Genomic DNA, 72,089 nt, shown 5'->3' with positions numbered 1-72,089 from the left:
AATTTGGTGAGCCGAATCTGAGTAACATGGTGAATTCGGTTAGTTCCCAGTAGGCCGCAGTAGTAATAAGTGGACTGTTCGGGATATAGAAAAATTTTCACGAATGGAATCAAAATTTCTAGGCGAATTCAGTGAGTTCCCAATGGGACATGCTTGTATGAGTTTGCTTTTCAATATAGAGCAACATTTTGTGGAACGGAATCTAAGTATCATGGTGAATTCAGTAGGTTCCTAATAGGATTCGCATGTAATAAGCTTGTTATTCAAGATAGAGCAACGTTTTAACGTACTGAAACACTGTTTCTCTGTGAATTCAGTTAGTTCCCAGTAGCCTGCTCTTGTACTATGTGTACTTTTCAAGATTTATCAAAATTTGGTGAGCCGAATCTGAGTAACATGGTGAATTCGGTTGGTTCCCAGTAGGCCGCAGTAGTAATAAGTTGACTGTTCGGGATATAGAAAAATTTTCACGAATGGAATCCACATTTCTAGGCGAATTCAGTGAGTTCCCAATGGGACATGCTTGTATGAGTTTGCTTTTCAATATAGAGCAACATTTTGTGGAACGGAATCTAAGTATCATGGTGAATTCAGTAGGTTCCCAATAGGATTCGCATGTAATAAGCTTGTTATTCAAGATAGAGCAACGTTTTAACGAACTGAAACACTGTTTCTCTGTGAATTCAGTTAGTTCCCGGTAGCCTGCTCTTGTACTATGTGTACTTTTTAAGATTTATCAAAATTTGGTGAGCCGAATCTGAGTAACATGGTGAATTCGGTTAGTTCCCAGTAGGCCGCAGTAGTAATAAGTGGACTGTTCGGGATATAGAAAAATTTTCACGAATGGAATCAAAATTTCTAGGCGAATTCAGTGAGTTCCCAATGGGACATGCTTGTATGAGTTTGCTTTTCAATATAGAGCAACATTTTGTGGAACGGAATCTAAGTATCATGGTGAATTCAGTAGGTTCCCAATAGCATTCGCATGTAATAAGCTTGTTATTCAAGATAGAGCAACGTTTTAACGAACTGAAACACTGTTTCTCTGTGAATTCAGTTAGTTCCCGGTAGCCTGCTCTTGTACTATGTGTACTTTTTAAGATTTATCAAAATTTGGTGAGCCGAATCTGAGTAACATGGTGAATTCGGTTAGTTCCCAGTAGGCCGAGTAGTAATAAGTGGACTGTTCGGGATATAGAAAAATTTTCACGAATGGAATCAAAATTTCTAGGCGAATTCAGTGAGTTTCCAATGGGACATGCTTGTATGAGTTTGCTTTTCAATATAGAGCAACATTTTGTGGAACGGAATCTAAGTATCATGGTGAATTCAGTAGGTTCCCAATAGGATTCGCATGTAATAAGCTTGTTATTCAAGATAGAGCAACGTTTTAACGAACTGAAACACTGTTTCTCTGTGAATTCAGTTATTTCCCAGTCGCCTGCTCTTGTATTATGTGTACTTTTCAAGATTTATCAAAATTTGGTGAGCCGAATCTGAGTAACATGGTGAATTCGGTTAGTTCCCAGTAGGCCGCAGTAGTAATAAGTGGACTGTTCGGGATATAGAAAAATTTTCACGAATGGAATCAAAATTTCTAGGCGAATTCAGTGAGTTCCCAATGGGACATGCTTGTATGAGTTTGCTTTTCAATATAGAGCAACATTTTGTGGAACGGAATCTAAGTATCATGGTGAATTCAGTAGGTTCCCAATAGGATTCGCATGTAATAAGCTTGGTATTCAAGATAGAGCAACGTTTTAACGTACTGAAACACTGTTTCTCTGTGAATTCAGTTAGTTCCCAGTAGCCTGCTCTTGTACTATGTGTACTTTTCAAGATTTATCAAAATTTGGTGAGCCGAATCTGAGTAACATGGTGAATTCGGTTGGTTCCCAGTAGGCCGCAGTAGTAATAAGTGGACTGTTCGGGATATAGAAAAATTTTCACGAATGGAATCAAAATTTCTAGGCGAATTCAGTGAGTTCCCAATGGGACATGCTTGTATGAGTTTGCTTTTCAATATAGAGCAACATTTTGTGGAACGGAATCTAAGTATCATGGTGAATTCAGTAGGTTCCCAATAGGATTCGCATGTAATAAGCTTGTTATTCAAGATAGAGCAACGTTTTAACGAACTGAAACACTGTTTCTCTGTGAATTCAGTTAGTTCCCGGTAGCCTGCTCTTGTACTATGTGTACTTTTTAAGATTTATCAAAATTTGGTGAGCCGAATCTGAGTAACATGGTGAATTCGGTTAGTTCCCAGTAGGCCGCAGTAGTAATAAGTGGACTGTTCGGGATATAGAAAAATTTTCACGAATGGAATCAAAATTTCTAGGCGAATTCAGTGAGTTCCCAATGGGACATGCTTGTATGAGTTTGCTTTTCAATATAGAGCAACATTTTGTGGAACGGAATCTAAGTATCATGGTGAATTCAGTAGGTTCCCAATAGGATTCGCATGTAATAAGCTTGTTATTCAAGATAGAGCAACGTTTTAACGAACTGAAACACTGTTTCTCTGTGAATTCAGTTAGTTCCCGGTAGCCTGCTCTTGTACTATGTGTACTTTTTAAGATTTATCAAAATTTGGTGAGCCGAATCTGAGTAACATGGTGAATTCGGTTAGTTCCCAGTAGGCCGAGTAGTAATAAGTGGACTGTTCGGGATATAGAAAAATTTTCACGAATGGAATCAAAATTTCTAGGCGAATTCAGTGAGTTCCCAATGGGACATGCTTGTATGAGTTTGCTTTTCAATATAGAGCAACATTTTGTGGAACGGAATCTAAGTATCATGGTGAATTCAGTAGGTTCCCAATAGGATTCGCATGTAATAAGCTTGTTATTCAAGATAGAGCAACGTTTTAACGGACTGAAACACTGTTTCTCTGTGAATTCAGTTAGTTCCCAGTCGCCTGCTCTTGTACTATGTGTACTTTTCAAGATTTATCAAAATTTGGTGAGCCGAATCTGAGTAACATGGTGAATTCGGTTAGTTCCCAGTAGGCCGCAGTAGTAATAAGTGGACTGTTCGGGATATAGAAAAATTTTCACGAATGGAATCAAAATTTCTAGGCGAATTCAGTGAGTTCCCAATGGGACATGCTTGTATGAGTTTGCTTTTCAATATAGAGCAACATTTTGTGGAACGGAATCTAAGTATCATGGTGAATTCAGTAGGTTCCCAATAGGATTCGCATGTAATAAGCTTGTTATTCAAGATAGAGCAACGATTTAACGAACTGAAACACTGTTTCTCTGTGAATTCAGTTAGTTCCCAGTCGCCTGCTCTTGTACTATGTGTACTTTTCAAGATTTATCAAAATTTGGTGAGCCGAATCTGAGTAACATGGTGAATTCGGTTAGTTCCCAGTAGGCCGCAGTAGTAATAAGTGGACTGTTCGGGATATAGAAAAATTTTCACGAATGGAATCAAAATTTCTAGGCGAATTCAGTGAGTTCCCAATGGGACATGCTTGTATGAGTTTGCTTTTCAATATAGAGCAACATTTTGTGGAACGGAATCTAAGTATCATGGTGAATTCAGTAGGTTCCCAATAGGATTCGCATGTAATAAGCTTGTTATTCAAGATAGAGCAACGTTTTAATGAACTGAAACACTGTTTCTCTGTGAATTCAGTTAGTTCCCAGTAGCCTGCTCTTGTACTATGTGTACTTTTCAAGATTTATCAAAATTTGGTGAGCCGAATCTGAGTAACATGGTGAATTCGGTTAGTTCCCAGTAGGCCGCAGTAGTAATAAGTGGACTGTTCGGGATATAGAAAAATTTTCACGAATGGAATCAAAATTTCTAGGCGAATTCAGTGAGTTCCCAATGGGACATGCTTGTATGAGTTTGCTTTTCAATATAGAGCAACATTTTGTGGAACGGAATCTAAGTATCATGGTGAATTCAGTAGGTTCCCAATAGGATTCGCATGTAATAAGCTTGTTATTCAAGATAGAGCAACGTTTTAACGAACTGAAACACTGTTTCTCTGTGAATTCAGTTAGTTCCCAGTCGCCTGCTCTTTTACTATGTGTACTTTTCAAGATTTATCAAAATTTGGTGAGCCGAATCTGAGTAACATGGTGAATTCGGTTAGTTCCCAGTAGGCCGCAGTAGTAATAAGTGGTCTGTTCGGGATATAGAAAAATTTTCACGAATGGAATCAAAATTTCTAGGCGAATTCAGTGAGTTCCCAATGGGACATGCTTGTATGAGTTTGCTTTTCAATATAGAGCAACATTTTGTGGAACGGAATCTAAGTATCATGGTGAATTCAGTAGGTTCCCAATAGGATTCGCATGTAATAAGCTTGTTATTCAAGATAGAGCAACGTTTTAACGAACTGAAACACTGTTTCTCTGTGAATTCAGTTAGTTCCCAGTAGCCTGCTCTTGTACTATGTGTACTTTTCAAGATTTATCAAAATTTGGTGAGCCGAATCTGAGTAACATGGTGAATTCGGTTGGTTCCCAGTAGGCCGCAGTAGTAATAAGTGGACTGTTCGGGATATAGAAAAATTTTCACGAATGGAATCAAAATTTCTAGGCGAATTCAGTGAGTTCCCAATGGGACATGCTTGTATGAGTTTGCTTTTCAATATAGAGCAACATTTTGTGGAACGGAATCTAAGTATCATGGTGAATTCAGTAGGTTCCCAATAGGATTCGCATGTAATAAGCTTGTTATTCAAGATAGAGCAACGTTTTAACGAACTGAAACACTGTTTCTCTGTGAATTCAGTTAGTTCCCAGTAGCCTGCTCTTGTACTATGTGTACTTTTCAAGATTTATCAAAATTTGGTGAGCCGAATCTGAGTAACATGGTGAATTCGGTTAGTTCCCAGTAGGCCGCAGTAGTAATAAGTGGACTGTTCGGGATATAGAAAAATTTTCACGAATGGAATCAAAATTTCTAGGCGAATTCAGTGAGTTCCCAATGGGACATGCTTGTATGAGTTTGCTTTTCAATATAGAGCAACATTTATGGAACGGAATCTAAGTATCATGGTGAATTCAGTGGGTTAGCAATAGGATTCGCATGTAATAAGCTTGTTATTCAAGATAGAGCAACGTTTTAACGAACTGAAACACTGTTTCTCTGTGAATTCAGTTAGTTCCCAGTAGCCTGCTCTTGTACTATGTGTACTTTTCAAGATTTATCAAAATTTGGTGAGCCGAATCTGAGTAACATGGTGAATTCGGTTGGTTCCCAGTAGGCCGCAGTAGTAATAAGTGGACTGTTCGGGATATAGAAAAATTTTCACGAATGGAATCAAAATTTCTAGGCGAATTCAGTGAGTTCCCAATGGGACATGCTTGTATGAGTTTGCTTTTCAATATAGAGCAACATTTTGTGGAACGGAATCTAAGTATCATGGTGAATTCAGTAGGTTCCCAATAGGATTCGCATGTAATAAGCTTGTTATTCAAGATAGAGCAACGTTTTAACGAACTGAAACACTGTTTCTCTGTGAATTCAGTTAGTTCCCGGTAGCCTGCTCTTGTACTATGTGTACTTTTTAAGATTTATCAAAATTTGGTGAGCCGAATCTGAGTAACATGGTGAATTCGGTTAGTTCCCAGTAGGCCGCAGTAGTAATAAGTGGACTGTTCGGGATATAGAAAAATTTTCACGAATGGAATCAAAATTTCTAGGCGAATTCAGTGAGTTCCCAATGGGACATGCTTTTATGAGTTTGCTTTTCAATATAGAGCAACATTTTGTGGAACGGAATCTAAGTATCATGGTGAATTCAGTAGGTTCCCAATAGGATTCGCATGTAATAAGCTTGTTATTCAAGATAGAGCAACGTTTTAACGAACTGAAACACTGTTTCTCTGTGAATTCAGTTAGTTCCCGGTAGCCTGCTCTTGTACTATGTGTACTTTTTAAGATTTATCAAAATTTGGTGAGCCGAATCTGAGTAACATGGTGAATTCGGTTAGTTCCCAGTAGGCCGAGTAGTAATAAGTGGACTGTTCGGGATATAGAAAAATTTTCACGAATGGAATCAAAATTTCTAGGCGAATTCAGTGAGTTCCCAATGGGACATGCTTGTATGAGTTTGCTTTTCAATATAGAGCAACATTTTGTGGAACGGAATCTAAGTATCATGGTGAATTCAGTAGGTTCCCAATAGGATTCGCATGTAATAAGCTTGTTATTCAAGATAGAGCAACGTTTTAACGGACTGAAACACTGTTTCTCTGTGAATTCAGTTAGTTCCCAGTCGCCTGCTCTTGTACTATGTGTACTTTTCAAGATTTATCAAAATTTGGTGAGCCGAATCTGAGTAACATGGTGAATTCGGTTAGTTCCCAGTAGGCCGCAGTAGTAATAAGTGGACTGTTCGGGATATAGAAAAATTTTCACGAATGGAATCAAAATTTCTAGGCGAATTCAGTGAGTTCCCAATGGGACATGCTTGTATGAGTTTGCTTTTCAATATAGAGCAACATTTTGTGGAACGGAATCTAAGTATCATGGTGAATTCAGTAGGTTCCCAATAGGATTCGCATGTAATAAGCTTGTTATTCAAGATAGAGCAACGATTTAACGAACTGAAACACTGTTTCTCTGTGAATTCAGTTAGTTCCCAGTCGCCTGCTCTTGTACTATGTGTACTTTTCAAGATTTATCAAAATTTGGTGAGCCGAATCTGAGTAACATGGTGAATTCGGTTAGTTCCCAGTAGGCCGCAGTAGTAATAAGTGGACTGTTCGGGATATAGAAAAATTTTCACGAATGGAATCAAAATTTCTAGGCGAATTCAGTGAGTTCCCAATGGGACATGCTTGTATGAGTTTGCTTTTCAATATAGAGCAACATTTTGTGGAACGGAATCTAAGTATCATGGTGAATTCAGTAGGTTCCCAATAGGATTCGCATGTAATAAGCTTGTTATTCAAGATAGAGCAACGTTTTAATGAACTGAAACACTGTTTCTCTGTGAATTCAGTTAGTTCCCAGTAGCCTGCTCTTGTACTATGTGTACTTTTCAAGATTTATCAAAATTTGGTGAGCCGAATCTGAGTAACATGGTGAATTCGGTTAGTTCCCAGTAGGCCGCAGTAGTAATAAGTGGACTGTTCGGGATATAGAAAAATTTTCACGAATGGAATCAAAATTTCTAGGCGAATTCAGTGAGTTCCCAATGGGACATGCTTGTATGAGTTTGCTTTTCAATATAGAGCAACATTTTGTGGAACGGAATCTAAGTATCATGGTGAATTCAGTAGGTTCCCAATAGGATTCGCATGTAATAAGCTTGTTATTCAAGATAGAGCAACGTTTTAACGAACTGAAACACTGTTTCTCTGTGAATTCAGTTAGTTCCCAGTCGCCTGCTCTTTTACTATGTGTACTTTTCAAGATTTATCAAAATTTGGTGAGCCGAATCTGAGTAACATGGTGAATTCGGTTAGTTCCCAGTAGGCCGCAGTAGTAATAAGTGGTCTGTTCGGGATATAGAAAAATTTTCACGAATGGAATCAAAATTTCTAGGCGAATTCAGTGAGTTCCCAATGGGACATGCTTGTATGAGTTTGCTTTTCAATATAGAGCAACATTTTGTGGAACGGAATCTAAGTATCATGGTGAATTCAGTAGGTTCCCAATAGGATTCGCATGTAATAAGCTTGTTATTCAAGATAGAGCAACGTTTTAACGAACTGAAACACTGTTTCTCTGTGAATTCAGTTAGTTCCCAGTAGCCTGCTCTTGTACTATGTGTACTTTTCAAGATTTATCAAAATTTGGTGAGCCGAATCTGAGTAACATGGTGAATTCGGTTGGTTCCCAGTAGGCCGCAGTAGTAATAAGTGGACTGTTCGGGATATAGAAAAATTTTCACGAATGGAATCAAAATTTCTAGGCGAATTCAGTGAGTTCCCAATGGGACATGCTTGTATGAGTTTGCTTTTCAATATAGAGCAACATTTTGTGGAACGGAATCTAAGTATCATGGTGAATTCAGTAGGTTCCCAATAGGATTCGCATGTAATAAGCTTGTTATTCAAGATAGAGCAACGTTTTAACGAACTGAAACACTGTTTCTCTGTGAATTCAGTTAGTTCCCAGTAGCCTGCTCTTGTACTATGTGTACTTTTCAAGATTTATCAAAATTTGGTGAGCCGAATCTGAGTAACATGGTGAATTCGGTTAGTTCCCAGTAGGCCGCAGTAGTAATAAGTGGACTGTTCGGGATATAGAAAAATTTTCACGAATGGAATCAAAATTTCTAGGCGAATTCAGTGAGTTCCCAATGGGACATGCTTGTATGAGTTTGCTTTTCAATATAGAGCAACATTTATGGAACGGAATCTAAGTATCATGGTGAATTCAGTGGGTTAGCAATAGGATTCGCATGTAATAAGCTTGTTATTCAAGATAGAGCAACGTTTTAACGAACTGAAACACTGTTTCTCTGTGAATTCAGTTAGTTCCCGGTAGCCTACTCTTGTACTATGTGTACTTTTCAAGATTTATCAAAATTTGGTGAGCCGAATCTGAGTAACATGGTGAATTCGGTTAGTTCCCAGTAGGCCGCAGTAGTAATAAGTGGACTGTTCGGGATATAGAAAAATTTTCACGAATGGAATCAAAATTTCTAGGCGAATTCAGTGAGTTCCCAATGGGACATGCTTGTATGAGTTTGCTTTTCAATATAGAGCAACATTTTGTGGAACGGAATCTAAGTATCATGGTGAATTCAGTAGGTTCCCAATAGGATTCGCATGTAATAAGCTTGTTATTCAAGATAGAGCAACGTTTTAACGAACTGAAACACTGTTTCTCTGAGAATTCAGTTAGTTCCCAGTCGCCTGCTCTTGTACTATGTGTACTTTTCAAGATTTATCAAAATTTGGTGAGCCGAATCTGAGTAACATGGTGAATTCGGTTAGTTCCCAGTAGGCCGCAGTAGTAATAAGTGGACTGTTCGGGATATAGAAAAATTTTCACGAATGGAATCAAAATTTCTAGGCGAATTCAGTGAGTTCCCAATGGGACATGCTTGTATGAGTTTGCTTTTCAATATAGAGCAATATTTTGTGGAACGGAATCTAAGTATCATGGTGAATTCAGTAGGTTCCCAATAGGATTCGCATGTAATAAGCTTGTTATTCAAGATAGAGCAACGTTTTAACGAACTGAAACACTGTTTCTCTGTGAATTCAGTTAGTTCCCAGTAGCCTGCTCTTGTACTATGTGTACTTTTCAAGATTTATCAAAATTTGGTGAGCCGAATCTGAGTAACATGGTGAATTCGGTTAGTTCCCAGTAGGCCGCAGTAGTAATAAGTGGACTGTTCGGGATATAGAAAAATTTTCACGAATGGAATCAAAATTTCTAGGCGAATTCAGTGAGTTCCAATGGGACATGCTTTATGAGTTTGCTTTTCAATATAGAGCAACATTTTGTGGAACGGAATCTAAGTATCATGGTGAATTCAGTAGGTTCCCAATAGGATTCGCATGTAATAAGCTTGTTATTCAAGATAGAGCAACGTTTTAACGAACTGAAACACTGTTTCTCTGTGAATTCAGTTAGGTCCCAGTAGCCTGCTCTTGTACTATGTGTACTTTTCAAGATTGATCAAAATTTGGTGAGCCGAATCTGAGTAACATGGTGAATTCGGTTAGTTCCCAGTAGGCCGCAGTAGTAATAAGTGGACTGTTCGGGATATAGAAAAATTTTCACGAATGGAATCAAAATTTCTAGGCGAATTCAGTGAGTTCCAAATGGGACATGCTTGTATGAGTTTGCTTTTCAATATAGAGCAACATTTTGTGGAACGGAATCTAAGTATCATGGTGAATTCAGTAGGTTCCCAATAGGATTCGCATGTAATAAGCTTGTTATTCAAGATAGAGCAACGTTTTAATGAACTGAAACACTGTTTCTCTGTGAATTCAGTTAGTTCCCAGTCGCCTGCTCTTGTACTATGTGTACTTTTCAAGATTTATCAAAATTTGGTGAGCCGAATCTGAGTAACATGGTGAATTCGGTTAGTTCCCAGTAGGCCGCAGTAGTAATAAGTGGACTGTTCGGGATATAGAAAAATTTTCACGAATGGAATCAAAATTTCTAGGCGAATTCAGTGAGTTCCCAATGGGACATGCTTGTATGAGTTTGCTTTTCAATATAGAGCAACATTTTGTGGAACGGAATCTAAGTATCATGGTGAATTCAGTAGGTTCCCAATAGGATTCGCATGTAATAAGCTTGTTATTCAAGATAGAGCAACGTTTTAACGAACTGAAACACTGTTTCTCTGTGAATTCAGTTAGTTCCCAGTAGCCTGCTCTTGTACTATGTGTACTTTTCAAGATTTATCAAAATTTGGTGAGCCGAATCTGAGAAACATGGTGAATTCGGTTGGTTCCCAGTAGGCCGCAGTAGTAATAAGTGGACTGTTCGGGATATAGAAAAATTTTCACGAATGGAATCAAAATTTCTAGGCGAATTCAGTGAGTTCCCAATGGGACATGCTTGTATGAGTTTGCTTTTCAATATAGAGCAACATTTTGTGGAACGGAATCTAAGTATCATGGTGAATTCAGTAGGTTCCCAATAGGATTCGCATGTAATAAGCTTGTTATTCAAGATAGAGCAACGTTTTAACGAACTGAAACACTGTTTCTCTGTGAATTCAGTTAGTTCCCAGTCGCCTGCTCTTGTACTATGTGTACTTTTCAAGATTTATCAAAATTTGGTGAGCCGAATCTGAGTAACATGGTGAATTCGGTTAGTTCCCAGTAGGCCGCAGTAGTAATAAGTGGACTGTTCGGGATATAGAAAAATTTTCACGAATGGAATCAAAATTTCTAGGCGAATTCAGTGAGTTCCCAATGGGACATGCTTGTATGAGTTTGCTTTTCAATATAGAGCAACATTTTGTGGAACGGAATCTAAGTATCATGGTGAATTCAGTAGGTTCCCAATAGGATTCGCATGTAATAAGCATGTTATTCAAGATAGAGCAACGTTTTAACGAACTGAAACACTGTTTCTCTGTGAATTCAGTTAGTTCCCGGTAGCCTGCTCTTGTACTATGTGTACTTTTCAAGATTTATCAAAATTTGGTGAGCCGAATCTGAGTAACATGGTGAATTCGGTTAGTTCCCAGTAGGCCGCAGTAGTAATAAGTGGACTGTTCGGGATATAGAAAAATTTTCACGAATGGAATCAAAATTTCTAGGCGAATTCAGTGAGTTCCCAATGGGACATGCTTGTATGAGTTTGCTTTTCAATATAGAGCAACATTTTGTGGAACGGAATCTAAGTATCATGGTGAATTCAGTAGGTTCCCAATAGGATTCGCATGTAATAAGCTTGTTATTCAAGATAGAGCAACGTTTTAACGAACTGAAACACTGTTTCTCTGTGAATTCAGTTAGTTCCCAGTAGCCTGCTCTTGTACTATGTGTACTTTTCAAGATTTATCAAAATTTGGTGAGCCGAATCTGAGTAACATGGTGAATTCGGTTAGTTCCCAGTAGGCCGCAGTAGTAATAAGTGGACTGTTCGGGATATAGAAAAATTTTCACGAATGGAATCAAAATTTCTAGGCGAATTCAGTGAGTTCCCAATGGGACATGCTTGTATGAGTTTGCTTTTCAATATAGAGCAACATTTTGTGGAACGGAATCTAAGTATCATGGTGAATTCAGTAGGTTCCCAATAGGATTCGCATGTAATAAGCTTGTTATTCAAGATAGAGCAACGTTTTAATGAACTGAAACACTGTTTCTCTGTGAATTCAGTTAGTTCCCAGTCGCCTGCTCTTGTACTATGTGTACTTTTCAAGATTTATCAAAATTTGGTGAGCCGAATCTGAGTAACATGGTGAATTCGGTTAGTTCCCAGTAGGCCGCAGTAGTAATAAGTGGACTGTTCGGGATATAGAAAAATTTTCACGAATGGAATCAAAATTTCTAGGCGAATTCAGTGAGTTCCCAATGGGACATGCTTGTATGAGTTTGCTTTTCAATATAGAGCAACATTTTGTGGAACGGAATCTAAGTATCATGGTGAATTCAGTAGGTTCCCAATAGGATTCGCATGTAATAAGCTTGTTATTCAAGATAGAGCAACGTTTTAACGAACTGAAACACTGTTTCTCTGTGAATTCAGTTAGTTCCCAGTAGCCTGCTCTTGTACTATGTGTACTTTTCAAGATTTATCAAAATTTGGTGAGCCGAATCTGAGTAACATGGTGAATTCGGTTAGTTCCCAGTAGGCCGCAGTAGTAATAAGTGGACTGTTCGGGATATAGAAAAATTTTCACGAATGGAATCAAAATTTCTAGGCGAATTCAGTGAGTTCCCAATGGGACATGCTTGTATGAGTTTGCTTTTCAATATAGAGCAACATTTTGTGGAACGGAATCTAAGTATCATGGTGAATTCAGTAGGTTCCCAATAGGATTCGCATGTAATAAGCTTGTTATTCAAGATAGAGCAACGTTTTAACGAACTGAAACACTGTTTCTCTGTGAATTCAGTTAGTTCCCAGTCGCCTGCTCTTGTACTATGTGTACTTTTCAAGATTTTACAAATTTGGTGAGCCGAATCTGAGTAACATGGTGAATTCGGTTAGTTCCCAGTAGGCCGCAGTAGTAATAAGTGGACTGTTCGGGATATAGAAAAATTTTCACGAATGGAATCAAAATTTCTAGGCGAATTCAGTGAGTTCCCAATGGGACATGCTTGTATGAGTTTGCTTTTCAATATAGAGCAACATTTTGTGGAACGGAATCTAAGTATCATGGTGAATTCAGTAGGTTCCCAATAGGATTCGCATGTTATAAGCTTGTTATTCAAGATAGAGCAACGTTTTAACGAACTGAAACACTGTTTCTCTGTGAATTCAGTTAGTTCCCGGTAGCCTGCTCTTGTACTATGTGTACTTTTCAAGATTTATCAAAATTTGGTGAGCCGAATCTGAGTAACATGGTGAATTCGGTTAGTTCCCAGTAGGCCGCAGTAGTAATAAGTGGACTGTTCGGGATATAGAAAAATTTTCACGAATGGAATCAAAATTTCTAGGCGAATTCAGTGAGTTCCCAATGGGACATGCTTGTATGAGTTTGCTTTTCAATATAGAGCAACATTTTGTGGAACGGAATCTAAGTATCATGGTGAATTCAGTAGGTTCCCAATAGGATTCGCATGTAATAAGCTTGTTATTCAAGATAGAGCAACGTTTTAACGAACTGAAACACTGTTTCTCTGTGAATTCAGTTAGTTCCCAGTAGCCTGCTCTTGTACTATGTGTACTTTTCAAGATTTATCAAAATTTGGTGAGCCGAATCTGAGTAACATGGTGAAGTCGGTTAGTTCCCAGTAGGCCGCAGTAGTAATAAGTGGACTGTTCGGGATATAGAAAAATTTTCACGAATGGAATCAAAATTTCTAGGCGAATTCAGTGAGTTCCAATGGGACATGCTTGTATGAGTTTGCTTTTCAATATAGAGCAACAGTTTGTGGAACGGAATCTAAGTATCATGGTGAATTCAGTAGGTTCCCAATAGGATTCGCATGTAATAAGCTTGTTATTCAAGATAGAGCAACGTTTTAACGAACTGAAACACTGTTTCTCTGTGAATTCAGTTAGTTCCCAGTAGCCTGCTCTTGTACTATGTGTACTTTTCAAGATTTATCAAAATTTGGTGAGCCGAATCTGAGTAACATGGTGAATTCGGTTAGTTCCCAGTAGGCCGCAGTAGTAATAATTGGACTCTTCGGGATATAGAAAAATTTTCACGAATGGAATCAAAATTTCTAGGCGAATTCAGTGAGTTCCCAATGGGACATGCTTGTATGAGTTTGCTTTTCAATATAGAGCAACATTTTGTGGAACGGAATCTAAGTATCATGGTGAATTCAGTAGGTTCCCAATAGGATTCGCATGTAATAAGCTTGTTATTCAAGATAGAGCAACGTTTTAACGAACTGAAACACTGTTTCTCTGTGAATTCAGTTAGTTCCCAGTCGCCTGCTCTTGTACTATGTGTACTTTTCAAGATTTATCAAAATTTGGTGAGCCGAATCTGAGTAACATGGTGAATTAGGTTAGTTCCCAGTAGGCCGCAGTAGTAATAAGTGGACTGTTCGGGATATAGAAAAATTTTCACGAATGGAATCAAAATTTCTAGGCGAATTAAGTGAGTTCCCAATGGGACATGCTTGTATGAGTTTGCTTTTCAATATAGAGCAACATTTTGTGGAACGGAATCTAAGTATCATGGTGAATTCAGTAGGTTCCCAATAGGATTCGCATGTTATAAGCTTGTTATTCAAGATAGAGCAACGTTTTAACGAACTGAAACACTGTTTCTCTGTGAATTCAGTTAGTTCCCAGTCGCCTGCTCTTGTAGTATGTGTACTTTTCAAGATTTATCAAAATTTGGTGAGCCGAATCTGAGTAACATGGTGAATTCGGTTAGTTCCCAGTAGGCCGCAGTAGTAATAAGTGGACTGTTCGGGATATAGAAAAATTTTCACGAATGGAATCAAAATTTCTAGGCGAATTCAGTGAGTTCCCAATGGGACATGCTTGTATGAGTTTGCTTTTCAATATAGAGCAACATTTTGTGGAACGGAATCTAAGTATCATGGTGAATTCAGTAGGTTCCCAATAGGATTCGCATGTAATAAGCTTGTTATTCAAGATAGAGCAACGTTTTAACGAACTGAAACACTGTTTCTCTGTGAATTCAGTTAGTTCCCAGTCGCCTGCTCTTGTACTATGTGTACTTTTCAAGATTTATCAAAATTTGGTGAGCCGAATCTGAGTAACATGGTGAATTCGGTTAGTTCCCAGTAGGCCGCAGTAGTAATAAGTGGACTGTTCGGGATATAGAAAAATTTTCACGAATGGAATAAAAATTTCTAGGCGAATTCAGTGAGTTCCCAATGGGACATGCTTGTATGAGTTTGCTTTTCAATATAGAGCAACATTTTGTGGAACGGAATCTAAGTATCATGGTGAATTCAGTAGGTTCCCAATAGGATTCGCATGTAAAGCTTGTTATTCAAGATAAAGCAACGTTTTAACGAACTGAAACACTGTTTCTCTGTGAATTCAGTTAGTTCCCAGTAGCCTGCTCTTGTACTATGTGTACTTTTCAAGATTTATCAAAATTTGGTGAGCCGAATCTGAGTAACATGGTGAAGTCGGTTAGTTCCCAGTAGGCCGCAGTAGTAATAAGTGGACTGTTCGGGATATAGAAAAATTTTCACGAATGGAATCAAAATTTCTAGGCGAATTCAGTGAGTTCCCAATGGGACATGCTTGTATGAGTTTGCTTTTCAATATAGAGCAACATTTTGTGGAACGGAATCTAAGTATCATGGTGAATTCAGTAGGTTCCCAATAGGATTCGCATGTAATAAGCTTGTTATTCAAGATAGAGCAACGTTTGAACGAACTGAAACACTGTTTCTCTGTGAATTCAGTTAGTTCCCGGTAGCCTGCTCTTGTACTATGTGTACTTTTCAAGATTTATCAAAATTTGGTGAGCCGAATCTGAGTAACATGGTGAATTCGGTTAGTTCCCAGTAGGCCGCAGTAGTAATAAGTGGACTGTTCGGGATATAGAAAAATTTTCACGAATGGAATCAAAATTTCTAGGCGAATTCAGTGAGTTCCCAATGGGACATGCTTGTATGAGTTTGCTTTTCAATATAGAGCAACATTTTGTGGAACGGAATCTAAGTATCATGGTGAATTCAGTAGGTTCCCAATAGGATTCGCATGTAATAAGCTTGTTATTCAAGATAGAGCAACGTTTTAACGAACTGAAACACTGTTTCTCTGTGAATTCAGTTAGTTCCCAGTAGCCTGCTCTTGTACTATGTGTACTTTTCAAGATTTATCAAAATTTGGTGAGCCGAATCTGAGTAACATGGTGAAGTCGGTTAGTTCCCAGTAGGCCGCAGTAGTAATAAGTGGACTGTTCGGGATATAGAAAAATTTTCACGAATGGAATCAAAATTTCTAGGCGAATTCAGTGAGTTCCAATGGGACATGCTTGTATGAGTTTGCTTTTCAATATAGAGCAACAGTTTGTGGAACGGAATCTAAGTATCATGGTGAATTCAGTAGGTTCCCAATAGGATTCGCATGTAATAAGCTTGTTATTCAAGATAGAGCAACGTTTTAACGAACTGAAACACTGTTTCTCTGTGAATTCAGTTAGTTCCCAGTAGCCTGCTCTTGTACTATGTGTACTTTTCAAGATTTATCAAAATTTGGTGAGCCGAATCTGAGTAACATGGTGAATTCGGTTAGTTCCCAGTAGGCCGCAGTAGTAATAAGTGGACTGTTCGGGATATAGAAAAATTTTCACGAATGGAATCAAAATTTCTAGGCGAATTCAGTGAGTTCCCAATGGGACATGCTTGTATGAGTTTGCTTTTCAATATAGAGCAACATTTTGTGGAACGGAATCTAAGTATCATGGTGAATTCAGTAGGTTCCCAATAGGATTCGCATGTAATAAGCTTGTTATTCAAGATAGAGCAACGTTTTAACGAACTGAAACACTGTTTCTCTGTGAATTCAGTTAGTTCCCAGTAGCCTGCTCTTGTACTATGTGTACTTTTCAAGATTTATCAAAATTTGGTGAGCCGAATCTGAGTAACATGGTGAATTCGGTTAGTTCCCAGTAGGCCGCAGTAGTAATAAGTGGACTGTTCGGGATATAGAAAAATTTTCACGAATGGAATCAAAATTTCTAGGCGAATTCAGTGAGTTCCCAATGAGACATGCTTGTATGAGTTTGCTTTTCAATATAGAGCAACATTTTGTGGAACGGAATCTAAGTATCATGGTGAATTCAGTAGGTTCCCAATAGGATTCGCATGTAATAAGCTTGTTATTCAAGATAGAGCAACGTTTTAACGAACTGAAACACTGTTTCTCTGTGAATTCAGTTAGTTCCCAGTCGCCTGCTCTTGTAGTATGTGTACTTTTCAAGATTTATCAAAATTTGGTGAGCCGAATCTGAGTAACATGGTGAATTCGGTTAGTTCCCAGTAGGCCGCAGTAGTAATAAGTGGACTGTTCGGGATATAGAAAAATTTTCACGAATGGAATCAAAATTTCTAGGCGAATTCAGTGAGTTCCCAATGGGACATGCTTGTATGAGTTTGCTTTTCAATATAGAGCAACATTTTGTGGAACGGAATCTAAGTATCATGGTGAATTCAGTAGGTTCCCAATAGGATTCGCATGTAATAAGCTTGTTATTCAAGATAGAGCAACGTTTTAACGAACTGAAACACTGTTTCTCTGTGAATTCAGTTAGTTCCCAGTCGCCTGCTCTTGTACTATGTGTACTTTTCAAGATTTATCAAAATTTGGTGAGCCGAATCTGAGTAACATGGTGAATTCGGTTAGTTCCCAGTAGGCCGCAGTAGTAATAAGTGGACTGTTCGGGATATAGAAAAATTTTCACGAATGGAATAAAAATTTCTAGGCGAATTCAGTGAGTTCCCAATGGGACATGCTTGTATGAGTTTGCTTTTCAATATAGAGCAACATTTTGTGGAACGGAATCTAAGTATCATGGTGAATTCAGTAGGTTCCCAATAGGATTCGCATGTAATAAGCTTGTTATTCAAGATAGAGCAACGTTTTAACGAACTGAAACACTGTTTCTCTGTGAATTCAGTTAGTTCCCAGTAGCCTGCTCTTGTACTATGTGTACTTTTCAAGATTTATCAAAATTTGGTGAGCCGAATCTGAGTAACATGGTGAAGTCAGTTAGTTCCCAGTAGGCCGCAGTAGTAATAAGTGGACTGTTCGGGATATAGAAAAATTTTCACGAATGGAATCAAAATTTCTAGGCGAATTCAGTGAGTTCCCAATGGGACATGCTTGTATGAGTTTGCTTTTCAATATAGAGCAACATTTTGTGGAACGGAATCTAAGTATCATGGTGAATTCAGTAGGTTCCCAATAGGATTCGCATGTAATAAGCTTGTTATTCAAGATAGAGCAACGTTTTAACGAACTGAAACACTGTTTCTCTGTGAATTCAGTTAGTTCCCAGTAGCCTGCTCTTGTACTATGTGTACTTTTCAAGATTTATCAAAATTTGGTGAGCCGAATCTGAGTAACATGGTGAATTCGGTTAGTTCCCAGTAGGCCGCAGTAGTAATAAGTGGACTGTTCGGGATATAGAAAAATTTTCACGAATGGAATCAAAATTTCTAGGCGAATTCAGTGAGTTCCCAATGGGACATGCTTGTATGAGTTTGCTTTTCAATATAGAGCAACATTTTGTGGAACGGAATCTAAGTATCATGGTGAATTCAGTAGGTTCCCAATAGGATTCGCATGTAATAAGCTTGTTATTCAAGATAGAGCAACGTTTTAACGAACTGAAACACTGTTTCTCTGTGAATTCAGTTAGTTCCCAGTAGCCTGCTCTTGTACTATGTGTACTTTTCAAGATTTATCAAAATTTGGTGAGCCGAATCTGAGTAACATGGTGAATTCGGTTAGTTCCCAGTAGGCCGCAGTAGTAATAAGTGGACTGTTCGGGATATAGAAAAATTTTCACGAATGGAATCAAAATTTCTAGGCGAATTCAGTGAGTTCCCAATGGGACATGCTTGTATGAGTTTGCTTTTCAATATAGAGCAACATTTTGTGGAACGGAATCTAAGTATCATGGTGAATTCAGTAGGTTCCCAATAGGATTCGCATGTAATAAGCTTGTTATTCAAGATAGAGCAACGTTTTAACGAACTGAAACACTGTTTCTCTGTGAATTCAGTTAGTTCCCAGTCGCCTGCTCTTGTAATATGTGTACTTTTCAAGATTTATCAAAATTTGGTGAGCCGAATCTGAGTAACATGGTGAATTCGGTTAGTTCCCAGTAGGCCGCAGTAGTAATAAGTGGACTGTTCGGGATATAGAAAAATTTTCACGAATGGAATCAAAATTTCTAGGCGAATTCAGTGAGTTCCCAATGGGACATGCTTGTATGAGTTTGCTTTTCAATATAGAGCAACATTTTGTGGAACGGAATCTAAGTATCATGGTGAATTCAGTAGGTTCCCAATAGGATTCGCATGTAATAAGCTTGTTATTCAAGATAGAGCAACGTTTTAACGAACTGAAACACTGTTTCTCTGTGAATTCAGTTAGTTCCCAGTAGCCTGCTCTTGTACTATGTGTACTTTTCAAGATTTATCAAAATTTGGTGAGCCGAATCTGAGTAACATGGTGTATTCGGTTAGTTCCCAGTAGGCCGCAGTAATAATAAGTGGACTGTTCGGGATATAGAAAAATTTTCACGAATGGAATCAAAATTTCTAGGCGAATTCAGTGAGTTCCCAATGGGACATGCTTGTATGAGTTTGCTTTTCAATATAGAGCAACATTTTGTGGAACGGAATCTAAGTATCATGGTGAATTCAGTAGGTTCCCAATAGGATTCGCATGTAATAAGCTTGTTATTCAAGATAGAGCAACGTTTTAACGAACTGAAACACTGTTTCTCTGTGAATTCAGTTAGTTCCCAGTCGCCTGTTCTTGTACTATGTGTACTTTTCAAGATTTATCAAAATTTGGTGAGCCGAATCTGAGTAACATGGTGAATTCGGTTAGTTCCCAGTAGGCTGCAGTAGTAATAAGTGGACTGTTCGGGATATAGAAAAATTTTCACGAATGGAATCAAAATTTTTAGGCGAATTCAGTGAGTTCCCAATGGGACATGCTTGTATGAGTTTGCTTTTCAATATAGAGCAACATTTTGTGGAACGGAATCTAAGTATCATGGTGAATTCAGTAGGTTCCCAATAGGATTCGCATGTAATAAGCTTGTTATTCAAGATAGAGCAACGTTTTAACGAACTGAAACACTGTTTCTCTGTGAATTCAGTTAGTTCCCAGTCGCCTGCTCTTGTACTATGTGTACTTTTCAAGATTTATCAAAATTTGGTGAGCCGAATCTGAGTAACATGGTGAATTCGGTTAGTTCCCAGTAGGCCGCAGTAGTAATAAGTGGACTGTTCGGGATATAGAAAAATTTTCACGAATGGAATCAAAATTTCTAGGCGAATTCAGTGAGTTCCCAATGGGACATGCTTGTATGAGTTTGCTTTTCAATATAGAGCAACATTTTGTGGAACGGAATCTAAGTATCATGGTGAATTCAGTAGGTTCCCAATAGGATTCGCATGTAATAAGCTTGTTATTCAAGATAGAGCAACGTTTTAACGAACTGAAACACTGTTTCTCTGTGAATTCAGTTAGTTCCCAGTAGCCTGCTCTTGTACTATGTGTACTTTTCAAGATTTATCAAAATTTGGTGAGCCGAATCTGAGTAACATGGTGTATTCGGTTAGTTCCCAGTAGGCCGCAGTAGTAATAAGTGGACTGTTCGGGATATAGAAAAATTTTCACGAATGGAATCAAAATTTCTAGGCGAATTCAGTGAGTTCCCAATGGGACATGCTTGTATGAGTTTGCTTTTCAATATAGAGCAACATTTTGTGGAACGGAATCTAAGTATCATGGTGAATTCAGTAGGTTCCCAATAGGATTCGCATGTAATAAGCTTGTTATTCAAGATAGAGCAACGTTTTAACGAACTGAAACACTGTTTCTCTGTGAATTCAGTTAGTTCCCAGTCGCCTGCTCTTGTACTATGTGTACTTTTCAAGATTTATCAAATATGGTGAGCCGAATCTGAGTAACATGGTGAATTCGGTTAGTTCCCAGTAGGCCGCAGTAGTAATAAGTGGACTGTTCGGGATATAGAAAAATTTTCACGAATGGAATCAAAATTTCTAGGCGAATTCAGTGAGTTCCCAATGGGACATGCTTGTATGAGTTTGCTTTTCAATATAGAGCAACATTTTGTGGAACGGAATCTAAGTATCATGGTGAATTCAGTAGGTTCCCAATAGGATTCGCATGTAATAAGCTTGTTATTCAAGATAGAGCAACGTTTTAACGAACTGAAACACTGTTTCTCTGTGAATTCAGTTAGTTCCCAGTAGCCTGCTCTTGTACTATGTGTACTTTTCAAGATTTATCAAAATTTGGTGAGCCGAATCTGAGTAACATGGTGAATTCGGTTGGTTCCCAGTAGGCCGCAGTAGTAATAAGTGGACTGTTCGGGATATAGAAAAATTTTCACGAATGGAATCAAAATTTCTAGGCGAATTCAGTGAGTTCCCAATGGGACATGCTTGTATGAGTTTGCTTTTCAATATAGAGCAACATTTTGTGGAACGGAATCTAAGTATCATGGTGAATTCAGTAGGTTCCCAATAGGATTCGCATGTAATAAGCTTGTTATTCAAGATAGAGCAACGTTTTAACGAACTGAAACACTGTTTCTCTGTGAATTCAGTTAGTTCCCAGTCGCCTGCTCTTGTACTATGTGTACTTTTCAAGATTTATCAAAATTTGGTGAGCCGAATCTGAGTAACATGGTGAATTCGGTTAGTTCCCAGTAGGCCGCAGTAGTAATAAGTGGACTGTTCGGGATATAGAAAAATTTTCACGAATGGAATCAAAATTTCTAGGCGAATTCAGTGAGTTCCCAATGGGACATGCTTGTATGAGTTTGCTTTTCAATATAGAGCAACATTTTGTGGAACGGAATCTAAGTATCATGGTGAATTCAGTAGGTTCCCAATAGGATTCGCATGTAATAAGCTTGTTATTCAAGATAGAGCGACGTTTTAACGAACTGAAACACTGTTTCTCTGTGAATTCAGTTAGTTCCCAGTAGCCTGCTCTTGCACTATGTGTACTTTTCAAGATTTATCAAAATTTGGTGAGCCGAATCTGAGTAACATGGTGAATTCGGTTGGTTCCCAGTAGGCCGCAGTAGTAATAAGTGGACTGTTCGGGATATAGAAAAATTTTCACGAATGGAATCAAAATTTCTAGGCGAATTCAGTGAGTTCCCAATGGGACATGCTTGTATGAGTTTGCTTTTCAATATAGAGCAACATTTTGTGGAACGGAATCTAAGTATCATGGTGAATTCAGTAGGTTCCCAATAGGATTCGCATGTAATAAGCTTGTTATTCAAGATAGAGCAACGTTTTAACGAACTGAAACACTGTTTCTCTGTGAATTCAGTTAGTTCCCAGTAGCCTGCTCTTGTACTATGTGTACTTTTCAAGATTTATCAAAATTTGGTGAGCCGAATCTGAGTAACATGGTGAATTCGGTTGGTTCCCAGTAGGCCGCAGTAGTAATAAGTGGACTGTTCGGGATATAGAAAAATTTTCACGAATGGAATCAAAATTTCTAGGCGAATTCAGTGAGTTCCCAATGGGACATGCTTGTATGAGTTTGCTTTTCAATATAGAGCAACATTTTGTGGAACGGAATCTAAGTATCATGGTGAATTCAGTAGGTTCCCAATAGGATTCGCATGTAATAAGCTTGTTATTCAAGATAGAGCAACGTTTTAACGAACTGAAACACTGTTTCTCTGTGAATTCAGTTAGTTCCCAGTCGCCTGCTCTTGTACTATGTGTACTTTTCAAGATTTATCAAAATTTGGTGAGCCGAATCTGAGTAACATGGTGAATTCGGTTAGTTCCCAGTAGGCCGCAGTAGTAATAAGTGGACTGTTCGGGATATAGAAAAATTTTCACGAATGGAATCAAAATTTCTAGGCGAATTCAGTGAGTTCCCAATGGGACATGCTTGTATGAGTTTGCTTTTCAATATAGAGCAACATTTTGTGGAACGGAATCTAAGTATCATGGTGAATTCAGTAGGTCCCCAATAGGATTCGCATGTAATAAGCTTGTTATTCAAGATAGAGCAACGTTTTAACGAACTGAAACACTGTTTCTCTGTGAATTCAGTTAGTTCCCAGTAGCCTGCTCTTGTACTATGTGTACTTTTCAAGATTTATCAAAATTTGGTGAGCCGAATCTGAGTAACATGGTGAATTCGGTTGGTTCAAGGTAGGCCGCAGTAGTAATAAGTGGACTGTTCGGGATATAGAAAAATTTTCACGAATGGAATCAAAATTTCTAGGCGAATTCAGTGAGTTCCCAATGGGACATGCTTGTATGAGTTTGCTTTTCAATATAGAGCAACATTTTGTGGAACGGAATCTAAGTATCATGGTGAATTCAGTAGGTTCCCAATAGGATTCGCATGTAATAAGCTTGTTATTCAAGATAGAGCAACGTTTTAACGAACTGAAACACTGTTTCTCTGTGAATTCAGTTAGTTCCCAGTCGCCTGCTCTTGTACTATGTGTACTTTTCAAGATTTATCAAAATTTGGTGAGCCGAATCTGAGTAACATGGTGAATTCGGTTGGTTCCCAGTAGGCCGCAGTAGTAATAAGTGGACTGTTCGGGATATAGAAAAATTTTCACGAATGGAATCAAAATTTCTAGGCGAATTCAGTGAGTTCCCAATGGGACATGCTTGTATGAGTTTGCTTTTCAATATAGAGCAACATTTTGTGGAACGGAATCTAAGTATCATGGTGAATTCAGTAGGTTCCCAATAGGATTCGCATGTAATAAGCTTGTTATTCAAGATAGAGCAACGTTTTAACGAACTGAAACACTGTTTCTCTGTGAATTCAGTTAGTTCCCAGTAGCCTGCTCTTGTACTATGTGTACTTTTCAAGATTTATCAAAATTTGGTGAGCCGAATCTGAGTAACATGGTGAATTCGGTTGGTTCCCAGTAGGCCGCAGTAGTAATAAGTGGACTGTTCGGGATATAGAAAAATTTTCACGAATGGAATCAAAATTTCTAGGCGAATTCAGTGAGTTCCCAATGGGACATGCTTGTATGAGTTTGCTTTTCAATATAGAGCAACATTTTGTGGAACGGAATCTAAGTATCATGGTGAATTCAGTAGGTTCCCAATAGGATTCGCATGTAATAAGCTTGTTATTCAAGATAGAGCAACGTTTTAACGAACTGAAACACTGTTTCTCTGTGAACTCAGTTAGTTCCCAGTAGCCTGCTCTTGTACTATGTGTACTTTTCAAGATTTATCAAAATTTGGTGAGCCGAATCTGAGTAACATGGTGAATTCGGTTAGTTCCCAGTAGGCCGCAGTAGTAATAAGTGGACTGTTCGGGATATAGAAAAATTTTCACGAATGGAATCAAAATTTCTAGGCGAATTCAGTGAGTTCCCAATGGGACATGCTTGTATGAGTTTGCTTTTCAATATAGAGCAACATTTTGTGGAACGGAATCTAAGTATCATGGTGAATTCAGTAGGTTCCCAATAGGATTCGCATGTAATAAGCTTTTATTCAAGATAGAGCAACGTTTTAACGAACTGAAACACTGTTTCTCTGTGAATTCAGTTAGTTCCCAGTAGCCTGCTCTTGTACTATGTGTACTTTTCAAGATTTATCAAAATATGGTGAGCCGAATCTGAGTAACATGGTGAATTCGGTTAGTTCCCAGTAGGCCGCAGTAGTAATAAGTGGACTGTTCGGGATATAGAAAAATTTTCACGAATGGAATCAAAATTTCTAGGCGAATTCAGTGAGTTCCCAATGGGACATGCTTGTATGAGTTTGCTTTTCAATATAGAGCAACATTTTGTGGAACGGAATCTAAGTATCATGGTGAATTCAGTAGGTTCCCAATAGGATTCGCATGTAATAAGCTTGTTATTCAAGATAGAGCAACGTTTTAACGAACTGAAACACTGTTTCTCTGTGAATTCAGTTAGTTCCCAGTAGCCTGCTCTTGTACTATGTGTACTTTTCAAGATTTATCAAAATTTGGTGAGCCGAATCTGAGTAACATGGTGAATTCGGTTAGTTCCCAGTAGGCCACAGTAGTAATAAGTGGACTGTTCGGGATATAGAAAAATTTTCACGAATGGAATCAAAATTTCTAGGCGAATTCAGTGAGTTCCCAATGGGACATGCTTGTATGAGTTTGCTTTTCAATATAGAGCAACATTTTGTGGAACGGAATCTAAGTATCATGGTGAATTCAGTAGGTTCCCAATAGGATTCGCATGTAATAAGCTTGTTATTCAAGATAGAGCAACGTTTTAACGAACTGAAACACTGTTTCTCTGTGAATTCAGTTAGTTCCCAGTCGCCTGCTCTTGTACTATGTGTACTTTTCAAGATTTATCAAAATTTGGTGAGCCGAATCTGAGTAACATGGTGAATTCGGTTGGTTCCCAGTAGGCCGCAGTAGTAATATGTGGACTGTTCGGGATATAGAAAAATTTTCACGAATGGAATCAAAATTTCTAGGCGAATTCAGTGAGTTCCCAATGGGACATGCTTGTATGAGTTTGCTTTTCAATATAGAGCAACATTTTGTGGAACGGAATCTAAGTATCATGGTGAATTCAGTAGGTTCCCAATAGGATTCGCATGTAATAAGCTTGTTATTCAAGATAGAGCAACGTTTTAACGAACTGAAACACTGTTTCTCTGTGAATTCAGTTAGTTCCCAGTAGCCTGCTCTTGTACTATGTGTACTTTTCAAGATTTATCAAAATTTGGTGAGCCGAATCTGAGTAACATGGTGAATTCGGTTGGTTCCCAGTAGGCCGCAGTAGTAATAAGTGGACTGTTCGGGATATAGAAAAATTTTCACGAATGGAATCAAAATTTCTAGGCGAATTCAGTGAGTTCCCAATGGGACATGCTTGTATGAGTTTGCTTTTCAATATAGAGCAACATTTTGTGGAACGGAATCTAAGTATCATGGTGAATTCAGTAGGTTCCCAATAGGATTCGCATGTAATAAGCTTGTTATTCAAGATAGAGCAACGTTTTAACGAACTGAAACACTGTTTCTCTGTGAACTCAGTTAGTTCCCAGTAGCCTGCTCTTGTACTATGTGTACTTTTCAAGATTTATCAAAATTTGGTGAGCCGAATCTGAGTAACATGGTGAATTCGGTTAGTTCCCAGTAGGCCGCAGTAGTAATAAGTGGACTGTTCGGGATATAGAAAAATTTTCACGAATGGAATCAAAATTTCTAGGCGAATTCAGTGAGTTCCCAATGGGACATGCTTGTATGAGTTTGCTTTTCAATATAGAGCAACATTTTGTGGAACGGAATCTAAGTATCATGGTGAATTCAGTAGGTTCCCAATAGGATTCGCATGTAATAAGCTTTTATTCAAGATAGAGCAACGTTTTAACGAACTGAAACACTGTTTCTCTGTGAATTCAGTTAGTTCCCAGTAGCCTGCTCTTGTACTATGTGTACTTTTCAAGATTTATCAAAATATGGTGAGCCGAATCTGAGTAACATGGTGAATTCGGTTAGTTCCCAGTAGGCCGCAGTAGTAATAAGTGGACTGTTCGGGATATAGAAAAATTTTCACGAATGGAATCAAAATTTCTAGGCGAATTCAGTGAGTTCCCAATGGGACATGCTTGTATGAGTTTGCTTTTCAATATAGAGCAACATTTTGTGGAACGGAATCTAAGTATCATGGTGAATTCAGTAGGTTCCCAATAGGATTCGCATGTAATAAGCTTGTTATTCAAGATAGAGCAACGTTTTAACGAACTGAAACACTGTTTCTCTGTGAATTCAGTTAGTTCCCAGTAGCCTGCTCTTGTACTATGTGTACTTTTCAAGATTTATCAAAATTTGGTGAGCCGAATCTGAGTAACATGGTGAATTCCATTAGTTCCCAGTAGGCCGCAGTAGTAATAAGTGGACTGTTCGGGATATAGAAAAATTTTCACGAATGGAATCAAAATTTCTAGGCGAATTCAGTGAGTTCCCAATGGGACATGCTTGTATGAGTTTGCTTTTCAATATAGAGCAACATTTTGTGGAACGGAATCTAAGTATCATGGTGAATTCAGTAGGTTCCCAATACGATTCGCATGTAATAAGCTTGTTATTCAAGATAGAGCAACGTTTTAACGAACTGAAACACTGTTTCTCTGTGAATTCAGTTAGTTCCCAGTAGCCTGCTCTTGTACTATGTGTACTTTTCAAGATTTATCAAAATTTGGTGAGCCGAATCTGAGTAACATGGTGAATTCGGTTAGTTCCCAGTAGGCCGCAGTAGTAATAAGTGGACTGTTCGGGATATAGAAAAATTTTCACGAATGGAATCAAAATTTCTAGGCGAATTCAGTGAGTTCCCAATGGGACATGCTTGTATGAGTTTGCTTTTCAATATAGAGCAACATTTTGTGGAACGGAATCTAAGTATCATGGTGAATTCAGTAGGTTCCCAATAGGATTCGCATGTAATAAGCTTGTTATTCAAGATAGAGCAACGTTTTAACGAACTGAAACACTGTTTCTCTGTGAATTCAGTTAGTTCCCAGTAGCCTGCTCTTGTACTATGTGTACTTTTCAAGATTTATCAAAATTTGGTGAGCCGAATCTGAGTAACATGGTGAATTCGGTTAGTTCCCAGTAGGCCGCAGTAGTATTAAGTGGACTGTTCGGGATATAGAAAAATTTTCACGAATGGAATCAAAATTTCTAGGCGAATTCAGTGAGTTCCCAATGGGACATGCTTGTATGAGTTTGCTTTTCAATATAGAGCAACATTTTGTGGAACGGAATCTAAGTATCATGGTGAATTCAGTAGGTTCCCAATAGGATTCGCATGTAATAAGCTTGTTATTCAAGATAGAGCAACGTTTTAACGAACTGAAACACTGTTTCTCTGTGAATTCAGTTAGTTCCCAGTGGCCTGCTCTTCTACTATGTGTACTTTTCAAGATTTATCAAAATTTGGTGAGCCGAATCTGAGTAACATGGTGAATTCGGTTGGTTCCCAGTAGGCCGCAGTAGTAATAAGTGGACTGTTCGGGATATAGAAAAATTTTCACGAATGGAATCAAAATTTCTAGGCGAATTCAGTGAGTTCCCAATGGGACATGCTTGTATGAATTTGCTTTTCAATATAGAGCAACATTTTGTTGAACGGAATCTAAGTATCATGGTGAATTCAGTAGGTTCCCAATAGGATTCGCATGTAATAAGCTTGTTATTCAAGATAGAGCAACGTTTTAACGAACTGAAACACTGTTTCTCTGTGAATTCAGTTAGTTCCCAGTAGCCTGCTCTTGTACTATGTGTACTTTTCAAGATTTATCAAAATTTGGTGAGCCGAATCTGAGTAACATGGTGAACTCGGTTGGTTCCCAGTAGGACGCAGTAGTAATAAGTGGACTGTTCGGGATATAGAAAAATTTACACGAATGGAATCAAAATTTCTAGGCGAATTCAGTGAGTTCCCAATGGGACATGCTTGTATGAGTTTGCTTTTCAATATAGAGCAACATTTTGTGGAACGGAATCTAAGTATCATGGTGAATTCAGTAGGTTCCCAATAGGATTCGCATGTAATAAGCTTGTTATTCAAGATAGAGCAACGTTTTAACGAACTGAAACACTGTTTCTCTGTGAATTCAGTTAGTTCCCAGTAGCCTGCTCTTGTACTATGTGTACTTTTCAAGATTTATCAAAATTTGGTGAGCCGAATCTGAGTAACATGGTGAATTCGGTTAGTTCCCAGTAGGCCGCAGTAGTAATAAGTGGACTGTTCGGGATAAAGAAAAATTTTCACGAATGGAATAAAAATTTCTAGGCGAATTCAGTGAGTTCCCAATGGGACATGCTTGTATGAGTTTGCTTTTCAATATAGAGCAACATTTTGTGGAACGGAATCTAAGTATCATTGTGAATTCAGTAGGTTACCAATAGGATTCGCATGTAATAAGTTTGTTATTCAATATAGAGCAACGTTTTAACAAACTGAAACACTGTTTCTCTGTGAATTCAGTTAGTTCCCGGTAGCCTGCTCTTGTACTATGTGTACTTTTCAAGATTTATCAAAATTTGGTGAGCCGAATCTGAGTAACATGGTGAATTCGGTTGGTTCCCAGTAGGCCGCAGTAGTAATAAGTGGACTGTTCGGGATATAGAAAAATTTTCACGAATGAAATCAAAATTTCTAGGCGAATTCAGTGAGTTCCCAATGGGACATGCTTGTATGAGTTTGCTTTTCAATATAGAGCAACATTTTGTGGAACGGAATCTAAGTATCATGGTGAATTCAGTAGGTTCCCAATAGGATTCGCATGTAATAAGCTTGTTATTCAAGATAGAGCAACGTTTTAACGAACTGAAACACTGTTTCTCTGTGAATTCAGTTAGTTCCCAGTAGCCTGCTCTTGTACTATGTGTACTTTTCAAGATTTATCAAAATTTGGTGAGCCGAATCTGAGTAACATGGTGAATTCGGTTAGTTCCCAGTAGGCCGCAGTAGTAATAAGTGGACTGTTCGGGATATAGAAAAATTTTCACGAATGGAATCAAAATTTCTAGGCGAATTCAGTGAGTTCCCAATGGGACATGCTTGTATGAGTTTGCTTTTCAATATAGAGCAACATTTTATGGAACGGAATCTAAGTATCATGGTGAATTCAGTAGGTTCCCAATAGGATTCGCATATAATAAGCTTGTTATTCAAGATAGAGCAACGTTTTAACGAACTGAAACACTGTTTCTCTGTGAATTCAGTTAGTTCCCAGTAGCCTGCTCTTGTACTATGTGTACTTTTCAAGATTTATCAAAATTTGGTGAGCCGAATCTGAGTAACATGGTGAATTCTGTTGGTTCCCAGTAGGCCGCAGTAGTAATAAGTGGACTGTTCGGGATATAGAAAAATTTTCACGAATGGAATCAAAATTTCTAGGCGAATTCAGTGAGTTCCCAATGGGACATGCTTGTATGAGTTTGCTTTTCAATATAGAGCAACATTTTGTGGAACGGAATCTAAGTATCATGGTGAATTCAGTAGGTTCCCAATAGGATTCGCATGTAATAAGCTTGTTATTCAAAATAGAGCAACGTTTTAACGAACTGAAACACTGTTTCTCTGTGAATTCAGTTAGTTCCCAGTAGCCTGCTCTTGTACTATGTGTACTTTTCAAGATTTATCAAAATTTGGTGAGCCGAATCTGAGTAACATGGTGAATTCGATTAGTTCCCAGTAGGCCGCAGTAGTAATAAGTGGACTGTTCGGGATATAGAAAAATTTTCACGAATGGAATCAAAATTTCTAGGCGAATTCAGTGAGTTCCCAATGGGACATGCTTGTATGAGTTTGCTTTTCAATATAGAGCAACATTTTGTGGAACGGAATCTAAGTATCATGGTGAATTCAGTAGGTTCCCAATAGGATTCGCATGTAATAAGCTTGTTATTCAAGATAGAGCAACGTTTTAACGAACTGAAACACTGTTTCTCTGTGAATTCAGTTAGTTCCCAGTCGCCTGCTCTTGTACTATGTGTACTTTTCAAGATTTATCAAAATTTGGTGAGCCGAATCTGAGTAACATGGTGAATTCGGTTAGTTCCCAGTAGGCCGCAGTTATAATAAGTGGACTGTTCGGGATATAGAAAAATTTTCACGAATGGAATCAAAATTTCTAGGCGAATTCAGTGAGTTCCCAATGGGACATGCTTGTATGAGTTTGCTTTTCAATATAGAGCAACATTTTATGGAACGGAATCTAAGTATCATGGTGAATTCACTAGGTTCCCAATAGGATTCGCATGTAATAAGCTTGTTATTCAAGATAGAGCAACGTTTTAACGAACTGAAACACAGTTTCTCTGTGAATTCAGTTAGTTCCCAGTAGCCTGCTCTTGTACTATGTGTACTTTTCAAGATTTATCAAAATTTGGTGAGCCGAATCTGAGTAACATGGTGAATTCGGTTGGTTCCCAGTAGGCCGCAGTAGTAATAAGTGGACTGTTCGGGATATAGAAAAATTTTCACGAATGGAATCAAAATTTCTAGGCGAATTCAGTGAGTTCCCAATGGGACATGCTTGTATGAGTTTGCTTTTCAATATAGAGCAACATTTTGTGGAACGGAATCTAAGTATCATGGTGAATTCAGTAGGTTCCCAATAGGATTCGCATGTAATAAGCTTGTTATTCAAGATAGAGCAACGTTTTAACGAACTGACACACTGTTTCTCTGTGAATTCAGTTAGTTCCCAGTCGCCTGCTCTTGTACTATGTGTACTTTTCAAGATTTATCAAAATTTGGTGAGCCGAATCTGAGTAACATGGTGAATTCGGTTAGTTCCCAGTAGGCCGCAGTAGTAATAAGTGGACTGTTCGGGATATAGAAAAATTTTCACGAATGGAATCAAAATTTCTAGGCGAATTCAGTGAGTTCCCAATGGGACATGCTTGTATGAGTATGCTTTTCAATATAGAGCAACATTTTGTGGAACGGAATCTAAGTATCATGGTGAATTCAGTAGGTTCCCAATAGGATTCGCAGGTAATAAGCTTGTTATTCAAGATAGAGCAACGTTTTAACGAACTGAAACACTGTTTCTCTGTGAATTCAGTTAGTTCCCAGTAGCCTGCTCTTGTACTATGTGTACCTTTCAAGATTTATCAAAATTTGGTGAGCCGAATCTGAGTAACATGGTGAATTCGGTTAGTTCCCAGTAGGCCGCAGTAGTAATAAGTGGACTGTTCGGGATATAGAAAAATTTTCACGAATGGAATCAAAATTTCTAGGCGAATTTAGTGAGTTCCCAATGGGACATGCTTGTATGAGTTTGCTTTTCAATATAGAGCAACATTTTGTGGAACGGAATCTAAGTATCATGGTGAATTCAGTAGGTTCCCAATAGGATTCGCATGTAATAAGCTTGTTATTCAATATAGAGCAACGTTTTAACGAACTGAAACACTGTTTCTCTGTGAATTCAGTTAGTTCCCAGTCGCCTGCTCTTGTACTATGTGTACTTTTCAAGATTTATCAAAATTTGGTGAGCCGAATCTGAGTAACATGGTGAATTCGGTTAGTTCCCAGTAGGCCGCAGTAGTAATAAGTGGACTGTTCGGGATATAGAAAAATTTTCACGAATGGAATCAAAATTTCTAGGCGAATTCAGTGAGTTCCCAATGGGACATGCTTGTATGAGTTTGCTTTTCAATATAGAGCAACATTTTGTGGAACGGAATCTAAGTATCATGGTGAATTCAGTAGGTTCCCAATAGGATTCGCATGTAATAAGCTTGTTATTCAAGATAGAGCAACGTTTTAACGAACTGAAACACTGTTTCTCTGTGAATTCAGTTAGTTCCAGTAGCCTGCTCTTGTACTATGTGTACCTTTCAAGATTTATCAAAATTTGGTGAGCCGAATCTGAGTAACATGGTGAATTCGGTTGGTTCCCAGTAGGCCGCAGTAGTAATAAGTGGACTGTTCGGGATATAGAAAAATTTTCACGAATGGAATCAAAATTTCTAGGCGAATTCAGTGAGTTCCCAATGGGACATGCTTGTATGAGTTTGCTTTTCAATATAGAGCAACATTTTGTGGAACGTAATCTAAGTATCATGGTGAATTCAGTAGGTTCCCAATAGGATTCGCATGTAATAAGCTTGTTATTCAAGATAGAGCAACGTTTTAACGAACTGAAACACTGTTTCTCTGTGAATTCAGTTAGTTCCCAGTCGCCTGCTCTTGTACTATGTGTACTTTTCAAGATTTATCAAAATTTGGTGAGCCGAATCTGAGTAACATGGTGAATTCGGTTAGTTCCCAGTAGGCCGCAGTAGTAATAAGTGGACTGTTCGGGATATAGAAAAATTTTCACGAATGGAATCAAAATTTCTAGGCGAATTCAGTGAGTTCCCAATGGGACATGCTTGTATGAGTTTGCTTTTCAATATAGAGCAACATTTTGTGGAACGGAATCTAAGTATCATGGTGAATTCAGTAGGTTCCCAATAGGATTCGCATGTAATAAGCTTGTTATTCAAGATAGAGCAACGTTTTAACGAACTGAAACACTGTTTCTCTGTGAATTCAGTTAGTTCCCAGTAGCCTGCTCTTGTACTATGTGTACCTTTCAAGATTTATCAAAATTTGGTGAGCCGAATCTGAGTAACATGGTGAATTCGGTTAGTTCCCAGTAGGCCGCAGTAGTAATAAGTGGACTGTTCGGGATATAGAAAAATTTTCACGAATGGAATCAAAATTTCTAGGCGAATTCAGTGAGTTCCCAATGGGACATGCTTGTATGAGTTTGCTTTTCAATATAGAGCAACATTTTATGAAACGGAATCTAAGTATCATGGTGAATTCAGTAGGTTCCCAAAAGGATTCGCATGTAATAAGCTTGTTATTCAAGATAGAGCAACGTTTTAACGAACTGAAACACTGTTTCTCTGTGAATTCAGTTAGTTCCCAGTAGCCTGCTCTTGTACTATGTGTACTTTTCAAGATTTATCAAAATTTGGTGAGCCGAATCTGAGTAACATGGTGAATTCGGTTAGTTCCCAGTAGGCCGCAGTAGTAATAAGTGGACTGTTCGGGATATAGAAAAATTTTCACGAATGGAATCAAAATTTCTAGGCGAATTCAGTGAGTTCCCAATGGGACATGCTTGTATGAGTTTGCTTTTCAATATAGAGCAACATTTTGTGGAACGGAATCTAAGTATCATGGTGAATTCAGTAGGTTCCCAATAGGATTCGCATGTAATAAGCTTGTTATTCAAGATAGAGCAACGTTTTAACGAACTGAAACACTGTTTCTCTGTGAATTCAGTTAGTTCCCAGTAGCCTGCTCTTGTACTATGTGTACCTTTCAAGATTTATCAAAATTTGGTGAGCCGAATCTGAGTAACATGGTGAATTCGGTTGGTTCCCAGTAGGCCGCAGTAGTAATAAGTGGACTGTTCGGGATATAGAAAAATTTTCACGAATGGAATCAAAATTTCTAGGCGAATTCAGTGAGTTCCCAATGGGACATGCTTGTATGAGTTTGCTTTTCAATATAGAGCAACATTTTGTGGAACGGAATCTAAGTATCATGGTGAATTCAGTAGGTTCCCAATAGGATTCGCATGTAATAAGCTTGTTATTCAAGATAGAGAAACGTTTTAACGAACTGAAACACTGTTTCTCTGTGAATTCAGTTAGTTCCCAGTCGCCTGCTCTTGTACTATGTGTACTTTTCAAGATTTATCAAAATTTGGTCAGCCGAATCTGAGTAACATGGTGAATTCGGTTAGTTCCCAGTAGGCCGCAGTAGTAATAAGTGGACTGTTCGGGATATAGAAAAATTTTCACGAATGGAATCAAAATTTCTAGGCGAATTCAGTGAGTTCCCAATGGGACATGCTTGTATGAGTTTGCTTTTCAATATAGAGCAACATTTTGTGGAACGGAATCTAAGTATCATGGTGAATTCAGTAGGTTCCCAATAGGATTCGCATGTAATAAGCTTGTTATTCAAGATAGAGCAACGTTTTAACGAACTGAAACACTGTTTCTCTGTGAATTCAGTTAGTTCCCAGTAGCCTGCTCTTGTACTATGTGTACCTTTCAAGATTTATCAAAATTTGGTGAGCCGAATCTGAGTAACATGGTGAATTCGGTTAGTTCCCAGTAGGCCGCAGTAGTAATAAGTGGACTGTTCGGGATATAGAAAAATTTTCACGAATGGAATCAAAATTTCTAGGCGAATTCAGTGAGTTCCCAATGGGACATGCTTGTATGAGTTTGCTTTTCAATATAGAGCAACATTTTATGGAACGGAATCTAAGTATCATGGTGAATTCAGTAGGTTCCCAATAGGATTCGCATGTAATAAGCTTGTTATTCAAGATAGAGCAACGTTTTAACGAACTGAAACACTGTTTCTCTGTGAATTCAGTTAGTTCCCAGTAGCCTGCTCTTGTACTATGTGTACTTTTCAAGATTTATCAAAATTTGGTGAGCCGAATCTGAGTAACATGGTGAATTCGGTTGGTTCCCAGTAGGCCGCAGTAGTAATAAGTGGACTGTTCGGGATATAGAAAAATTTTCACGAATGGAATCAAAATTTCTAGGCGAATTCAGTGAGTTCCCAATGGGACATGCTTGTATGAGTTTGCTTTTCAATATAGAGCAACATTTTGTGGAACGGAATCTAAGTATCATGGTGAATTCAGTAGGTTCCCAATAGGATTCGCATGTAATAAGCTTGTTATTCAAGATAGAGCAACGTTTTAACGAACTGAAACACTGTTTCTCTGTGAATTCAGTTAGTTCCCAGTCGCCTGCTCTTGTACTATGTGTACTTTTCAAGATTTATCAAACTTGGTGAGCCGAATCTGAGTAACATGGTGAATTCGGTTAGTTCCCAGTAGGCCGCAGTAGTAATAAGTGGACTGTTCGGGATATACAAAAATTTTCACGAATGGAATCAAAATTTCTAGGCGAATTCAGTGAGTTCCCAATGGGACATGCTTGTATGAGTTTGCTTTTCAATATAGAGCAACATTTTGTGGAACGGAATCTAAGTATCATGGTGAATTCAGTAGGTTCCCAATAGGATTCGCATGTACTAAGCTTGTTATTCAAGATAGAGCAACGTTTTAACGAACTGAAACACTGTTTCTCTGTGAATTCAGTTAGTTCCCAGTAGCCTGCTCTTGTACTATGTGTACCTTTCAAGATTTATCAAAATTTGGTGAGCCGAATCTGAGTAACATGGTGAATTCGGTTAGTTCCCAGTAGGCCGCAGTAGTAATAAGTGGACTGTTCGGGATATAGAAAAATTTTCACGAATGGAATCAAAATTTCTAGGCGAATTCAGTGAGTTCCCAATGGGACATGCTTGTATGAGTTTGCTTTTCAATATAGAGCAACATTTTGTGGAACGGAATCTAAGTATCATGGTGAATTCAGTAGGTTCCCAATAGGATTCGCATGTAATAAGCTTGTTATTCAAGATAGAGCAACGTTTTAACGAACTGAAACACTGTTTCTCTGTGAATTCAGTTAGTTCCCAGTCGCCTGCTCTTGTACTATGTGTACTTTTCAAGATTTATCAAAATTTGGTGAGCCGAATCTGAGTAACATGGTGAATTCGGTTAGTTCCCAGTAGGCCGCAGTAGTAATAAGTGGACTGTTCGGGATATAGAAAAATTTTCACGAATGGAATCAAAATTTCTAGGCGAATTCAGTGAGTTCCCAATGGGACATGCTTGTATGAGTTTGCTTTTCAATATAGAGCAACATTTTGTGGAACGGAATCTAAGTATCATGGTGAATTCAGTAGGTTCCCAATAGGATTCGCATGTAATAAGCTTGTTATTCAAGATAGAGCAACGTTTTAACGAACTGAAACACTGTTTCTCTGTGAATTCAGTTAGTTCCCAGTAGCCTGCTCTTGTACTATGTGTACCTTTCAAGATTTATCAAAATTTGGTGAGCCGAATCTGAGTAACATGGTGAATTCGGTTAGTTCCCAGTAGGCCGCAGTAGTAATAAGTGGACTGTTCGGGATATAGAAAAATTTTCACGAATGGAATCATAATTTCTAGGCGAATTCAGTGAGTTCCCAATGGGACATGCTTGTATGAGTTTGCTTTTCAATATAGAGCAACATTTTGTGGAACGGAATCTAAGTATCATGGTGAATTCAGTAGGTTCCCAATAGGATTCGCATGTAATAAGCTTGTTATTCAAGATAGAGCAACGTTTTAACGAACTGAAACACTGTTTCTCTGTGAATTCAGTTAGTTCCCAGTCGCCTGCTCTTGTACTATGTGTACTTTTCAAGATTTATCAAAATTTGGTGAGCCGAATCTGAGTAACATGGTGAATTCGGTTAGTTCCCAGTAGGCCGCAGTAGTAATAAGTGGACTGTTCGGGATATAGAAAAATTTTCACGAATGGAATCAAAATTTCTAGGCGAATTCAGTGAGTTCCCAATGGGACATGCTTGTATGAGTTTGCTTTTCAATATAGAGCAACATTTTGTGGAACGGAATCTAAGTATCATGGTGAATTCAGTAGGTTCCCAATAGGATTCGCATGTAATAAGCTTGTTATTCAAGATAGAGCAACGTTTTAACGAACTGAAACACTGTTTCTCTGTGAATTCAGTTAGTTCCCAGTAGCCTGCTCTTGTACTATGTGTACTTTTCAAGATTTATCAAAATTTGGTGAGCCGAATCTGAGTAACATGGTGAATTCGGTTAGTTCCCAGTAGGCCGCAGTAGTAATAAGTGGACTGTTCGGGATATAGAAAAATTTTCACGAATGGAATCAAAATTTCTAGGCGAATTCAGTGAGTTCCCAATGGGACATGCTTGTATGAGTTTGCTTTTCAATATAGAGCAACATTTTGTGGAACGGAATCTAAGTATCATGGTGAATTCAGTAGGTTCCCAATAGGATTCGCATGTAATAAGCTTGTTATTCAAGATAGAGCAACGTTTTAACGAACTGAAACACTGTTTCTCTGTGAATTCAGTTAGTTCCCAGTCGCCTGCTCTTGTACTATGTGTACTTTTCAAGATTTATCAAAATTTGGTGAGCCGAATCTGAGTAACATGGTGAATTCGGTTAGTTCCCAGTAGGCCGCAGTAGTAATAAGTGGACTGTTCGGGATATAGAAAAATTTTCACGAATGGAATCAAAATTTCTAGGCGAATTCAGTGAGTTCCCAATGGGACATGCTTGTATGAGTTTGCTTTTCAATATAGAGCAACATTTTGTGGAACGGAATCTAAGTATCATGGTGAATTCAGTAGTTTCCAATAGGATTCGCATGTACTAAGCTTGTTATTCAAGATAGAGCAACGTTTTAACGAACTGAAACACTGTTTCTCTGTGAATTCAGTTAGTTCCCAGTAGCCTGCTCTTGTACTATGTGTACCTTTCAAGATTTATCAAAATTTGGTGAGCCGAATCTGAGTAACATGGTGAATTCGGTTAGTTCCCAGTAGGCCGCAGTAGTAATAAGTGGACTGTTCGGGATATAGAAAAATTTTCACGAATGGAATCAAAATTTCTAGGCGAATTCAGTGAGTTCCCAATGGGACATGCTTGTATGAGTTTGCTTTTCAATATAGAGCAACATTTTGTGGAACGGAATCTAAGTATCATGGTGAATTCAGTAGGTTCCCAATAGGATTCGCATGTAATAAGCTTGTTATTCAAGATAGAGCAACGTTTTAACGAACTGAAACACTGTTTCTCTGTGAATTCAGTTAGTTCCCAGTCGCCTGCTCTTGTACTATGTGTACTTTTCAAGATTTATCAAAATTTGGTGAGCCGAATCTGAGTAACATGGTGAATTCGGTTAGTTCCCAGTAGGCCGCAGTAGTAATAAGTGGACTGTTCGGGATATAGAAAAATTTTCACGAATGGAATCAAAATTTCTAGGCGAATTCAGTGAGTTCCCAATGGGACATGCTTGTATGAGTTTGCTTTTCAATATAGAGCAACATTTTGTGGAACGGAATCTAAGTATCATGGTGAATTCAGTAGGTTCCCAATAGGATTCGCATGTAATAAGCTTGTTATTCAAGATAGAGCAACGTTTTAACGAACTGAAACACTGTTTCTCTGTGAATTCAGTTAGTTCCCAGTAGCCTGCTGTTGTACTATGTGTACCTTTCAAGATTTATCAAAATTTGGTGAGCCGAATCTGAGTAACATGGTGAATTCGGTTAGTTCCCAGTAGGCCGCAGTAGTAATAAGTGGACTGTTCGGGATATAGAAAAATTTTCACGAATGGAATCATAATTTCTAGGCGAATTCAGTGAGTTCCCAATGGGACATGCTTGTATGAGTTTGCTTTTCAATATAGAGCAACATTTTGTGGAACGGAATCTAAGTATCATGGTGAATTCAGTAGGTTCCCAATAGGATTCGCATGTAATAAGCTTGTTATTCAAGATAGAGCAACGTTTTAACGAACTGAAACACTGTTTCTCTGTGAATTCAGTTAGTTCCCAGTCGCCTGCTCTTGTACTATGTGTACTTTTCAAGATTTATCAAAATTTGGTGAGCCGAATCTGAGTAACATGGTGAATTCGGTTAGTTCCCAGTAGGCCGCAGTAGTAATAAGTGGACTGTTCGGGATATAGAAAAATTTTCACGAATGGAATCAAAATTTCTAGGCGAATTCAGTGAGTTCCCAATGGGACATGCTTGTATGAGTTTGCTTTTCAATATAGAGCAACATTTTGTGGAACGGAATCTAAGTATCATGGTGAATTCAGTAGGTTCCCAATAGGATTCGCATGTAATAAGCTTGTTATTCAAGATAGAGCAACGTTTTAACGAACTGAAACACTGTTTCTCTGTGAATTCAGTTAGTTCCCAGTAGCCTGCTCTTGTACTATGTGGACCTTTCAAGATTTATCAAAATTTGGTGAGCCGAATCTGAGTAACATGGTGAATTCGGTTAGTTCCCAGTAGGCCGCAGTAGTAATAAGTGGACTGTTCGGGATATAGAAAAATTTTCACGAATGGAATCAAAATTTCTAGGCGAATTCAGTGAGTTCCCAATGGGACATGCTTGTATGAGTTTGCTTTTCAATATAGAGCAACATTTTGTGGAACGGAATCTAAGTATCATGGTGAATTCAGTAGGTTCCCAATAGGATTCGCATGTAATAAGCTTGTTATTCAAGATAGAGCAACGTTTTAACGAACTGAAACACTGTTTCTCTGTGAATTCAGTTAGTTCCCAGTAGCCTGCTCTTGTACTATGTGTACTTTTCAAGATTTATCAAAATTTGGTGAGCCGAATCTGAGTAACATGGTGAATTCGGTTAGTTCCCAGTAGGCCGCAGTAGTAATAAGTGGACTGTTCGGGATATAGAAAAATTTTCACGAATGGAATCAAAATTTCTAGGCGAATTCAGTGAGTTCCCAATGGGACATGCTTGTATGAGTTTGCTTTTCAATATAGAGCAACATTTTGTGGAACGGAATCTAAGTATCATGGTGAATTCAGTAGGTTCCCAATAGGATTCGCATGTAATAAGCTTGTTATTCAAGATAGAGCAACGTTTTAACGAACTGAAACACTGTTTCTCTGTGAATTCAGTTAGTTCCCAGTCGCCTGCTCTTGTACTATGTGTACTTTTCAAGATTTATCAAAATTTGGTGAGCCGAATCTGAGTAACATGGTGAATTCGGTTAGTTCCCAGTAGGCCGCAGTAGTAATAAGTGGACTGTTCGGGATATAGAAAAATTTTCACGAATGGAATCAAAATTTCTAGGCGAATTCAGTGAGTTCCCAATGGGACATGCTTGTATGAGTTTGCTTTTCAATATAGAGCAACATTTTGTGGAACGGAATCTAAGTATCATGGTGAATTCAGTAGGTTCCCAATAGGATTCGCATGTAATAAGCTTGTTATTCAAGATAGAGCAACGTTTTAACGAACTGAAACACTGTTTCTCTGTGAATTCAGTTAGTTCCCAGTCGCCTGCTCTTGTACTATGTGTACTTTTCAAGATTTATCAAAATTTGGTGAGCCGAATCTGAGTAACATGGTGAATTCGGTTAGTTCCCAGTAGGCCGCAGTAGTAATAAGCGGACTGTTCGAGATATAGAAAAATTTTCACGAATGGAATCAAAATTTCTAGGCGAATTCAGTGAGTTCCCAATGGGACATGCTTGTATGAGTTTGCTTTTCAATATAGAGCAACATTTTGTGGAACGGAATCTAAGTATCATGGTGAATTCAGTAGGTTCCCAATAGGATTCGCATGTAATAAGCTTGTTATTCAAGATAGAGCAACGTTTTAACGAACTGAAACACTGTTTCTCTGTGAATTCAGTTAGTTCCCAGTAGCCTGCTCTTGTACTATGTGTACCTTTCAAGATTTATCAAAATTTGGTGAGCCGAATCTGAGTAACATGGTGAATTCGGTTAGTTCCCAGTAGGCCGCAGTAGTAATAAGTGGACTGTTCGGGATATAGAAAAATTTTCACGAATGGAATCAAAATTTCTAGGCGAATTCAGTGAGTTCCCAATGGGACATGCTTGTATGAGTTTGCTTTTCAATATAGAGCAACATTTTGTGGAACGGAATCTAAGTATCATGGTGAATTCAGTAGGTTCCCAATAGGATTCGCATGTAATAAGCTTGTTATTCAAGATAGAGCAACGTTTTAACGAACTGAAACACTGTTTCTCTGTGAATTCAGTTAGTTCCCAGTCGCCTGCTCTTGTACTATGTGTACTTTTCAAGATTTATCAAAATTTGGTGAGCCGAATCTGAGTAACATGGTGAATTCGGTTAGTTCCCAGTAGGCCGCAGTAGTAATAAGTGGACTGTTCGGGATATAGAAAAATTTTCACGAATGGAATCAAAATTTCTAGGCGAATTCAGTGAGTTCCCAATGGGACATGCTTGTATGAGTTTGCTTTTCAATATAGAGCAACATTTTGTGGAACGGAATCTAAGTATCATGGTGAATTCAGTAGGTTCCCAATAGGATTCGCATGTAATAAGCTTGTTATTCAAGATAGAGCAACGTTTTAACGAACTGAAACACTGTTTCTCTGTGAATTCAGTTAGTTCCCAGTAGCCTGCTCTTGTACTATGTGGACCTTTCAAGATTTATCAAAATTTGGTGAGCCGAATCTGAGTAACATGGTGAATTCGGTTAGTTCCCAGTAGGCCGCAGTAGTAATAAGTGGACTGTTCGGGATATAGAAAAATTTTCACGAATGGAATCAAAATTTCTAGGCGAATTCAGTGAGTTCCCAATGGGACATGCTTGTATGAGTTTGCTTTTCAATATAGAGCAACATTTTGTGGAACGGAATCTAAGTATCATGGTGAATTCAGTAGGTTCCCAATAGGATTCGCATGTAATAAGCTTGTTATTCAAGATAGAGCAACGTTTTAACGAACTGAAACACTGTTTCTCTGTGAATTCAGTTAGTTCCCAGTAGCCTGCTCTTGTACTATGTGTACTTTTCAAGATTTATCAAAATTTGGTGAGCCGAATCTGAGTAACATGGTGAATTCGGTTAGTTCCCAGTAGGCCGCAGTAGTAATAAGTGGACTGTTCGGGATATAGAAAAATTTTCACGAATGGAATCAAAATTTCTAGGCGAATTCAGTGAGTTCCCAATGGGACATGCTTGTATGAGTTTGCTTTTCAATATAGAGCAACATTTTGTGGAACGGAATCTAAGTATCATGGTGAATTCAGTAGGTTCCCAATAGGATTCGCATGTAATAAGCTTGTTATTCAAGATAGAGCAACGTTTTAACGAACTGAAACACTGTTTCTCTGTGAATTCAGTTAGTTCCCAGTCGCCTGCTCTTGTACTATGTGTACTTTTCAAGATTTATCAAAATTTGGTGAGCCGAATCTGAGTAACATGGTGAATTCGGTTAGTTCCCAGTAGGCCGCAGTAGTAATAAGTGGACTGTTCGGGATATAGAAAAATTTTCACGAATGGAATCAAAATTTCTAGGCGAATTCAGTGAGTTCCCAATGGGACATGCTTGTATGAGTTTGCTTTTCAATATAGAGCAACATTTTGTGGAACGGAATCTAAGTATCATGGTGAATTCAGTAGGTTCCCAATAGGATTCGCATGTAATAAGCTTGTTATTCAAGATAGAGCAACGTTTTAACGAACTGAAACACTGTTTCTCTGTGAATTCAGTTAGTTCCCAGTCGCCTGCTCTTGTACTATGTGTACTTTTCAAGATTTATCAAAATTTGGTGAGCCGAATCTGAGTAACATGGTGAATTCGGTTAGTTCCCAGTAGGCCGCAGTAGTAATAAGCGGACTGTTCGAGATATAGAAAAATTTTCACGAATGGAATCAAAATTTCTAGGCGAATTCAGTGAGTTCCCAATGGGACATGCTTGTATGAGTTTGCTTTTCAATATAGAGCAACATTTTGTGGAACGGAATCTAAGTATCATGGTGAATTCAGTAGGTTCCCAATAGGATTCGCATGTAATAAGCTTGTTATTCAAGATAGAGCAACGTTTTAACGAACTGAAACACTGTTTCTCTGTGAATTCAGTTAGTTCCCAGTAGCCTGCTCTTGTACTATGTGTACCTTTCAAGATTTATCAAAATTTGGTGAGCCGAATCTGAGTAACATGGTGAATTCGGTTAGTTCCCAGTAGGCCGCAGTAGTAATAAGTGGACTGTTCGGGATATAGAAAAATTTTCACGAATGGAATCAAAATTTCTAGGCGAATTCAGTGAGTTCCCAATGGGACATGCTTGTATGAGTTTGCTTTTCAATATAGAGCAACATTTTGTGGAACGGAATCTAAGTATCATGGTGAATTCAGTAGGTTCCCAATAGGATTCGCATGTAATAAGCTTGTTATTCAAGATAGAGCAACGTTTTAACGAACTGAAACACTGTTTCTCTGTGAATTCAGTTAGTTCCCAGTCGCCTGCTCTTGTACTATGTGTACTTTTCAAGATTTATCAAAATTTGGTGAGCCGAATCTGAGTAACATGGTGAATTCGGTTAGTTCCCAGTAGGCCGCAGTAGTAATAAGTGGACTGTTCGGGATATAGAAAAATTTTCACGAATGGAATCAAAATTTCTAGGCGAATTCAGTGAGTTCCCAATGGGACATGCTTGTATGAGTTTGCTTTTCAATATAGAGCAACATTTTGTGGAACGGAATCTAAGTATCATGGTGAATTCAGTAGGTTCCCAATAGGATTCGCATGTAATAAGCTTGTTATTCAAGATAGAGCAACGTTTTAACGAACTGAAACACTGTTTCTCTGTGAATTCAGTTAGTTCCCAGTAGCCTGCTCTTGTACTATGTGTACCTTTCAAGATTTATCAAAATTTGGTGAGCCGAATCTGAGTAACATGGTGAATTCGGTTAGTTCCCAGTAGGCCGCAGTAGTAATAAGTGGACTGTTCGGGATATAGAAAAATTTTCACGAATGGAATCAAAATTTCTAGGCGAATTCAGTGAGTTCCCAATGGGACATGCTTGTATGAGTTTGCTTTTCAATATAGAGCAACATTTTGTGGAACGGAATCTAAGTATCATGGTGAATTCAGTAGGTTCCCAATAGGATTCGCATGTAATAAGCTTGTTATTCAAGATAGAGCAACGTTTTAACGAACTGAAACACTGTTTCTCTGTGAATTCAGTTAGTTCCCAGTAGCCTGCTCTTGTACTATGTGTACCTTTCAAGATTTATCAAAATTTGGTGAGCCGAATCTGAGTAACATGGTGAATTCGGTTAGTTCCCAGTAGGCCGCAGTAGTAATAAGTGGACTGTTCGGGATATAGAAAAATTTTCACGAATGGAATCAAAATTTCTAGGCGAATTCAGTGAGTTCCCAATGGGACATGCTTGTATGAGTTTGCTTTTCAATATAGAGCAACATTTTATGGAACGGAATCTAAGTATCATGGTGAATTCAGTAGGTTCCCAATAGGATTCGCATGTAATAAGCTTGTTATTCAAGATAGAGCAACGTTTTAACGAACTGAAACACTGTTTCTCTGTGAATTCAGTTAGTTCCCAGTAGCCTGCTCTTGTACTATGTGTACTTTTCAAGATTTATCAAAATTTGGTGAGCCGAATCTGAGTAACATGGTGAATTCGGTTGGTTCCCAGTAGGCCGCAGTAGTAATAAGTGGACTGTTCGGGATATAGAAAAATTTTCACGAATGGAATCAAAATTTCTAGGCGAATTCAGTGAGTTCCCAATGGGACATGCTTGTATGAGTTTGCTTTTCAATATAGAGCAACATTTTGTGGAACGGAATCTAAGTATCATGGTGAATTCAGTAGGTTCCCAATAGGATTCGCATGTAATAAGCTTGTTATTCAAGATAGAGCAACGTTTTAACGAACTGAAACACTGTTTCTCTGTGAATTCAGTTAGTTCCCAGTCGCCTGCTCTTGTACTATGTGTACTTTTCAAGATTTATCAAACTTGGTGAGCCGAATCTGAGTAACATGGTGAATTCGGTTAGTTCCCAGTAGGCCGCAGTAGTAATAAGTGGACTGTTCGGGATATACAAAAATTTTCACGAATGGAATCAAAATTTCTAGGCGAATTCAGTGAGTTCCCAATGGGACATGCTTGTATGAGTTTGCTTTTCAATATAGAGCAACATTTTGTGGAACGGAATCTAAGTATCATGGTGAATTCAGTAGGTTCCCAATAGGATTCGCATGTACTAAGCTTGTTATTCAAGATAGAGCAACGTTTTAACGAACTGAAACACTGTTTCTCTGTGAATTCAGTTAGTTCCCAGTAGCCTGCTCTTGTACTATGTGTACCTTTCAAGATTTATCAAAATTTGTTGAGCCGAATCTGAGTAACATGGTGAATTCGGTTAGTTCCCAGTAGGCCGCAGTAGTAATAAGTGGACTGTTCGGGATATAGAAAAATTTTCACGAATGGAATCAAAATTTCTAGGCGAATTCAGTGAGTTCCCAATGGGACATGCTTGTATGAGTTTGCTTTTCAATATAGAGCAACATTTTGTGGAACGGAATCTAAGTATCATGGTGAATTCAGTAGGTTCCCAATAGGATTCGCATGTAATAAGCTTGTTATTCAAGATAGAGCAACGTTTTAACGAACTGAAACACTGTTTCTCTGTGAATTCAGTTAGTTCCCAGTCGCCTGCTCTTGTACTATGTGTACTTTTCAAGATTTATCAAAATTTGGTGAGCCGAATCTGAGTAACATGGTGAATTCGGTTAGTTCCCAGTAGGCCGCAGTAGTAATAAGCGGACTGTTCGGGATATAGAAAAATTTTCACGAATGGAATCAAAATTTCTAGGCGAATTCAGTGAGTTCCCAATGGGACATGCTTGTATGAGTTTGCTTTTCAATATAGAGCAACATTTTGTGGAACGGAATCTAAGTATCATGGTGAATTCAGTAGGTTCCCAATAGGATTCGCATGTAATAAGCTTGTTATTCAAGATAGAGCAACGTTTTAACGAACTGAAACACTGTTTCTCTGTGAATTCAGTTAGTTCCCAGTCGCCTGCTCTTGTACTATGTGTACTTTTCAAGATTTATCAAAATTTGGTGAGCCGAATCTGAGTAACATGGTGAATTCGGTTAGTTCCCAGTAGGCCGCAGTAGTAATAAGCGGACTGTTCGAGATATAGAAAAATTTTCACGAATGGAATCAAAATTTCTAGGCGAATTCAGTGAGTTCCCAATGGGACATGCTTGTATGAGTTTGCTTTTCAATATAGAGCAACATTTTGTGGAACGGAATCTAAGTATCATGGTGAATTCAGTAGGTTCCCAATAGGATTCGCATGTAATAAGCTTGTTATTCAAGATAGAGCAACGTTTTAACGAACTGAAACACTGTTTCTCTGTGAATTCAGTTAGTTCCCAGTAGCCTGCTCTTGTACTATGTGTACCTTTCAAGATTTATCAAAATTTGGTGAGCCGAATCTGAGTAACATGGTGAATTCGGTTAGTTCCCAGTAGGCCGCAGTAGTAATAAGTGGACTGTTCGGGATATAGAAAAATTTTCACGAATGGAATCAAAATTTCTAGGCGAATTCAGTGAGTTCCCAATGGGACATGCTTGTATGAGTTTGCTTTTCAATATAGAGCAACATTTTGTGGAACGGAATCTAAGTATCATGGTGAATTCAGTAGGTTCCCAATAGGATTCGCATGTAATAAGCTTGTTATTCAAGATAGAGCAACGTTTTAACGAACTGAAACACTGTTTCTCTGTGAATTCAGTTAGTTCCCAGTCGCCTGCTCTTGTACTATGTGTACTTTTCAAGATTTATCAAAATTTGGTGAGCCGAATCTGAGTAACATGGTGAATTCGGTTAGTTCCCAGTAGGCCGCAGTAGTAATAAGTGGACTGTTCGGGATATAGAAAAATTTTCACGAATGGAATCAAAATTTCTAGGCGAATTCAGTGAGTTCCCAATGGGACATGCTTGTATGAGTTTGCTTTTCAATATAGAGCAACATTTTGTGGAACGGAATCTAAGTATCATGGTGAATTCAGTAGGTTCCCAATAGGATTCGCATGTAATAAGCTTGTTATTCAAGATAGAGCAACGTTTTAACGAACTGAAACACTGTTTCTCTGTGAATTCAGTTAGTTCCCAGTAGCCTGCTCTTGTACTATGTGGACCTTTCAAGATTTATCAAAATTTGGTGAGCCGAATCTGAGTAACATGGTGAATTCGGTTAGTTCCCAGTAGGCCGCAGTAGTAATAAGTGGACTGTTCGGGATATAGAAAAATTTTCACGAATGGAATCAAAATTTCTAGGCGAATTCAGTGAGTTCCCAATGGGACATGCTTGTATGAGTTTGCTTTTCAATATAGAGCAACATTTTGTGGAACGGAATCTAAGTATCATGGTGAATTCAGTAGGTTCCCAATAGGATTCGCATGTAATAAGCTTGTTATTCAAGATAGAGCAACGTTTTAACGAACTGAAACACTGTTTCTCTGTGAATTCAGTTAGTTCCCAGTAGCCTGCTCTTGTACTATGTGTACTTTTCAAGATTTATCAAAATTTGGTGAGCCGAATCTGAGTAACATGGTGAATTCGGTTAGTTCCCAGTAGGCCGCAGTAGTAATAAGTGGACTGTTCGGGATATAGAAAAATTTTCACGAATGGAATCAAAATTTCTAGGCGAATTCAGTGAGTTCCCAATGGGACATGCTTGTATGAGTTTGCTTTTCAATATAGAGCAACATTTTGTGGAACGGAATCTAAGTATCATGGTGAATTCAGTAGGTTCCCAATAGGATTCGCATGTAATAAGCTTGTTATTCAAGATAGAGCAACGTTTTAACGAACTGAAACACTGTTTCTCTGTGAATTCAGTTAGTTCCCAGTCGCCTGCTCTTGTACTATGTGTACTTTTCAAGATTTATCAAAATTTGGTGAGCCGAATCTGAGTAACATGGTGAATTCGGTTAGTTCCCAGTAGGCCGCAGTAGTAATAAGTGGACTGTTCGGGATATAGAAAAATTTTCACGAATGGAATCAAAATTTCTAGGCGAATTCAGTGAGTTCCCAATGGGACATGCTTGTATGAGTTTGCTTTTCAATATAGAGCAACATTTTGTGGAACGGAATCTAAGTATCATGGTGAATTCAGTAGGTTCCCAATAGGATTCGCATGTAATAAGCTTGTTATTCAAGATAGAGCAACGTTTTAACGAACTGAAACACTGTTTCTCTGTGAATTCAGTTAGTTCCCAGTCGCCTGCTCTTGTACTATGTGTACTTTTCAAGATTTATCAAAATTTGGTGAGCCGAATCTGAGTAACATGGTGAATTCGGTTAGTTCCCAGTAGGCCGCAGTAGTAATAAGCGGACTGTTCGAGATATAGAAAAATTTTCACGAATGGAATCAAAATTTCTAGGCGAATTCAGTGAGTTCCCAATGGGACATGCTTGTATGAGTTTGCTTTTCAATATAGAGCAACATTTTGTGGAACGGAATCTAAGTATCATGGTGAATTCAGTAGGTTCCCAATAGGATTCGCATGTAATAAGCTTGTTATTCAAGATAGAGCAACGTTTTAACGAACTGAAACACTGTTTCTCTGTGAATTCAGTTAGTTCCCAGTAGCCTGCTCTTGTACTATGTGTACCTTTCAAGATTTATCAAAATTTGGTGAGCCGAATCTGAGTAACATGGTGAATTCGGTTAGTTCCCAGTAGGCCGCAGTAGTAATAAGTGGACTGTTCGGGATATAGAAAAATTTTCACGAATGGAATCAAAATTTCTAGGCGAATTCAGTGAGTTCCCAATGGGACATGCTTGTATGAGTTTGCTTTTCAATATAGAGCAACATTTTGTGGAACGGAATCTAAGTATCATGGTGAATTCAGTAGGTTCCCAATAGGATTCGCATGTAATAAGCTTGTTATTCAAGATAGAGCAACGTTTTAACGAACTGAAACACTGTTTCTCTGTGAATTCAGTTAGTTCCCAGTCGCCTGCTCTTGTACTATGTGTACTTTTCAAGATTTATCAAAATTTGGTGAGCCGAATCTGAGTAACATGGTGAATTCGGTTAGTTCCCAGTAGGCCGCAGTAGTAATAAGTGGACTGTTCGGGATATAGAAAAATTTTCACGAATGGAATCAAAATTTCTAGGCGAATTCAGTGAGTTCCCAATGGGACATGCTTGTATGAGTTTGCTTTTCAATATAGAGCAACATTTTGTGGAACGGAATCTAAGTATCATGGTGAATTCAGTAGGTTCCCAATAGGATTCGCATGTAATAAGCTTGTTATTCAAGATAGAGCAACGTTTTAACGAACTGAAACACTGTTTCTCTGTGAATTCAGTTAGTTCCCAGTAGCCTGCTCTTGTACTATGTGTACCTTTCAAGATTTATCAAAATTTGGTGAGCCGAATCTGAGTAACATGGTGAATTCGGTTAGTTCCCAGTAGGCCGCAGTAGTAATAAGTGGACTGTTCGGGATATAGAAAAATTTTCACGAATGGAATCAAAATTTCTAGGCGAATTCAGTGAGTTCCCAATGGGACATGCTTGTATGAGTTTGCTTTTCAATATAGAGCAACATTTTGTGGAACGGAATCTAAGTATCATGGTGAATTCAGTAGGTTCCCAATAGGATTCGCATGTAATAAGCTTGTTATTCAAGATAGAGCAACGTTTTAACGAACTGAAACACTGTTTCTCTGTGAATTCAGTTAGTTCCCAGTAGCCTGCTCTTGTACTATGTGTACTTTTCAAGATTTATCAAAATTTGGTGAGCCGAATCTGAGTAACATGGTGAATTCGGTTAGTTCCCAGTAGGCCGCAGTAGTAATAAGTGGACTGTTCGGGATATAGAAAAATTTTCACGAATGGAATCAAAATTTCTAGGCCAATTCAGTGAGTTCCCAATGGGACATGCTTGTTATAGTTTGCTTTTCAATATAGAGCAACATTTTGTGGAACGGAATCTAAGTATCATGGTGAATTCAGTAGGTTCCCAATAGGATTCGCATGTAATAAGCTTGTTATTCAAGATAGAGCAACGTTTTAACGAACTGAAACACTGTTTCTCTGTGAATTCAGTTAGTTCCCAGTAGCCTGCTCTTGTACTATGTGTACCTTTCAAGATTTATCAAAATTTGGTGAGCCGAATCTGAGTAACATGGTGAATTCGGTTAGTTCCCAGTAGGCCGCAGTAGTAATAAGTGGACTGTTCGGGATATAGAAAAATTTTCACGAATGGAATCAAAATTTCTAGGCGAATTCAGTGAGTTCCCAATGGGACATGCTTGTATGAGTTTGCTTTTCAATATAGAGCAACATTTTGTGGAACGGAATCTAAGTATCATGGTGAATTCAGTAGGTTCCCAATAGGATTCGCATGTAATAAGCTTGTTATTCAAGATAGAGCAACGTTTTAACGAACTGAAACACTGTTTCTCTGTGAATTCAGTTAGTTCCCAGTAGCCTGCTCTTGTACTATGTGTACTTTTCAAGATTTATCAAAATTTGGTGAGCCGAATCTGAGTAACATGGTGAATTCGGTTAGTTCCCAGTAGGCCGCAGTAGTAATAAGTGGACTGTTCGGGATATAGAAAAATTTTCACGAATGGAATCAAAATTTCTAGGCGAATTCAGTGAGTTCCCAATGGGACATGCTTGTATGAGTTTGCTTTTCAATATAGAGCAACATTTTGTGGAACGGAATCTAAGTATCATGGTGAATTCAGTAGGTTCCCAATAGGATTCGCATGTAATAAGCTTGTTATTCAAGATAGAGCAACGTTTTAACGAACTGAAACACTGTTTCTCTGTGAATTCAGTTAGTTCCCAGTCGCCTGCTCTTGTACTATGTGTACTTTTCAAGATTTATCAAAATTTGGTGAGCCGAATCTGAGTAACATGGTGAATTCGGTTAGTTCCCAGTAGGCCGCAGTAGTAATAAGTGGACTGTTCGGGATATAGAAAAATTTTCACGAATGGAATCAAAATTTCTAGGCGAATTCAGTGAGTTCCCAATGGGACATGCTTGTATGAGTTTGCTTTTCAATATAGAGCAACATTTTGTGGAACGGAATCTAAGTATCATGGTGAATTCAGTAGGTTCCCAATAGGATTCGCATGTAATAAGCTTGTTATTCAAGATAGAGCAACGTTTTAACGAACTGAAACACTGTTTCTCTGTGAATTCAGTTAGTTCCCAGTCGCCTGCTCTTGTACTATGTGTACTTTTCAAGATTTATCAAAATTTGGTGAGCCGAATCTGAGTAACATGGTGAATTCGGTTAGTTCCCAGTAGGCCGCAGTAGTAATAAGCGGACTGTTCGGGATATAGAAAAATTTTCACGAATGGAATCAAAATTTCTAGGCGAATTCAGTGAGTTCCCAATGGGACATGCTTGTATGAGTTTGCTTTTCAATATAGAGCAACATTTTGTGGAACGGAATCTAAGTATCATGGTGAATTCAGTAGGTTCCCAATAGGATTCGCATGTAATAAGCTTGTTATTCAAGATAGAGCAACGTTTTAACGAACTGAAACACTGTTTCTCTGTGAATTCAGTTAGTTCCCAGTAGCCTGCTCTTGTACTATGTGTACCTTTCAAGATTTATCAAAATTTGGTGAGCCGAATCTGAGTAACATGGTGAATTCGGTTAGTACCCAGTAGGCCGCAGTAGTAATAAGTGGACTGTTCGGGATATAGAAAAATTTTCACGAATGGAATCAAAATTTCTAGGCGAATTCAGTGAGTTCCCAATGGGACATGCTTGTATGAGTTTGCTTTTCAATATAGAGCAACATTTTGTGGAACGGAATCTAAGTATCATGGTGAATTCAGTAGGTTCCCAATAGGATTCGCATGTAATAAGCTTGTTATTCAAGATAGAGCAACGTTTTAACGAACTGAAACACTGTTTCTCTGTGAATTCAGTTAGTTCCCAGTCGCCTGCTCTTGTACTATGTGTACTTTTCAAGATTTATCAAAATTTGGTGAGCCGAATCTGAGTAACATGGTGAATTCGGTTAGTTCCCAGTAGGCCGCAGTAGTAATAAGTGGACTGTTCGGGATATAGAAAAATTTTCACGAATGGAATCAAAATTTCTAGGCGAATTCAGTGAGTTCCCAATGGGACATGCTTGTATGAGTTTGCTTTTCAATATAGAGCAGCATTTTGTGGAACGGAATCTAAGTATCATGGTGAATTCAGTAGGTTCCCAATAGGATTCGCATGTAATAAGCTTGTTATTCAAGATAGAGCAACGTTTTAACGAACTGAAACACTGTTTCTCTGTGAATTCAGTTAGTTCCCAGTAGCCTGCTCTTGTACTATGTGTACTTTTCAAGATTTATCAAAATTTGGTGAGCCGAATCTGAGTAACATGGTGAATTCGGTTAGTTCCCAGTAGGCCGCAGTAGTAATAAGCGGACTGTTCGGGATATAGAAAAATTTTCACGAATGGAATCAAAATTTCTAGGCGAATTCAGTGAGTTCCCAATGGGACATGCTTGTATGAGTTTGCTTTTCAATATAGAGCAACATTTTGTGGAACGGAATCTAAGTATCATGGTGAATTCAGTAGGTTCCCAATAGGATTCGCATGTAATAAGCTTGTTATTCAAGATAGAGCAACGTTTTAACGAACTGAAACACTGTTTCTCTGTGAATTCAGTTAGTTCCCAGTAGCCTGCTCTTGTACTATGTGTACCTTTCAAGATTTATCAAAATTTGGTGAGCCGAATCTGAGTAACATGGTGAATTCGGTTAGTTCCCAGTAGGCCGCAGTAGTAATAAGTGGACTGTTCGGGATATAGAAAAATTTTCACGAATGGAATCAAAATTTCTAGGCGAATTCAGTGAGTTCCCAATGGGACATGCTTGTATGAGTTTGCTTTTCAATATAGAGCAACATTTTGTGGAACGGAATCTAAGTATCATGGTGAATTCAGTAGGTTCCCAATAGGATTCGCATGTAATAAGCTTGTTATTCAAGATAGAGCAACGTTTTAACGAACTGAAACACTGTTTCTCTGTGAATTCAGTTAGTTCCCAGTCGCCTGCTCTTGTACTATGTGTACTTTTCAAGATTTATCAAAATTTGGTGAGCCGAATCTGAGTAACATGGTGAATTCGGTTAGTTCCCAGTAGGCCGCAGTAGTAATAAGTGGACTGTTCGGGATATAGAAAAATTTTCACGAATGGAATCAAAATTTCTAGGCGAATTCAGTGAGTTCCCAATGGGACATGCTTGTATGAGTTTGCTTTTCAATATAGAGCAACATTTTGTGGAACGGAATCTTAGTATCACGGTGAATTCAGTAGGTTCCCAATAGGATTCGCATGTAATAAGCTTGTTATTCAAGATAGAGCAACGTTTTAACGAACTGAAACACTGTTTCTCTGTGAATTCAGTTAGTTCCCAGTAGCCTGCTCTTGTACTATGTGTACTTTTCAAGATTTATCAAAATTTGGTGAGCCGAATCTGAGTAACATGGTGAATTCGGTTAGTTCCCAGTAGGCCGCAGTAGTAATAAGTGGACTGTTCGGGATATAGAAAAATTTTCACGAATGGAATCAAAATTTCTAGGCGAATTCAGTGAGTTCCCAATGGGACATGCTTGTATGAGTTTGCTTTTCAATATAGAGCAACATTTTGTGGAACGGAATCTAAGTATCATGGTGAATTCAGTAGGTTCCCAATAGGATTCGCATGTAATAAGCTTGTTATTCAAGATAGAGCAACGTTTTAACGAACTGAAACACTGTTTCTCTGTGAATTCAGTTAGTTCCCAGTCGCCTGCTCTTGTACTATGTGTACTTTTCAAGATTTATCAAAATTTGGTGAGCCGAATCTGAGTAACATGGTGAATTCGGTTAGTTCCCAGTAGGCCGCAGTAGTAATAAGCGGACTGTTCGGGATATAGAAAAATTTTCACGAATGGAATCAAAATTTCTAGGCGAATTCAGTGAGTTCCCAATGGGACATGCTTGTATGAGTTTGCTTTTCAATATAGAGCAACATTTTGTGGAACGGAATCTAAGTATCATGGTGAATTCAGTAGGTTCCCAATAGGATTCGCATGTAATAAGCTTGTTATTCAAGATAGAGCAACGTTTTAACGAACTGAAACACTGTTTCTCTGTGAATTCAGTTAGTTCCCAGTAGCCTGCTCTTGTACTATGTGTACTTTTCAAGATTTATCAAAATTTGGTGAGCCGAATCTGAGTAACATGGTGAATTCGGTTAGTTCCCAGTAGGCCGCAGTAGTAATAAGTGGACTGTTCGGGATATAGAAAAATTTTCACGAATGGAATCAAAATTTCTAGGCGAATTCAGTGAGTTCCCAATGGGACATGCTTGTATGAGTTTGCTTTTCAATATAGAGCAACATTTTGTGGAACGGAATCTAAGTATCATGGTGAATTCAGTAGGTTCCCAATAGGATTCGCATGTAATAAGCTTGTTATTCAAGATAGAGCAACGTTTTAACGAACTGAAACACTGTTTCTCTGTGAATTCAGTTAGTTCCCAGTCGCCTGCTCTTGTACTATGTGTACTTTTCAAGATTTATCAAAATTTGGTGAGCCGAATCTGAGTAACATGGTGAATTCGGTTAGTTCCCAGTAGGCCGCAGTAGTAATAAGTGGACTGTTCGGGATATAGAAAAATTTTCACGAATGGAATCAAAATTTCTAGGCGAATTCAGTGAGTTCCCAATGGGACATGCTTGTATGAGTTTGCTTTTCAATATAGAGCAACATTTTGTGGAACGGAATCTAAGTATCACGGTGAATTCAGTAGGTTCCCAATAGGATTCGCATGTAATAAGCTTGTTATTCAAGATAGAGCAACGTTTTAACGAACTGAAACACTGTTTCTCTGTGAATTCAGTTAGTTCCCAGTCGCCTGCTCTTGTACTATGTGTACTTTCAAGATTTATCAAAATTTGGTGAGCCGAATCTGAGTAACATGGTGAATTCGGTTAGTTCCCAGTAGGCCGCAGTAGTAATAAGTGGACTGTTCGGGATATAGAAAAATTTTCACGAATGGAATCAAAATTTCTAGGCGAATTCAGTGAGTTCCCAATGGGACATGCTTGTATGAGTTTGCTTTTCAATATAGAGCAACATTTTGTGGAACGGAATCTAAGTATCATGGTGAATTCAGTAGGTTCCCAATAGGATTCGCATGTAATAAGCTTGTTATTCAAGATAGAGCAACGTTTTAACGAACTGAAACACTGTTTCTCTGTGAATTCAGTTAGTTCCCAGTAGCCTGCTCTTGTACTATGTGTACTTTTCAAGATTTATCAAAATTTGGTGAGCCGAATCTGAGTAACATGGTGAATTCGGTTAGTTCCCAGTAGGCCGCAGTAGTAATAAGCGGACTGTTCGGGATATAGAAAAATTTTCACGAATGGAATCAAAATTTCTAGGCGAATTCAGTGAGTTCCCAATGGGACATGCTTGTATGAGTTTGCTTTTCAATATAGAGCAACATTTTGTGGAACGGAATCTAAGTATCATGGTGAATTCAGTAGGTTCCCAATAGGATTCGCATGTAATAAGCTTGTTATTCAAGATAGAGCAACGTTTTAACGAACTGAAACACTGTTTCTCTGTGAATTCAGTTAGTTCCCAGTAGCCTGCTCTTGTACTATGTGTACCTTTCAAGATTTATCAAAATTTGGTGAGCCGAATCTGAGTAACATGGTGAATTCGGTTAGTTCCCAGTAGGCCGCAGTAGTAATAAGTGGACTGTTCGGGATATAGAAAAATTTTCACGAATGGAATCAAAATTTCTAGGCGAATTCAGTGAGTTCCCAATGGGACATGCTTGTATGAGTTTGCTTTTCAATATAGAGCAACATTTTGTGGAACGGAATCTAAGTATCATGGTGAATTCAGTAGGTTCCCAATAGGATTCGCATGTAATAAGCTTGTTATTCAAGATAGAGCAACGTTTTAACGAACTGAAACACTGTTTCTCTGTGAATTCAGTTAGTTCCCAGTCGCCTGCTCTTGTACTATGTGTACTTTTCAAGATTTATCAAAATTTGGTGAGCCGAATCTGAGTAACATGGTGAATTCGGTTAGTTCCCAGTAGGCCGCAGTAGTAATAAGTGGACTGTTCGGGATATAGAAAAATTTTCACGAATGGAATCAAAATTTCTAGGCGAATTCAGTGAGTTCCCAATGGGACATGCTTGTATGAGTTTGCTTTTCAATATAGAGCAGCATTTTGTGGAACGGAATCTAAGTATCATGGTGAATTCAGTAGGTTCCCAATAGGATTCGCATGTAATAAGCTTGTTATTCAAGATAGAGCAACGTTTTAACGAACTGAAACACTGTTTCTCTGTGAATTCAGTTAGTTCCCAGTAGCCTGCTCTTGTACTATGTGTACTTTTCAAGATTTATCAAAATTTGGTGAGCCGAATCTGAGTAACATGGTGAATTCGGTTAGTTCCCAGTAGGCCGCAGTAGTAATAAGCGGACTGTTCGGGATATAGAAAAATTTTCACGAATGGAATCAAAATTTCTAGGCGAATTCAGTGAGTTCCCAATGGGACATGCTTGTATGAGTTTGCTTTTCAATATAGAGCAACATTTTGTGGAACGGAATCTAAGTATCATGGTGAATTCAGTAGGTTCCCAATAGGATTCGCATGTAATAAGCTTGTTATTCAAGATAGAGCAACGTTTTAACGAACTGAAACACTGTTTCTCTGTGAATTCAGTTAGTTCCCAGTAGCCTGCTCTTGTACTATGTGTACCTTTCAAGATTTATCAAAATTTGGTGAGCCGAATCTGAGTAACATGGTGAATTCGGTTAGTTCCCAGTAGGCCGCAGTAGTAATAAGTGGACTGTTCGGGATATAGAAAAATTTTCACGAATGGAATCAAAATTTCTAGGCGAATTCAGTGAGTTCCCAATGGGACATGCTTGTATGAGTTTGCTTTTCAATATAGAGCAACATTTTGTGGAACGGAATCTAAGTATCATGGTGAATTCAGTAGGTTCCCAATAGGATTCGCATGTAATAAGCTTGTTATTCAAGATAGAGCAACGTTTTAACGAACTGAAACACTGTTTCTCTGTGAATTCAGTTAGTTCCCAGTCGCCTGCTCTTGTACTATGTGTACTTTTCAAGATTTATCAAAATTTGGTGAGCCGAATCTGAGTAACATGGTGAATTCGGTTAGTTCCCAGTAGGCCGCAGTAGTAATAAGTGGACTGTTCGGGATATAGAAAAATTTTCACGAATGGAATCAAAATTTCTAGGCGAATTCAGTGAGTTCCCAATGGGACATGCTTGTATGAGTTTGCTTTTCAATATAGAGCAACATTTTGTGGAACGGAATCTAAGTATCACGGTGAATTCAGTAGGTTCCCAATAGGATTCGCATGTAATAAGCTTGTTATTCAAGATAGAGCAACGTTTTAACGAACTGAAACACTGTTTCTCTGTGAATTCAGTTAGTTCCCAGTAGCCTGCTCTTCTACTATGTGTACTTTTCAAGATTTATCAAAATTTGGTGAGCCGAATCTGAGTAACATGGTGAATTCGGTTAGTTCCCAGTAGGCCGCAGTAGTAATAAGTGGACTGTTCGGGATATAGAAAAATTTTCACGAATGGAATCAAAATTTCTAGGCGAATTCAGTGAGTTCCCAATGGGACATGCTTGTATGAGTTTGCTTTTCAATATAGAGCAACATTTTGTGGAACGGAATCTAAGTATCATGGTGAATTCAGTAGGTTCCCAATAGGATTCGCATGTAATAAGCTTGTTATTCAAGATAGAGCAACGTTTTAACGAACTGAAACACTGTTTCTCTGTGAATTCAGTTAGTTCCCAGTCGCCTGCTCTTGTACTATGTGTACTTTTCAAGATTTATCAAAATTTGGTGAGCCGAATCTGAGTAACATGGTGAATTCGGTTGGTTCCCAGTAGGCCGCAGTAGTAATAAGTGGACTGTTCGGGATATAGAAAAATTTTCACGAATGGAATCAAAATTTCTAGGCGAATTCAGTGAGTTCCCAATGGGACATGCTTGTATGAGTTTGCTTTTCAATATAGAGCAACATTTTGTGGAACGGAATCTAAGTATCATGGTGAATTCAGTAGGTTCCCAATAGGATTCGCATGTAATAAGCTTGTTATTCAAGATAGAGCAACGTTTTAACGAACTGAAACACTGTTTCTCTGTGAATTCAGTTAGTTCCCAGTAGCCTGCTCTTGTACTATGTGTACTTTTCAAGATTTATCAAAATTTGGTGAGCCGAATCTGAGTAACATGGTGAATTCGGTTAGTTCCCAGTAGGCCGCAGTAGTAATAAGTGGACTGTTCGGGATATAGAAAAATTTTCACGAATGGAATCAAAATTTCTAGGCGAATTCAGTGAGTTCCCAATGGGACATGCTTGTATGAGTTTGCTTTTCAATATAGAGCAACATTTTGTGGAACGGAATCTAAGTATCATGGTGAATTCAGTAGGTTCCCAATAGGATTCGCATGTAATAAGCTTGTTATTCAAGATAGAGCAACGTTTTAACGAACTGAAACACTGTTTCTCTGTGAATTCAGTTAGTTCCCAGTCGCCTGCTCTTGTACTATGTGTACTTTTCAAGATTTATCAAAATTTGGTGAGCCGAATCTGAGTAACATGGTGAATTCGGTTAGTTCCCAGTAGGCCGCAGTAGTAATAAGTGGACTGTTCGGGATATAGAAAAATTTTCACGAATGGAATCAAAATTTCTAGGCGAATTCAGTGAGTTCCCAATGGGACATGCTTGTATGAGTTTGCTTTTCAATATAGAGCAACATTTTGTGGAACGGAATCTAAGTATCATGGTGAATTCAGTAGGTTCCCAATAGGATTCGCATGTAATAAGCTTGTTATTCAAGATAGAGCAACGTTTTAACGAACTGAAACACTGTTTCTCTGTGAATTCAGTTAGTTCCCAGTCGCCTGCTCTTGTACTATGTGTACTTTCAAGATTTATCAAAATTTGGTGAGCCGAATCTGAGTAACATGGTGAATTCGGTTAGTTCCCAGTAGGCCGCAGTAGTAATAAGTGGACTGTTCGGGATATAGAAAAATTTTCACGAATGGAATCAAAATTTCTAGGCGAATTCAGTGAGTTCCCAATGGGACATGCTTGTATGAGTTTGCTTTTCAATATAGAGCAACATTTTGTGGAACGGAATCTAAGTATCATGGTGAATTCAGTAGGTTCCCAATAGGATTCGCATGTAATAAGCTTGTTATTCAAGATAGAGCAACGTTTTAACGAACTGAAACACTGTTTCTCTGTGAATTCAGTTAGTTCCCAGTAGCCTGCTCTTGTACTATGTGTACTTTTCAAGATTTATCAAAATTTGGTGAGCCGAATCTGAGGAACATGGTGAATTCGGTTAGTTCCCAGTAGGCCGCAGTAGTAATAAGCGGACTGTTCGGGATATAGAAAAATTTTCACGAATGGAATCAAAATTTCTAGGCGAATTCAGTGAGTTCCCAATGGGACATGCTTGTATGAGTTTGCTTTTCAATATAGAGCAACATTTTGTGGAACGGAATCTAAGTATCATGGTGAATTCAGTAGGTTCCCAATAGGATTCGCATGTAATAAGCTTGTTATTCAAGATAGAGCAACGTTTTAACGAACTGAAACACTGTTTCTCTGTGAATTCAGTTAGTTCCCAGTAGCCTGCTCTTGTACTATGTGTACCTTTCAAGATTTATCAAAATTTGGTGAGCCGAATCTGAGTAACATGGTGAATTCGGTTAGTTCCCAGTAGGCCGCAGTAGTAATAAGTGGACTGTTCGGGATATAGAAAAATTTTCACGAATGGAATCAAAATTTCTAGGCGAATTCAGTGAGTTCCCAATGGGACATGCTTGTATGAGTTTGCTTTTCAATATAGAGCAACATTTTGTGGAACGGAATCTAAGTATCATGGTGAATTCAGTAGGTTCCCAATAGGATTCGCATGTAATAAGCTTGTTATTCAAGATAGAGCAACGTTTTAACGAACTGAAACACTGTTTCTCTGTGAATTCAGTTAGTTCCCAGTAGCCTGCTCTTGTACTATGTGTACTTTTCAAGATTTATCAAAATTTGGTGAGCCGAATCTGAGTAACATGGTGAATTCGGTTAGTTCCCAGTAGGCCGCAGTAGTAATAAGTGGACTGTTCGGGATATAGAAAAATTTTCACGAATGGAATCAAAATTTCTAGGCGAATTCAGTGAGTTCCCAATGGGACATGCTTGTATGAGTTTGCTTTTCAATATAGAGCAACATTTTGTGGAACGGAATCTAAGTATCACGGTGAATTCAGTAGGTTCCCAATAGGATTCGCATGTAATAAGCTTGTTATTCAAGATAGAGCAACGTTTTAACGAACTGAAACACTGTTTCTCTGTGAATTCAGTTAGTTCCCAGTAGCCTGCTCTTGTACTATGTGTACTTTTCAAGATTTATCAAAATTTGGTGAGCCGAATCTGAGTAACATGGTGAATTCGGTTAGTTCCCAGTAGGCCGCAGTAGTAATAAGTGGACTGTTCGGGATATAGAAAAATTTTCACGAATGGAATCAAAATTTCTAGGCGAATTCAGTGAGTTCCCAATGGGACATGCTTGTATGAGTTTGCTTTTCAATATAGAGCAACATTTTGTGGAACGGAATCTAAGTATCACGGTGAATTCAGTAGGTTCCCAATAGGATTCGCATGTAATAAGCTTGTTATTCAAGATAGAGCAACGTTTTAACGAACTGAAACACTGTTTCTCTGTGAATTCAGTTAGTTCCCAGTCGCCTGCTCTTGTACTATGTGTACTTTTCAAGATTTATCAAAATTTGGTGAGCCGAATCTGAGTAACATGGTGAATTCGGTTAGTTCCCAGTAGGCCGCAGTAGTAATAAGTGGACTGTTCGGGATATAGAAAAATTTTCACGAATGGAATCAAAATTTCTAGGCGAATTCAGTGAGTTCCCAATGGGACATGCTTGTATGAGTTTGCTTTTCAATATAGAGCAACATTTTGTGGAACGGAATCTAAGTATCATGGTGAATTCAGTAGGTTCCCAATAGGATTCGCATGTAATAAGCTTGTTATTCAAGATAGAGCAACGTTTTAACGAACTGAAACACTGTTTCTCTGTGAATTCAGTTAGTTCCCAGTAGCCTGCTCTTGTACTATGTGTACTTTTCAAGATTTATCAAAATTTGGTGAGCCGAATCTGAGTAACATGGTGAATTCGGTTAGTTCCCAGTAGGCCGCAGTAGTAATAAGTGGACTGTTCGGGATATAGAAAAATTTTCACGAATGGAATCAAAATTTCTAGGCGAATTCAGTGAGTTCCCAATGGGACATGCTTGTATGAGTTTGCTTTTCAATATAGAGCAACATTTTGTGGAACGGAATCTAAGTATCATGGTGAATTCAGTAGGTTCCCAATAGGATTCGCATGTAATAAGCTTGTTATTCAAGATAGAGCAACGTTTTAACGAACTGAAACACTGTTTCTGTGTGAATTCAGTTAGTTCCCAGTAGCCTGCTCTTGTACTATGTGTACTTTTCAAGATTTATCAAAATTTGGTGAGCCGAATCTGAGTAACATGGTGAATTCGGTTAGTTCCCAGTAGGCCGCAGTAGTAATAAGTGGACTGTTCGGGATATAGAAAAATTTTCACGAATGGAATCAAAATTTCTAGGCGAATTCAGTGAGTTCCCAATGGGACATGCTTGTATGAGTTTGCTTTTCAATATAGAGCAACATTTTGTGGAACGGAATCTAAGTATCATGGTGAATTCAGTAGGTTCCCAATAGGATTCGCATGTAATAAGCTTGTTATTCAAGATAGAGCAACGTTTTAACGAACTGAAACACTGTTTCTCTGTGAATTCAGTTAGTTCCCAGTAGCCTGCTCTTGTACTATGTGTACTTTTCAAGATTTATCAAAATTTGGTGAGCCGAATCTGAGTAACATGGTGAATTCGGTTAGTTCCCAGTAGGCCGCAGTAGTAATAAGTGGACTGTTCGGGATATAGAAAAATTTTCACGAATGGAATCAAAATTTCTAGGCGAATTCAGTGAGTTCCCAATGGGACATGCTTGTATGAGTTTGCTTTTCAATATAGAGCAACATTTTGTGGAACGGAATCTAAGTATCATGGTGAATTCAGTAGGTTCCCAATAGGATTCGCATGTAATAAGCTTGTTATTCAAGATAGAGCAACGTTTTAACGAACTGAAACACTGTTTCTCTGTGAATTCAGTTAGTTCCCAGTAGCCTGCTCTTGTACTATGTGTACTTTTCAAGATTTATCAAAATTTGGTGATCCGAATCTGAGTAACATGGTGAATTCGGTTAGTTCCCAGTAGGCCGCAGTAGTAATAAGTGGACTGTTCGGGATATAGAAAAATTTTCACGAATGGAATCAAAATTTCTAGGCGAATTCAGTGAGTTCCCAATGGGACATGCTTGTATGAGTTTGCTTTTCAATATAGAGCAACATTTTGTGGAACGGAATCTAAGTATCATGGTGAATTCAGTAGGTTCCCAATAGGATTCGCATGTAATAAGCTTGTTATTCAAGATAGAGCAACGTTTTAACGAACTGAAACACTGTTTCTCTGTGAATTCAGTTAGTTCCCAGTCGCCTGCTCTTGTACTATGTGTACTTTTCAAGATTTATCAAAATTTGGTGAGCCGAATCTGAGTAACATGGTGAATTCGGTTAGTTCCCAATAGGCCGCAGTAGTAATAAGTGGACTGTTCGGGATATAGAAAAATTTTCACGAATGGAATCAAAATTTCTAGGCGAATTCAGTGAGTTCCCAATGGGACATGCTTGTATGAGTTTGCTTTTCAATATAGAGCAACATTTTGTGGAACGGAATCTAAGTATCATGGTGAATTCAGTAGGTTCCCAATAGGATTCGCATGTAATAAGCTTGTTATTCAAGATAGAGCAACGTTTTAACGAACTGAAACACTGTTTCTCTGTGAATTCAGTTAGTTCCCAGTAGCCTGCTCTTGTACTATGTGTACCTTTCAAGATTTATCAAAATTTGGTGAGCCGAATCTGAGTAACATGGTGAATTCGGTTAGTTCCCAGTAGGCCGCAGTAGTAATAAGTGGACTGTTCGGGATATAGAAAAATTTTCACGAATGGAATCAAAATTTCTAGGCGAATTCAGTGAGTTCCCAATGGGACATGCTTGTATGAGTTTGCTTTTCAATATAGAGCAACATTTTGTGGAACGGAATCTAAGTATCATGGTGAATTCAGTAGGTTCCCAATAGGATTCGCATGTAATAAGCTTGTTATTCAAGATAGAGCAACGTTTTAACGAACTGAAACACTGTTTCTCTGTGAATTCAGTTAGTTCCCAGTAGCCTGCTCTTGTACTATGTGTACTTTTCAAGATTTATCAAAATTTGGTGAGCCGAATCTGAGTAACATGGTGAATTCGGTTAGTTCCCAGTAGGCCGCAGTAGTAATAAGTGGACTGTTCGGGATATAGAAAAATTTTCACGAATGGAATCAAAATTTCTAGGCGAATTCAGTGAGTTCCCAATGGCACATGCTTGTATGAGTTTGCTTTTCTTTTTTTTTTTTTTTTTTTTTAAGATTTATTCATTTATTATATATAAGTACACTGTAGATGTTTTCAGATACACGAGAAGAGAGCATCAGATCTCTTTACAGATGGTTGTGAGCCACCATGTGGTTGCTGGGAATTGAACTCAGGACCTCTGGAAGAATAGTCGGGTGCTCTTAACCGCTGAGCCATCTCTCCAGCCCGAGTTTGCTTTTCAATATAGAGCAACATTTTGTGGAACGGAATCTAAGTATCATGGTGAATTCAGTAGGTTCCCAATAGGATTCGCATGTAATAAGCTTGTTATTCAAGATAGAGCAACGTTTTAACAAACTGAAACACTGTTTCTCTGTGAATTCAGTTAGTTCCCAGTAGCCTGTTCTTGTACTATGTGTACTTTTCAAGATTTATCAAAATTTGGTGAGCCGAATCTGAGTAACATGGTGAATTCGGTTAGTTCCCAGTAGGCCGCAGTAGTAATAAGTGGACTGTTCGGGATATAGAAAAATTTTCACGAATGGAATCAAAATTTCTAGGCGAATTCAGTGAGTTCCCAATGGGACATGCTTGTATGAGTTTGCTTTTCAATATAGAGCAACATTTTGTGGAACGGAATCTAAGTATCATGGTGAATTCAGTAGGTTCCCAATAGGATTCGCATGTAATAAGCTTGTTATTCAAGATAGAGCAACGTTTTAACGAACTGAAACACTGTTTCTCTGTGAATTCAGTTAGTTCCCAGTCGCCTGCTCTTGTACTATGTGTACTTTTCAAGATTTATCAAAATTTGGTGAGCCGAATCTGAGTAACATGGTGAATTCGGTTAGTTCCCAGTAGGCCGCAGTAGTAATAAGTGGACTGTTCGGGATATAGAAAAATTTTCACGAATGGAATCAAAATTTCTAGGCGAATTCAGTGAGTTCCCAATGGGACATGCTTGTATGAGTTTGCTTTTCAATATAGAGCAACATTTTGTGGAACGGAATCTAAGTATCATGGTGAATTCAGTAGGTTCCCAATAGGATTCGCATGTAATAAGCTTGTTATTCAAGATAGAGCAACGTTTTAACGAACTGAAACACTGTTTCTCTGTGAATTCAGTTAGTTCCCAGTAGCCTGCTCTTGTACTATGTGTACTTTTCAAGATTTATCAAAATTTGGTGAGCCGAATCTGAGTAACATGGTGAATTCGGTTAGTTCCCAGTAGGCCGCAGTAGTAATAAGTGGACTGTTCGGGATATAGAAAAATTTTCACGAATGGAATCAAAATTTCTAGGCGAATTCAGTGAGTTCCCAATGGGACATTCTTGTATGAGTTTGCTTTTCAATATAGAGCAACATTTTGTGGAACGGAATCTAAGTATCATGGTGAATTCAGTAGGTTCCCAATAGGATTCGCATGTAATAAGCTTGTTATTCAAGATAGAGCAACGTTTTAACGAACTGAAACACTGTTTCTCTGTGAATTCAGTTAGTTCCCAGTAGCCTGCTCTTGTACTATGTGTACTTTTCAAGATTTATCAAAATTTGGTGAGCCGAATCTGAGTAACATGGTGAATTCGGTTGGTTCCCAGTAGGCCGCAGTAGTAATAAGTGGACTGTTCGGGATATAGAAAAATTTTCACGAATGGAATCAAAATTTCGAGGCGAATTCAGTGAGTTCCCAATGGGACATGCTTGTATGAGTTTGCTTTTCAATATAGAGCAACATTTTGTGGAACGGAATCTAAGTATCATGGTGAATTCAGTAGGTTCCCAATAGGATTCGCATGTAATAAGCTTGTTATTCAAGATAGAGCAACGTTTTAACGAACTGAAACACTGTTTCTCTGTGAATTCAGTTAGTTCCCGGTAGCCTGCTCTTGTACTATGTGTACCTTTCAAGATTTATCAAAATTTGGTGAGCCGAATCTGAGTAACATGGTGAATTCGGTTAGTTCCCAGTAGGCCGCAGTAGTAATAAGTGGACTGTTCGGGATATAGAAAAATTTTCACGAATGGAATCAAAATTTCTAGGCGAATTCAGTGAGTTCCCAATGGGACATGCTTGTATGAGTTTGCTTTTCAATATAGAGCAACATTTTGTGGAACGGAATCTAAGTATCATGGTGAATTCAGTAGGTTCCCAATAGGATTCGCATGTAATAAGCTTGTTATTCAAGATAGAGCAACGTTTTAACGAACTGAAACACTGTTTCTCTGTGAATTCAGTTAGTTCAGTCGCCTGCTCTTGTACTATGTGTACTTTTCAAGATTTATCAAAATTTGGTGAGCCGAATCTGAGTAACATGGTGAATTCGGTTAGTTCCCAGTAGGCCGCAGTAGTAATAAGTGGACTGTTCGGGATATAGAAAAATTTTCACGAATGGAATCAAAATTTCTAGGCGAATTCAGTGAGTTCCCAATGGGACATGCTTGTATAAGTTTGCTTTTCAATATAGAGCAACATTTTGTGGAACGGAATCTAAGTATCATGGTGAATTCAGTAGGTTCCCAATAGGATTCGCATGTAATAAGCTTGTTATTCAAGATAGAGCAACGTTTTAACGAACTGAAACACTGTTTCTCTGTGAATTCAGTTAGTTCCCAGTCGCCTGCTCTTGTACTATGTGTACTTTTCAAGATTTATCAAAATTTGGTGAGCCGAATCTGAGTAACATGGTGAATTCGGTTAGTTCCCAGTAGGCCGCAGTAGTAATAAGTGGACTGTTCGGGATATAGAAAAATTTTCACGAATGGAATCAAAATTTCTAGGCGAATTCAGTGAGTTCCCAATGGGACATGCTTGTATGAGTTTGCTTTTCCATATAGAGCAACATTTTGTGGAACGGAATCTAAGTATCATGGTGAATTCAGTAGGTTCCCAATAGGATTCGTATGTAATAAGCTTGTTATTCAAGATAGAGCAACGTTTTAACGAACTGAAACACTGTTTCTCTGTGAATTCAGTTAGTTCCCAGTCGCCTGCTCTTGTACTATGTGTACTTTTCAAGATTTATCAAAATTTGGTGAGCCGAATCTGAGTAACATGGTGAATTCGGTTAGTTCCCAGTAGGCCGCAGTAGTAATAAGTGGACTGTTCGGGATATAGAAAAATTTTCACGAATGGAATCAAAATTTCTAGGCGAATTCAGTGAGTTCCCAATGGGACATGCTTGTATGAGTTTGCTTTTCAATATAGAGCAACATTTTGTGGAACGGAATCTAAGTATCATGGTGAATTCAGTAGGTTCCCAATAGGATTCGCATGTAATAAGCTTGTTATTCAAGATAGAGCAACGTTTTAACGAACTGAAACACTGTTTCTCTGTGAATTCAGTTAGTTCCCAGTAGCCTGCTCTTGTACTATGTGTACTTTTCAAGATTTATCAAAATTTGGTGAGCCGAATCTGAGTAACATGGTGAATTCGGTTAGTTCCCAGTAGGCCGCAGTAGTAATAAGTGGACTGTTCGGGATATAGAAAAATTTTCACGAATGGAATCAAAATTTCTAGGCGAATTCAGTGAGTTCCCAATGGGACATGCTTGTATGAGTTTGCTTTTCAATATAGAGCAACATTTTGTGGAACGGAATCTAAGTATCATGGTGAATTCAGTAGGTTCCCAATAGGATTCGCATGTAATAAGCTTGTTATTCAAGATAGAGCAACGTTTTAACGAACTGAAACACTGTTTCTCTGTGAATTCAGTTAGTTCCCAGTAGCCTGCTCTTGTACTATGTGTACTTTTCAAGATTTATCAAAATTTGGTGAGCCGAATCTGAGTAACATGGTGAATTCGGTTAGTTCCCAGTAGGCCGCAGTAGTAATAAGTGGACTGTTCGGGATATAGAAAAATTTTCACGAATGGAATCAAAATTTCTAGGCGAATTCAGTGAGTTCCCAATGGGACATGCTTGTATGAGTTTGCTTTTCAATATAGAGCAACATTTTGTGGAACGGAATCTAAGTATCATGGTGAATTCAGTAGGTTCCCAATAGGATTCGCATGTAATAAGCTTGTTATTCAAGATAGAGCAACGTTTTAACGAACTGAAACACTGTTTCTCTGTGAATTCAGTTAGTTCCCAGTAGCCTGCTCTTGTACTATGTGTACTTTTCAAGATTTATCAAAATTTGGTGAGCCGAATCTGAGTAACATGGTGAATTCGGTTAGTTCCCAGTAGGCCGCAGTAGTAATAAGTGGACTGTTCGGGATATAGAAAAATTTTCACGAATGGAATCAAAATTTCTAGGCGAATTCAGTGAGTTCCCAATGGGACATGCTTGTATGAGTTTGCTTTTCAATATAGAGCAACATTTTGTGGAACGGAATCTAAGTATCATGGTGAATTCAGTAGGTTCCAAATAGGATTCGCATGTAATAAGCTTGTTATTCAAGATAGAGCAACGTTTTAACGAACTGAAACACTGTTTCTCTGTGAATTCAGTTAGTTCCCAGTAGCCTGCTCTTGTACTATGTGTACTTTTCAAGATTTATCAAAATTTGGTGAGCCGAATCTGAGTAACATGGTGAATTCGGTTGGTTCCCAGTAGGCCGCAGTAGTAATAAGTGGACTGTTCGGGATATAGAAAAATTTTCACGAATGGAATCAAAATTTCTAGGCGAATTCAGTGAGTTCCCAATGGGACATGCTTGTATGAGTTTGCTTTTCAATATAGAGCAACATTTTGTGGAACGGAATCTAAGTATCATGGTGAATTCAGTAGGTTCCCAATAGGATTCGCATGTAATAAGCTTGTTATTCAAGATAGAGCAACGTTTTAACGAACTGAAACACTGTTTCTCTGTGAATTCAGTTAGTTCCCAGTAGCCTGCTCTTGTACTATGTGTACTTTTCAAGATTTATCAAAATTTGGTGAGCCGAATCTGAGTAACATGGTGAATTCGGTTAGTTCCCAGTAGGCCGCAGTAGTAATAAGTGGACTGTTCGGGATATAGAAAAATTTTCACGAATGGAATCAAAATTTCTAGGCGAATTCAGTGAGTTCCCAATGGGACATGCTTGTATGAGTTTGCTTTTCAATATAGAGCAACATTTTGTGGAACGGAATCTAAGTATCATGGTGAATTCAGTAGGTTCCAAATAGGATTCGCATGTAATAAGCTTGTTATTCAAGATAGAGCAACGTTTTAACGAACTGAAACACTGTTTCTCTGTGAATTCAGTTAGTTCCCAGTAGCCTGCTCTTGTACTATGTGTACTTTTCAAGATTTATCAAAATTTGGTGAGCCGAATCTGAGTAACATGGTGAATTCGGTTGGTTCCCAGTAGGCCGCAGTAGTAATAAGTGGACTGTTCGGGATATAGAAAAATTTTCACGAATGGAATCAAAATTTCTAGGCGAATTCAGTGAGTTCCCAATGGGACATGCTTGTATGAGTTTGCTTTTCAATATAGAGCAACATTTTGTGGAACGGAATCTAAGTATCATGGTGAATTCAGTAGGTTCCCAATAGGATTCGCATGTAATAAGCTTGTTATTCAAGATAGAGCAACGTTTTAACGAACTGAAACACTGTTTCTCTGTGAATTCAGTTAGTTCCCAGTAGCCTGCTCTTGTACTATGTGTACTTTTCAAGATTTATCAAAATTTGGTGAGCCGAATCTGAGTAACATGGTGAATTCGGTTAGTTCCCAGTAGGCCGCAGTAGTAATAAGTGGACTGTTCGGGATATAGAAAAATTTTCACGAATGGAATCAAAATTTCTAGGCGAATTCAGTGAGTTCCCAATGGGACATGCTTGTATGAGTTTGCTTTTCAATATAGAGCAACATTTTGTGGAACGGAATCTAAGTATCATGGTGAATTCAGTAGGTTCCCAATAGGATTCGCATGTAATAAGCTTGTTATTCAAGATAGAGCAACGTTTTAACGAACTGAAACACTGTTTCTCTGTGAATTCAGTTAGTTCCCAGTAGCCTGCTCTTGTACTATGTGTACTTTTCAAGATTTATCAAAATTTGGTGAGCCGAATCTGAGTAACATGGTGAATTCGGTTGGTTCCCAGTAGGCCGCAGTAGTAATAAGTGGACTGTTCGGGATATAGAAAAATTTTCACGAATGGAATCAAAATTTCTAGGCGAATTCAGTGAGTTCCCAATGGGACATGCTTGTATGAGTTTGCTTTTCAATATAGAGCAACATTTTGTGGAACGGAATCTAAGTATCATGGTGAATTCAGTAGGTTCCCAATAGGATTCGCATGTAATAAGCTTGTTATTCAAGATAGAGCAACGTTTTAACGAACTGAAACACTGTTTCTCTGTGAATTCAGTTAGTTCCCAGTAGCCTGCTCTTGTACTATGTGTACTTTTCAAGATTTATCAAAATTTGGTGAGCCGAATCTGAGTAAAATGTTGAATTCGGTTGGTTCCCAGTAGGCCGCAGTAGTAATAAGTGGACTGTTCGGGATATAGAAAAATTTTCACGAATGGAATCAAAATTTCTAGGCGAATTCAGTGAGTTCCCAATGGGACATGCTTGTATGAGTTTGCTTTTCAATATAGAGCAACATTTTGTGGAACGGAATCTAAGTATCATGGTGAATTCAGTAGGTTCCCAATAGGATTCGCATGTAATAAGCTTGTTATTCAAGATAGAGCAACGTTTTAACGAACTGAAACACTGTTTCTCTGTGAATTCAGTTAGTTCCCAGTAGCCTGCTCTTGTACTATGTGTACTTTTCAAGATTTATCAAAATTTGGTGAGCCGAATCTGAGTAACATGGTGAATTCGGTTGGTTCCCAGTAGGCCGCAGTAGTAATAAGTGGACTGTTCGGGATATAGAAAAATTTTCACGAATGGAATCAAAATTTCTAGGCGAATTCAGTGAGTTCCCAATGGGACATGCTTGTATGAGTTTGCTTTTCAATATAGAGCAACATTTTGTGGAACGGAATCTAAGTATCATGGTGAATTCAGTAGGTTCCCAATAGGATTCGCATGTAATAAGCTTGTTATTCAAGATAGAGCAACGTTTTAACGAACTGAAACACTGTTTCTCTGTGAATTCAGTTAGTTCCCAGTAGCCTGCTCTTGTACTATGTGTACTTTTCAAGATTTATCAAAATTTGGTGAGCCGAATCTGAGTAACATGGTGAATTCGGTTGGTTCCCAGTAGGCCGCAGTAGTAATAAGTGGACTGTTCGGGATATAGAAAAATTTTCACGAATGGAATCAAAATTTCTAGGCGAATTCAGTGAGTTCCCAATGGGACATGCTTGTATGAGTTTGCTTTTCAATATAGAGCAACATTTTGTGGAACGGAATATAAGTATCATGGTGAATTCAGTAGGTTCCCAATAGGATTCGCATGTAATAAGCTTGTTATTCAAGATAGAGCAACGTTTTAACGAACTGAAACACTGTTTCTCTGTGAATTCAGTTAGTTCCCAGTAGCCTGCTCTTGTACTATGTGTACTTTTCAAGATTTATCAAAATTTGGTGAGCCGAATCAGAGTAACATGGTGAATTCGGTTGGTTCCCAGTAGGCCGCAGTAGTAATAAGTGGACTGTTCGGGATATAGAAAAATTTTCACGAATGGAATCAAAATTTCTAGGCGAATTCAGTGAGTTCCCAATGGGACATGCTTGTATGAGTTTGCTTTTCAATATAGAGCAACATTTTGTGGAACGGAATCTAAGTATCATGGTGAATTCAGTAGGTTCCCAATAGGATTCGCATGTAATAAGCTTGTTATTCAAGATAGAGCAACGTTTTAACGAACTGAAACACTGTTTCTCTGTGAATTCAGTTAGTTCCCAGTAGCCTGCTCTTGGACTATGTGTACTTTTCAAGATTTATCAAAATTTGGTGAGCCGAATCTGAGTAACATTGTGAATTCGGGTGGTTCCCAGTAGGCCGCAGTAGTAATAAGTGCACTGTTCGGGATATAGAAAAATTTTCACGAATGGAATCAAAATTTCTAGGCGAATTCAGTGAGTTCCCAATGGGACATGCTTGTATGAGTTTGCTTTTCAATATAGAGCAACATTTTGTGGAACGGAATCTAAGTATCATGGTGAATTCAGTAGGTTCCCAATAGGATTCGCATGTAATAAGCTTGTTATTCAAGATAGAGCAACGTTTTAACGAACTGAAACACTGTTTCTCTGTGAATTCAGTTAGTTCCCAGAAGCCTGCTCTTGTACTATGTGTACTTTTCAAGATTTATCAAAATTTGGTGAGCCGAATCTGAGTGACATGGTGAATTCGGTTGGTTCCCAGTAGGCCGCAGTAGTAATAAGTGGACTGTTCGGGATACAGAAAAATTTTCACGAATGGAATCAAAATTTCTAGGCGAATTCAGTGAGTTCCCAATGGGACATGCTTGTATGAGTTTGCTTTTCAATATAGAGCAACATTTTGTGGAACGGAATCTAAGTATCATGGTGAATTCAGTAGGTTCCCAATAGGATTCGCATGTAATAAGCTTGTTATTCAAGATAGAGCAACGTTTTAACGAACTGAAACACTGTTTCTCTGTGAATTCAGTTAGTTCCCAGTAGCCTGCTCTTGTACTATGTGTACTTTTCAAGATTTATCAAAATTTGGTGAGCCGAATCTGAGTAACATGGTGAATTCGGTTAGTTCCCAGTAGGCCGCAGTAGTAATAAGTGGACTGTTCGGGATATAGAAAAATTTTCACGAATGGAATCAAAATTTCTA

Source organism: Rattus norvegicus, chromosome 8 (genome assembly GCF_036323735.1).
Source record: "Rattus norvegicus strain BN/NHsdMcwi chromosome 8, GRCr8, whole genome shotgun sequence".
NCBI lineage: Eukaryota > Metazoa > Chordata > Mammalia > Rodentia > Muridae > Rattus > Rattus norvegicus.
Note: the sequence above shows the minus strand (reverse complement) of the source record.